This window comes from Plodia interpunctella, chromosome 6 (genome assembly GCF_027563975.2).
Source record: "Plodia interpunctella isolate USDA-ARS_2022_Savannah chromosome 6, ilPloInte3.2, whole genome shotgun sequence".
NCBI lineage: Eukaryota > Metazoa > Arthropoda > Insecta > Lepidoptera > Pyralidae > Plodia > Plodia interpunctella.
This window is the reverse complement of record NC_071299.1, coordinates 4,042,017-4,101,179: the sequence shown is the minus strand read 5'-3', so window position 1 is coordinate 4,101,179 and position 59,163 is coordinate 4,042,017. Positions and strand designations below refer to the sequence as shown.

General features: G+C 34.1%; 14 protein-coding genes across 15 annotated transcripts; 6 read left to right on the top strand and 8 right to left on the bottom strand.

Annotated features, from left to right (window-relative positions):
• Positions 1-5,329: 5,329 nt before the first annotated feature.
• LOC135309739 (cuticle protein 8-like) lies at positions 5,330-6,980 on the bottom strand. Its single transcript, XM_064436038.1, has 4 exons — positions 6,847-6,980; positions 6,496-6,753; positions 6,100-6,266; positions 5,330-5,650 (listed from the first exon to the last, which is right to left on the bottom strand). Exons 1-4 carry the CDS (start codon positions 6,856-6,858, stop codon positions 5,602-5,604), a joined length of 486 nt encoding a protein of 161 aa, XP_064292108.1. The 5' UTR covers positions 6,859-6,980; the 3' UTR covers positions 5,330-5,601.
• Positions 6,981-10,331: 3,351 nt separating this feature from the next.
• On the bottom strand, positions 10,332-14,855 carry LOC128670896 (uncharacterized). The gene is made up of 6 exons (XM_053746912.1): positions 14,815-14,855; positions 13,864-14,277; positions 13,324-13,593; positions 11,488-11,643; positions 11,085-11,251; positions 10,332-10,891 (listed from the first exon to the last, which is right to left on the bottom strand). The coding sequence occupies exons 1-6, from the start codon at positions 14,824-14,826 to the stop codon at positions 10,363-10,365; spliced, it is 1,548 nt and encodes a 515-aa protein (XP_053602887.1). The 5' UTR covers positions 14,827-14,855; the 3' UTR covers positions 10,332-10,362.
• Positions 14,856-16,729: 1,874 nt separating this feature from the next.
• On the bottom strand, positions 16,730-23,017 carry LOC128670895 (uncharacterized). The gene is made up of 8 exons (XM_053746911.1): positions 22,939-23,017; positions 22,576-22,854; positions 22,214-22,497; positions 19,518-19,839; positions 19,149-19,462; positions 17,578-17,662; positions 17,171-17,449; positions 16,730-17,091 (listed from the first exon to the last, which is right to left on the bottom strand). The coding sequence occupies exons 1-8, from the start codon at positions 22,948-22,950 to the stop codon at positions 16,810-16,812; spliced, it is 1,857 nt and encodes a 618-aa protein (XP_053602886.1). The 5' UTR covers positions 22,951-23,017; the 3' UTR covers positions 16,730-16,809.
• On the top strand, positions 18,919-19,880 carry LOC128670774 (cuticle protein 8-like). Its single transcript, XM_053746752.1, has 3 exons — positions 18,919-19,009; positions 19,100-19,432; positions 19,512-19,880. The coding sequence occupies exons 1-3, from the start codon at positions 18,998-19,000 to the stop codon at positions 19,794-19,796; spliced, it is 630 nt and encodes a 209-aa protein (XP_053602727.1). The 5' UTR covers positions 18,919-18,997; the 3' UTR covers positions 19,797-19,880.
• A 699-nt stretch (positions 23,018-23,716) lies between the features above and the next one.
• On the bottom strand, positions 23,717-26,625 carry LOC128670763 (uncharacterized). The gene is made up of 4 exons (XM_053746737.1): positions 26,381-26,625; positions 25,280-25,690; positions 24,311-24,462; positions 23,717-24,150 (listed from the first exon to the last, which is right to left on the bottom strand). Exons 1-4 carry the CDS (start codon positions 26,399-26,401, stop codon positions 23,811-23,813), a joined length of 924 nt encoding a protein of 307 aa, XP_053602712.1. The 5' UTR covers positions 26,402-26,625; the 3' UTR covers positions 23,717-23,810.
• Positions 26,626-31,787: 5,162 nt separating this feature from the next.
• LOC128670894 (cuticle protein 21-like) lies at positions 31,788-33,087 on the top strand. The gene is made up of 3 exons (XM_053746910.2): positions 31,788-31,819; positions 32,134-32,568; positions 32,790-33,087. Exons 1-3 carry the CDS (start codon positions 31,808-31,810, stop codon positions 33,018-33,020), a joined length of 678 nt encoding a protein of 225 aa, XP_053602885.1. The 5' UTR covers positions 31,788-31,807; the 3' UTR covers positions 33,021-33,087.
• A 1,158-nt stretch (positions 33,088-34,245) lies between these two features.
• On the bottom strand, positions 34,246-38,560 carry LOC128670892 (uncharacterized). The gene is made up of 6 exons (XM_053746909.1): positions 38,475-38,560; positions 37,896-38,198; positions 37,537-37,703; positions 36,972-37,023; positions 34,667-35,176; positions 34,246-34,482 (listed from the first exon to the last, which is right to left on the bottom strand). The coding sequence occupies exons 1-6, from the start codon at positions 38,484-38,486 to the stop codon at positions 34,246-34,248; spliced, it is 1,281 nt and encodes a 426-aa protein (XP_053602884.1). The 5' UTR covers positions 38,487-38,560.
• Positions 38,561-39,511: 951 nt separating this feature from the next.
• LOC128670778 (cuticle protein 8-like) lies at positions 39,512-40,911 on the top strand. The gene is made up of 4 exons (XM_053746756.1): positions 39,512-39,583; positions 39,972-40,277; positions 40,383-40,549; positions 40,802-40,911. Exons 1-4 carry the CDS (start codon positions 39,572-39,574, stop codon positions 40,857-40,859), a joined length of 543 nt encoding a protein of 180 aa, XP_053602731.1. The 5' UTR covers positions 39,512-39,571; the 3' UTR covers positions 40,860-40,911.
• Positions 40,912-42,774: 1,863 nt separating this feature from the next.
• LOC128670800 (cuticle protein 8-like) lies at positions 42,775-44,319 on the bottom strand. The gene is made up of 4 exons (XM_053746778.1): positions 44,268-44,319; positions 43,629-43,772; positions 43,046-43,212; positions 42,775-42,881 (listed from the first exon to the last, which is right to left on the bottom strand). Exons 1-4 carry the CDS (start codon positions 44,277-44,279, stop codon positions 42,827-42,829), a joined length of 378 nt encoding a protein of 125 aa, XP_053602753.1. The 5' UTR covers positions 44,280-44,319; the 3' UTR covers positions 42,775-42,826.
• Positions 44,320-45,076: 757 nt separating this feature from the next.
• Positions 45,077-46,420, top strand: LOC128670891 (cuticle protein 8-like). Its single transcript, XM_064436028.1, has 4 exons — positions 45,077-45,088; positions 45,335-45,472; positions 45,798-45,964; positions 46,345-46,420. Exons 1-4 carry the CDS (start codon positions 45,077-45,079, stop codon positions 46,397-46,399), a joined length of 372 nt encoding a protein of 123 aa, XP_064292098.1. The 3' UTR covers positions 46,400-46,420.
• Positions 46,421-47,876: 1,456 nt separating this feature from the next.
• LOC128670773 (histidine-rich glycoprotein-like) lies at positions 47,877-49,372 on the bottom strand. Its single transcript, XM_053746750.1, has 4 exons — positions 49,318-49,372; positions 48,574-48,981; positions 48,183-48,349; positions 47,877-48,010 (listed from the first exon to the last, which is right to left on the bottom strand). The coding sequence occupies exons 1-4, from the start codon at positions 49,327-49,329 to the stop codon at positions 47,950-47,952; spliced, it is 648 nt and encodes a 215-aa protein (XP_053602725.1). The 5' UTR covers positions 49,330-49,372; the 3' UTR covers positions 47,877-47,949.
• An 892-nt stretch (positions 49,373-50,264) lies between these two features.
• On the top strand, positions 50,265-51,364 carry LOC128670794 (cuticle protein 7-like). Of its 2 annotated transcripts, none has more exons than XM_053746770.1 (4): positions 50,265-50,321; positions 50,501-50,683; positions 50,831-50,997; positions 51,221-51,364. In XM_053746770.1, exons 1-4 carry the CDS (start codon positions 50,313-50,315, stop codon positions 51,288-51,290), a joined length of 429 nt encoding a protein of 142 aa, XP_053602745.1. In that variant the 5' UTR covers positions 50,265-50,312; the 3' UTR covers positions 51,291-51,364. The 2 variants fall into 2 exon arrangements, with proteins under 2 accessions (XP_053602745.1, XP_053602746.1); XM_053746771.1 differs by having other exon boundaries at positions 50,270-50,321; positions 50,510-50,683.
• A 1,755-nt stretch (positions 51,365-53,119) lies between these two features.
• Positions 53,120-54,518, bottom strand: LOC128670791 (cuticle protein 19-like). Its single transcript, XM_053746768.1, has 4 exons — positions 54,441-54,518; positions 54,006-54,215; positions 53,691-53,857; positions 53,120-53,280 (listed from the first exon to the last, which is right to left on the bottom strand). Exons 1-4 carry the CDS (start codon positions 54,450-54,452, stop codon positions 53,211-53,213), a joined length of 459 nt encoding a protein of 152 aa, XP_053602743.1. The 5' UTR covers positions 54,453-54,518; the 3' UTR covers positions 53,120-53,210.
• Positions 54,519-55,828: 1,310 nt separating this feature from the next.
• LOC128670786 (sex-determining region Y protein-like) lies at positions 55,829-57,235 on the top strand. The gene is made up of 4 exons (XM_053746764.1): positions 55,829-55,879; positions 56,183-56,428; positions 56,633-56,799; positions 57,071-57,235. Exons 1-4 carry the CDS (start codon positions 55,868-55,870, stop codon positions 57,138-57,140), a joined length of 495 nt encoding a protein of 164 aa, XP_053602739.1. The 5' UTR covers positions 55,829-55,867; the 3' UTR covers positions 57,141-57,235.
• Positions 57,236-59,163: the final 1,928 nt, after the last annotated feature.

Genomic DNA, 59,163 nt, shown 5'->3' with positions numbered 1-59,163 from the left:
GAAAATCTATTTAGTATGAAAAGCTATTTATTAATAAAAAAGAAAAGGATTTTTCTTCTAGAAATGTCTTCAATCATGACAATTAGGATTTCAATCTGTGGTTGAATTGTATTTTAATAGACATTTAACGCATAACTCATATCGATATTATTGTATATACGTAGGTATACACAATAATCTATATAAATATTTAAAAATCTAACTGAAATCCGTATTGTGAAAGGCCAATTCAGTATATAAGTATTCAATAAAATTATTAAATAAGAAGAGGGTGCAAGACTCTCACATGTATCTAGTGACCGCTTGACAGTGACCGCAACCGGTTCAACTAGTTAGTAGCATAAGAGAAAGATTAGACAAATATCCCGTTAGCAAATCGGATGTTAGTTCTATTATTATAATTTTAAGTTTTCATACTTAAGGCGTCATCTTGAAATACTATCATTTTTGAAGTCATAAATTTATCAGACTATGATAAAATAAAATAAACTAAATCTATTTATTTTCTATGATAAATACGGAAGAATAAGTATTGTAGTTTAAGATTGATAAATTAGAAATGATCGACCCTAGCATTCTGAGCACGCAATTGCTCATGCTCAACAATTATTGAGCCGAATCGAGGTGTTGATTATGAGTATCCAATTACAATATTTCATAGAAAAGTTAGGAATCGGGAGTATCTAGTGTAGACGGGTCTGCGCCGCGGTCGTCTGGCAAGAATGCGGGTTTAGGGTTATTCAGGATATATTTAAGTATTTATTTTTACTTAAAACCAAATTGAGATAGCAAGTCGAAGTAAGTACACTGTGGTAAATAATCTATTATCTATTGTCATACTCAGTTCGGAAACATTTTATTATCTCTCATCTACGCGTTTTTAGTTTTTTTTATTAACCTGATATTTATCAGCCTGAGACCGTCAAAACCCAAGTTCCGCTTTTCAACTTTTTTTTTTCAACTTCGCACGGATTCCACATAGCCACGTATATAATTGATTAAATTAATGAAACATTTCTACTTGTTAACCAATTAGACACGGACACGTCCTTTCGTTCTTCCTTTCAATATTAGTGAATAACCCCAAAGTAGTACTCTGGGTTACACCGACTGCTCCAGTAAACTCTTGCGCAACCGTCCGGTGGCACACCGAGGAAATCTGTTGTTTGCGCCTTAGGCGTTTTCATCACTCATTGCATACAATATATTCTTTGTAGTGTTATTAGGTGATGAAAAAATAAGCATACTAATTACAAGGTGAAATAGGTTTCCTTTTACATACGATATGTCTATATATATAAGTACATAAGTGAGTCCTATATGCATTATGTACTTTTTTACAAAATTTTCTATTATGCATATGTGTCTAAAAGTGTTTAAAATAATCTGAAAATATCAACTCACTTCAAAATTGAGTAGTTCTATTTCACTCGAAAGAATTTGACACCCGAAGATATATCCAAAATTAAATCTTAAAATTGTTCTAAAACATAAGTTTTAGAATAATTTTAAGTTTTAATTTTCGAATTTAAATTATAAATAAAAAAAAATAAATTACTTATATTCTCTGTTCTACCTTGAATATTTGTAAGTTGATAGTCTAAAGTGACAAACATCATAATCAATCAATGAAAAGAATTCAATTGTAATAAATGTTACAAATGAAAACCCTCCCAGTGTGACCACTAGTTTCAATTGGCAGCTGGTAACCACATAACTCTACATACACTGCGTCGTCGGCGCAAGCGCAAAGGCAAAAGCGCGTACTCGCTTTCTGCCAAGGTCGGCTTGCCCAATCCACATCCACCAATTATATCGAAACTCCAATGACATCCATTTTTATCCTTCTTCATTTTGGTAAGTGAAGTCGTAATTTTTCGATCGACTCGTCACGAAAAATGTATTAACTGGTATGATGTATATAAATATTGTTTTGCAATCACCAGCGTAAGAATTGGACCAGTTATTTTTACTACATGCATACTTTCTTCTTAGTATTGAACGATTTATGTTCTTTTTTGGAATTAAAAATAATTAATGGGATGTTCGTTTATTACGACAACTAATATGACTACTACTATTCAGCTGATACATTTTATAATTACTTCTTGCAGGAATCAAATCGAGTAAGACGATATTACGCAACTTTTCACGCAACTTTATATAGTCTACTTAAATTACCGTTTTAATTAAATTGGCAACATACTCGAAGACTTATCGATATAATACAGTTAATTGGTAATGTAATTAAGCTCTAAGAGTGCAACGACCTTGCGAGTCAGCATGACGGATTTGTATCAATAACTTATCGATATCAAAGTGTAGACGTGCGCCCGCGCATGCTGTCCGGTCACGCGACCGTTTTTATTCCGTTGCCAGTCATTTTACAATAGTGGGTTATATCAAGGCTATTCTGACGTATGTCTATTATTTTTTTCAACATGAATGTGGACTTAGTTTTGTTTGATTTTTGGTTATATTTTTAAGGTTTATTTTGCAAAATAATCATTTTGTTATGCCACCAACAATGAAATGTTTTATTTATTTGTTTACACATATTACTCGATAATATATGTAATATCGTCTGCCAATTTACACTTAGGACACTTGAAGAAGTATAGTAGAAAATAATGTTTGTTACCTATTTATGTTTGTTATTCTTTCACGCGTAATCTACTGGACTGATTGTTATAAAATTTGGTACACGGGTACTTTTTAATTCGACATTCTTACTTACTTTGGGGTTAGCTCGATCTGTGTGATTTGTCCTTATATATTTATTTATTTAATTAATAAAAGGAGGCATCAGAAGAACAGGTTAGGGACTTGTTTCTTTAAAATGTCAATAAAAATATAGATTGCAGTTAATCGAGTAATTTAAATGAGACATAAAATATGGAATTAAATTTAGCAAATGAATTGGCTTAAAATACGCACAACGGTTTACTCCAACTGTGCGTCATATATTTACATGGATAACATCATAATCATGATATAACAAGTATTTAACAGGCTGTAATCATACATGTCACACCATGCCAGTTAACAGACTGTGAAGCTCATAACTGTCAAATCATTTAATAATAACGGTCGTTCGTTACACTCACATCTGTTTGAAGTAGCGTGAAATCAATAAGCATAAACTGTTATGAAAGAAGTTTCCTTTGAAAATATTTTAGTAAAACCTTTGACATATTTTAACCCCAAATGACAAATGGAGAGTATTAATGTAAAATGTACTAATTCCATTCCATAAAATTGAAGTTTAGTTGGATAAATATAGGTATAACAAAAGCTAAACGAAAATAATTTAAATTGCGAACTATTGTTTCAAACACTGACTTATGATGGAATCACCTTTAACTATTTAAAGGTTCTATATGACTAGCGCATAAGGAATAACTATTAAATGTACTTAGTCACTTGCCTGCTTTGCCTACTTGCCTGCTTTAGCAGGCAAGTACTAATTCGTTCTCAATCTCCACTAACCAAATTAGTTAATAAACCTTTAGCAGTGACATGTCGCTGATGATGGATTGCTTATTTCATAAAATTAATTAGAAAGTTCATTCAGCTCATCATCCCACGATGCACCATCTGATAAAGTTCACTGATTATTATTTACGCAAAAGGTATTAATAAAACACGGTGGCGAAACCAACCGGTAAGTAATATATGGGATCTCCAAAGAAAGTCCTTGTGTCGCAACTTAATCATGTTAAATTGCGATATGTTAACAAACGCATCTTGAAAATTGTACTCTCGGCAAGCAAGACTGCTTGTGAGTAATGGGTTTAATTCGTTTTTATTTTTTTATTCCTTGTTTTCCAATAGTGTTAACTCAGTTATGACATAAAAATAGGTTTCTTACAACAAGTTAAATCCAAATATCAAATAACTTATTTTTGAAAATGTCAAAACATTTTTTAAGGAACTTTTTTGATTTCTCTATTTTAGGGTCACAGGCATTTTTTATCCTTTAATGAGAAATATTTATTAACATTTAATGTTTTAATGAAATGTAAATTACGTACCTAATTTACAAAATGTATCAATCAAAGTGACGATGTATACATAATATAGTAAATACGTTGTTATAATTGTACTACGATTAGCTTCTACGAAAAGCCTTGTAAAGTTAAGATTTTGAAAAAGGTTGTCGTATACATTACTTAATCCTCTTTTCATAACTGTATTAAAAAGGTGTACTTAAAGCCGAAGTTAAAAATGGGTTCAAACTACTAAGTGTAAAATCGTCGTGGGAAATATTCCAAGTCGGCCGAATCAGATATCATAGAAAATGGTCAAAACATTTTTGTGTTGTTATGTAATGTTGGCAGCATTCTGGATAATAAGGTACCAAATTGTCAAACAAATTCTGAAAATTACAAATTCTTTGTCAAAATCAATAAATTATTGTTTTATTTTAGAACTAATAGGAGAATACAAAATCAAACTTTTCGTAAAAATATTTTTTTAAACTAAATATTGCTTCATATATAATTTTGAGTGCCAAATATAAGCGTAAAATGAACTCAAATTAGCAATTAAGTGATCATTTAAAAAAGTGGGATACTTTTTTCTGACTTTTACTTTCTTTATACCAATAACACTATCATATTTATCACTAGTACTCTAGTTAAGTTTTATGGTATAGATGTAAATTGTACTATTAACTTCTGTTACGTCAATTGCGTGTAATAAGGTAAATTAAATTAATAATAATCTCACGAACATAATCGTAATTGATTAACAATATGAAATCAATATGACAAATAATGTTGGCCTGTTTAAAGTAGTATACAATATTCATGACGAATCGTTTTAAGTTTTTGTACGTTGAGAATTTTCTTATTACGTGGATCAGGAAGTTTTCTCTGTAATTTAATTTAACGACAACACTAGTGTTCAGCTTTTGAACGCCGTATTTTGTGATCAGGAACTGTTTGCTATGTAGGACCGTCGCAATATCGATGTGATCTCAATTGCTAAATGCTGGAATATTAAATACCTCTGGATTTCGCTACAGCGATAGCCGCTGGCTACGCATTACTTTCGCTCCTTATTTTGGACATGACGTTTGTGCAACTTGTGCCCATTGTCTTAGTCATCCTACACTTCCCACGGTTCAGTGGGCACTCAGTGCAATTAACACAAGTCAGGGCTAACACAATGCAATTTTTTGACTCTCTAATGGTATTTACTGCCTACTGCAAAACGCTCCAATTAATTGCGACACACATGAAGAAATACGTACTGTTTATATTACTTAAACGTAATTAGCATTGTAATCACTGGATCATGTTATTTCAAAATAAAACAATATATGTATTTACTCATGTAATATATTAATTTTTATTTACAATGTAATGCAACATGCATTATATTAACAATCATTCACATACTACAAAGACCACACCAAGGATAAGTCTAAGAAGATAGAAGAGGACCAAAAAATAATAGAAAATTAGAAGGGGAGGTATGATATAGTATTATAGAATCTACAAATATACAATATTCGAAATGAGATTGTCGACCTAAAGTCGATTACGTATAACTAATACCATAAGTCTAATATCACAGATTGGGTAAACGTGTCTCCTAATGATGATGGATGACTGGAGGAGTGTTGTGCACGATGGCGTTGAATCTGTGGCAAGAACACGTTTGTGTGAGTGTCAAAAAGTCATTTTACACATAAATATAATCCTGTAAGAGCGAGACAATCCAAGTCGTCTATTTTACAATTCACCACGGACTTATCTGATCGTGGAGATTTGTGAAGATTGTATTGTTGCTCAATATTCAAATTTATGGCCTTTTGTTTCACGTTACTTTGCGTCAGGGATTTTTCTACATAGTTTTATGGATCTACGTTGACATAATTAACTGGCAAATTAAAAATTAAACACAATTGAACAACATCTACGAAATAATTTCCTTATATATATTTTGACAATGTCGCGATTTTTAGAAAACCAAAAGTATGTTAGTAGATTTTCTTTCTAAATGATAAACATAGTAAAGTCGGGACCAGTTTCTTGTCATGTATTCAGACACTATAGAATGAACTGCTAGAACTGATAATGATCGCCTTACCCGTTATGGTGATCCGCGGTGTAGGTGACCTTGCGGAAGGAGCCATCAGGCTGCAGCAGGGAGTACTCTCCCTTCACCACATCGCCATCACGTTCTTCATGCTGGGACTTGTGGTCGCCGGTGTGCGGGTCCTCCACTGAGTAGGAGTAGCCGTATTTGGGATGAGCCTGGGAATCATAAATATATTTTAGTTGATTTACGATTTAAAATACAATTCTTTAGTTACCTTACATTAGAAAAGATCTGTTTAAGTTACGTATTGACATAGTTTGGAATAAAATGTATTGCTTCTGAAGCTGACGTTAAAATTATCCTCAATGTAATCTTGATTACCTTAAATCTTGTATTTAATATATCATAACAATGTTCTACAGCGATTATGTGACAATTTCTTACGTATTCATCTACATAATGATCCTCATGTGCTGGGGCGGCAATATGGGCCACGTGGATGGGCGCAGTCTGGAGCAGAGGAGCAGCATGAATGGGGGCAGCCTGAACTGGGGCGGCATGGCCCACAGGGCCTGCGTAGTGTACCGGTGCTTCGTGGTGAATGCTCTGGTCATGACGGTAGATGTTCTGGGAGGAGACGGCGGGAGCGTGGTGGATCAGACCAGCGTGGCAAGCAGCCACTACGGCGCAAACCAACAGGACCTAAAATAAAAATAATAAATATAGAATTTTGTCTCAAAGAATTCATAACTCGTATAACAAAATTGCCGTCATGTTTTGGATCGTACTGCTTACTTTGGAGAACATTTTGCTGTAGAGACAAATGCCTTGACGACTGGTATAGCTTTGATACTGCACTCTTTTTATATAACAAACAAAACATAAGCGGATCGTGGAGGGGATCTATTCCCGACGATATCCGATCGGATCACAGTAATTGCCGCGTTGCCAATCTGCTCACTTTATAGAGTGTCGCAAGATTCGATATGGCCACAATGTGTAGAGAAAATGGACATTAAGTGAGAGGATTGTTATATTTTTTGCAATTATTTAATCTAATCCTCTAGATGATTGACGTAATAATTATAAATAAAACAATTTATAAATTTGGTTTAGTTATCCAGACGTTTTGAATACAATTATAAAACCTTCACACGCCTCAACATCTTGTTGATACTTGCTTAACTTTTATTTGGGATATATTTGCTCAAAATCATTTAATTAAATGGTTTTCATGATTTATTTAAATGATTTATTATCTTATATTTTTATGTTTATAAATATTGAGTTATCGTTATAATTTATATGTTTTTCGGCTAATTTGTTTACTTCACTTTAGTATAAGATAGGATGCTCTCTTGAACTCGGTAAGTTCCTACACAGAGTATACGTTTGAATTTCAGCAGTAGACATTTTACATTGTTTTTTTGAAACATATCTTTTAAAAGATTTAAACTGTACAGCTACAATGTTTTCTGCATGGCGATTAAATTGTATAATGCGCTTCCAGTAGAGATAAGAGAGACACAAAAAATTATTAAATTCAAAAGAAAATTATTTGACTGGCTCTTAAATAAATGTTTTTATGAAATTAAGGAATTGTTCCAGAGTCATTTATAATTGAAATATTTACACGGGACTTTATGATTACTAAATAGTTGACCAAATATGTATAACATTTAAAAGTTTCAATATGTATAATGAAATGTAATTTTAATACTTGACATTCCTATGCCAACTGTGACAGAATATGTTGTACTTACTACTATTTATATTACTATATTCTTTGGAATAAATGATTTCTATTATATTCTATTATAAAAAAATTGTCGCTACCAGCCATCACACTGATTGAATGAATTATAAGATATCTTACATATTGATTCCATATGCTGTTACCTACATCAATGATATTGAAAAGAAGCGGCATTGACCCACTTGAGCAGCGGTATCACTTTGATGTTTTGGATTGTTATTTTAAATAATCTATAATCTACATAAATTGTTACAATTTCGTGGACTACATAAGAGCGATGGCGTCAGAGCAGTCGGTTATGAGAGCATTCGCGATTTATAGGCTATTGCCTACATTTATCTGCACAAGAAGGGCCTAGAAAGTGCTGTTCCTTGTCGCACTCCGGTTTCATTTTACCTAATAATTACATCTAGATATAGCTGGTTATTCAAATATCTGCACGCATAAGAATAGTTACATCATTGGGATAATATTTCTTTAGCATAAAGCTCACTCACTTTTATGATCTGGAAGGTATCATTCGTCTCTTTTATTTAACTGTAGATATAAAACGTTTACGTATTTTATTCAGATTCAAAGTGAATCCTTATATATTTTAAAAATAAGTCCATGTCACATCTGTGTGCCTGTATGAACGCGTAAAACTTAGAAAGTACCTTACTGGTTTTTTATAGAACTTACACCAATAGAGAGTGTGATTTGTGTTTGTTTTCTTCAGGCACATAAAGATATAAAGGTTAGCCATTCAATGTACAGTCGATTATATAATTCATGTGTTAACACGAACAACTATAAAATTGTACTTCTTTAGAGGTCTCAAACTACCGTATATAATTGAAATTGATCAATTAAATTCAGTGGCAGTGGTAGTCAAGGTCAGAAGTTTGCTTGTGTTCAATGATTTGGTACTAAGATTTTTTGCAAACTATGCATATAATGTTAAATTTCATGTATTGTCATCGTGACCTATTTCTAAACTCAACAACAAAAATTTCCTTTAAAAATTTCGTTTCAACAAAATTACAGTATCGTCAGTTTTTTTATAAACATTTTATTTTTGACACTTTCATTAGGGATATCTTGTTGCATTTGATGCGTGACATAAAAATCATGTCCGCGCAGGAAATCGTCAAGTACTTCTCTCGTTGGGACATGGCCAAAGCTAAAATTTCACGACCGTTTAATCTAATTAACCGCTAAGAAATCCCCACATCGGGAGCATCAGTGGAAAATCGGAAATTGGGAAGTTGGTAAAATTTAACTAGCAAGATTTTATCAATACATAACTAACATACTAGCAGGGCAAAATACACAATTGCATATAAAAAAGAAAATAATAATTCCATTACATGAGATTAAAAACATGACTGTTTTGACAGCTGTGTATAACATTATTACAGTTACTTATAATTGAAGCATGTCCTGTTATTCTAACACCTAGTTATGAGTAGGTAACATTAAGTACAATACTAATTGGTAAATTAATCAAAATATCTACCTATTACATAAGAATAGGTCCTTATTTGCGATAAGCACTTAATATATTAATCAAACCGAAATGACACTAGCGCAAAAATAATTTAAATAATTCGCATTGACTAAACGAGGTTTAGTCAGTGCGAATTATTTAGGTGAGAGGCGCGTATGTAGTTTTGTAAAAAAATGTAGCATGCAAAGAATTGTGGGACGTATTTAATGCAATGTCAACTTGCATAAACCTAATTAATTAGTCTCAAGTACTTGGCATTTCTGAAATACACACGTATTTTGTAAAACGTAATAATTATTATACATATACGTTAGTTAATAACATGGAATCAAACCAGGTATTTTATTTTTTCCATGGTGTTCTGAAAACAGCAACATTCGATTTGAGATAGAAAACGATCAGCAAAGAAAAAAGTGATCTGGAAGCATGAGGTGTAACAGGCACTGCAATAGATTGATGAATTATGTTTTTTTAGCATTTGCTCCTTGTTAAAATATGGACAATGATTAGCGTTTAGAATCCTGCATTTTGGGTATTTCTTCCAGCTTGTACTACTCTTAAGAAGTGTGAGGCATATAAATTTTTATCACTACATAACTAGTTTTATCATGTCAGTGTCAAACTCTATAGAAAACAACGGAGCACGATGGAGCTACAACGTACTGCATCGTCGCAACAGAGCACGACTGAGTAATGGGAATATGCTCTTACTCGTATGATCAAAAGTATAACAGTAATTTGATTTTTTGGCACGGAAATGGTTCAGTAGCGCCATCTGTGTGTCGTTATATATACTATACATATGTTTACTTTGGTAAGCACTCGCTTGTGAATGGCATCGTTAACTCGATCGATAACATTAGTCTTTTGTAAGGCTTTTTATGGAGTTTCATAGATGGTGTTGCTAAAAGGGGAAATGAAAATGAAAATATTATATAGTTTCATGTTTCAGTCAAACAGTATTTCATATAATCAACAGCTTACAGATTATTATTTTACAAACATAACAACTATAACAAATTAAACAAAGAAAAGCTATGTACAGAAATTTCTTGACTACATCAAATTAAAATCCTACGTAATAAATTCTGGATTGACGATAATATGAAGAAGCTCCTTCAGAATCTGTACTTGTTTGTTCAGAATTACTTTTGTCAGTTTCATTTGTTTCTGGTTTCTCACTGGCATTCTCAACGAGAGGCATCATGACCATGTCAGAATTTAACTTCGCATTATTTGGCATAACCATTGAGACTACATTAGGTATTATTTTTACAGGTGCAACTTCCACCGTCTCCACTTTTATAGGAGTAGGCGCGACTTGTTCAACTTTATTGGGAATTACTTTTGAAGATTCATCATTGTTTCCATCCTCAGATTTGGTAGTTTCTTCAGTATCTTTCTTAGGTTCTTGTACAGATTCCTTTACAGGTATAATTTGCTTTTCTTTTATTTCTTTCGATTCATAAAAATAATCCTTGCCAGGGAAGTAGTGATTGATCTTAACACCACGCCCAAACTCCCTAGTATGGTCGAAAACTGAGAAGGCGTTGTCTCCATGCTTATTATATAGCTTGCTAACGACTGCGTTAAACCTGTAATATCATACCATGTAATTATAACATAATATTGTCAAAGCAATTGTAGGAAAATTAAATAAACATTTTCATGTTTGTGAAATCATAACTAACACCGCATAGTTTTAGACGCTGTTGTTCGAGCTATTCCTTTATAAACAAATGCATGTTTTGAATAGTGTACTTGCGTATATTATTCATATTAACTCACCCATGGTGGTCGTCAGCGTCATACTGCACCTTCCTGAGTGAACCATCAGCTTCGACTAAACTGTATTCTCCTGTAACCCTGTCTCCATCTCTGTGCTCTCGATGGTGTTTGTGATCTCCTGTCTTCTTATCTGATACCGCATATTCAAATTCATATTTAGGGTAGGCCTGGAAATTAATGTAATATTTATTTTTTCGTTCATCATAAGAAACTTTTGATATTTAGAACCACTAAAAAGTCTTATGAAGAAAGGCAAATTGATTGAAATGCTAATATAATTTTTTGTCTTATACAGTTTTATAAAAGTGTCAAACACTCACATAAAGCGAACTAGGACTCCCAAATGAAACGTAAAAGAGTGGTAGATGAATAGACAGCTTAATAAGAAGTAAAGTTAACTTACATAAAAATCGTACGTATGCATATATTTGGAGCTAGGTGGATGATAGACCTTGATGTACTGCCAAGTTTTTGAGTTTTTGTGGCCTTCTTTAAAATTCTGACTTGGATCTATAAATACTGCTTGACTGACAACCACTGAACAAAATAACAAAATGATCTGTAATCAAATAGAAATAACGTTAGAAATATATACCAGACCCACAAATATGACTAAAATATATATTATGAATTACTTTTTGACTCATCTTAATGAACTTAATGTGAACCGTCGCCTACAGGAAGTACTAGCGAACTGTTAATAAATTGTTACAATAAAGACCATTTTATACTTTTCCAATTATGACTATTACATAAAAAATCGCAAAATTTCTAATATACAGTATATTGTTCAAGATACAAAGAAAGAAAATAGTGGACTAGCGCTAAACATATTTTTCTATTCTATAAAGTTCATTAGTAGTTTTTTGTACAGTGTGTAAATTTTATAATTTTGAAATTGAAATGATTAATTCATTTTAAGTTTTCATAAAATTATTATACAAATCCCCTCAATGCTTAATACTAATTCTAATACACGAGTCTTATCCATGTTAGTGTAACACAAGTCATTTATCGTATCATCGCCATCGATATCAAAAGAGGCAGTGAGTCCATTTTTCTACAAGCTCTGAAAAGGGGAGAATGGAAAAAATACATAAATATTAAGGGGCTAATAATTTTCATAGTTTATATTTTAATTGATTGACTTGTTATTTTGTCTTTTGCCGGATAAACAACCAATAACTTTGCCCAAATAAAAAAAAACAAATTTCATACGAATCGTAATGACGAATATGATAAAATATCTTTCTACTGCTACTAGTTTTTACCAGAATGAAAAGGATAATCTTTTCATTCTGGTGAAAACTACTCCTTGTTGAAATGTTATAATTTGAATATAATAAATTCTCATCTACGAACAAAAGCAAATTTCGGTGGCAGGTTTTTACTGGTAGGGAAAATATTACCGTTAAATTTCGTTATTATAGTTAAATTTCATAATTATCGTGAAAAGGGTTTCGTTTATTTTCTTCATTTTTCCAAAAGACAAGTTTTTGCTACACGTTTTTTTTTCTTGCATTTTCCCTTTTACCCCAATCTCCTCTTTAGTTGAAACCCTGTATCAATTTTTTATAGAGAGAGGATTGCGATTTGTTATCATTCCAACATCGCGATTCGACCGTCTCCGTGAATGCATTGTTCAATAGCTTCAAGAAATTGGTATTTACTAACGTAAAGATATCTGGATATCACAGATGGAATCAATTTATTTTAATACATTCTATAATACAAAATTTTATGAAAGTAATGTGTAAAATTAGGTCTGCCTCAAATCTTATCAGAACATGAACGTGATAATCAATTTTACACTTTCATGTCAAGTTTTAGAAATTATTATTGTCTTATTATGTTTATATATATAATATATTTCTTTTAAAATTGGTCCACTTACCTCACCTGTTCGTAATCTAGGCTGTAATATCATCTATGACACCACGAAGTCCAGATTCACTTACAAAATATGATAGATAAACACTACACTGAACTATCATGTTCCGAAGCTTAACGCAATCAACCGGCAATTCGTCCAGAAAAGTTTATTAAATTTTGAAGATTGACTACCTGACGTCAAATCTATTTGAGAATTTTGTTGTTCTGTGTGTGTAGGTAATAGTCATCAAATAAAACTATATATTAAATGAACTTATTCGTTATATTGCAATAAATAAATTAGTTGTCTTACAACAATATTAGTCAACAGGAGGCGCAAAACACGATGTATAGAAAGAAATTAATGTTTGTAGTATTGAAGGACAGGTTCCGATTTGACCAAGACCGGGGCAGCCTTGACCAGGACGGGGGCTGGGGTGGGGGCGGTATTGTGAACGATTGCGTTGAAGCCGCTGTGGTCGTCGGCGGAGTACTCCACGGTCCTGATGGAGCCGTCGGCCTCGTGGAACGAGTACGAGCCCTTCACCACGTCTCCGTCGCGCACCTCCTGCTGGGACTTGTTGTCGCCAGTGTGTCCGTCAGCTACGGAGTATGAATACTCGTACTTCGGATTAGACTGTAAAATGATTATAATTTTTATAAACATGTCAATAGTAAAAGTTGTATCAATTATTCAAATCAAAATTCAAAATATTTATTCAGAAACGTATACACATAGGCACGTTGCTCACGAGCGTTGTCATATTTCTACAAAATATTCAATATTATGTAATGGCGTGACCACTTCGAAATAAATGCCTATATGAATTTACATTTTCTCATAAAAGTAACATAACATTTAACGGAAAATTGTTTGTATTTCCGACTAAAAGCTAATTCGACTTACCACTATTTCTGGTTCGTGGGCAACAACTTTGGCGATGGGAGCGGAGTATTGGACAGGAGCGCTGTAGGACACTGGGGCACTGTGGTATACTGGAGCAGAGACTACCTTTTGAACGACTGGGGCTGTCACATATTTGGTAACAGGGGCCACCAGCTTCGTGATCTGAGGTTGTTGATAAACATGAGAAGATTCAACCGAGTATTTCACAGGGTTTGATTGGTAGTAAACAGGGGCTTGGTAGGATACTGGAGCCACTGATAGTTTAGCAACAGGGGCGGACACGTATTTAGTGGCGATTTGTTGGGGCTCGTCGTGGCGGATGATGCTTTGGGAGGACACCGCTTCGGAGTAGTGGACGGGCTCTGCCAAGAGACCAGCTTGGCTAACGGCGACCAGTGCGCATAGATATGTGATCTGGAATATAAGTTTCTTGTAAAGGATGGTTTTATGTACTATGTGCATGTGCAATTACATCCCAATCGTAACTATCCTAATTCTAATTTTATAAATGCAAGAGAGTAAGTTTATTTTTTTGTATGTTAGGTAACATACAAAAAAATAAACTTTTATAAAGTTAAGTAGATAAAGCATAATAACATTATGCTTTATCTACTTAACCAATCTTATAAAAAATGTTTCTTACATGTACTTTGGAGTACGGAGAATAATATGGAGTACATCATCCCGGAAAAATTACTCCAGTGCTCTCGGGGAAAAACCACGCGGGCGGAGCCGTAGGCTTTTGCCTACGGCTAGTATATTATAAAAGGAGAAAATTTTCATGAACAAAAATAACATTTGAAAGAAAATGGGAAAGCTGAGGCGTATTTAAAATTTTACTATTTATACTTCAAACAGAATCGGTACGCATTAAATATCTATGTTCCTTGCATGAATTTAACATGTACTTGAAGTACAAAAATAAAATGAATATTATTACACTTGACTTACTTTTGTGAACATTTCGGCTGTATATGTGTTGCCACCTGATCGTTAATGATATTCTGTAATAATTGCGATCCAGTTATATACTCACATATCAGAGCAAATAATTACATTGCACACGTAAGTAGTGGAAGCTGCCAAACGAGAGATAACCTTACCCTGGGTCAGGCATTCCTCTGATCGCACCCTTCACTTTGTTCCAAAAATTTTGCTACAGTTATAAAAAACCTTCATCATGTATTAAAAGTATTATTTAAGGCACTATGTATATGAACATAATATAGGCGCGAGCGCCACCATGACATGTTTATGAATTTACTTGTATTTCTTAATGAAAAAAGATAATCTTGACAATGTATGCCACACTTGATAAAGAAATTTATTAGAAAATATTACTATAGTTCCATTACACAATGAAGTCACAGTTGACTAAATCGAAAACCAGTGGTCATCAAAATCCGTTTAGTCAACTGTGAACCACATAGTATTATGGAAATCTATAATACTTTCTATATCCTTTTTTTTATCTAGTGTGGCACAAGCTGTTTATGTATTTTCAATATTTCGATAAGAAATAATAGAAATTGATAAATATGTATTGATAGTCATCATGGCTAATAACGCCTTAAGAGTAGCTGTAGCCTGCAAATAGTAATGAAAAGTAAGTTAAGCAAAGATTTTCATGTGTTTTGTCATGTGTGTCATAGAAACTTTCTTGGCAGCCCTTAGGGCTGATTTTTGATGAAAATGTAGTTAATGATTGACCTTGGCTTTTATGACTGACGCATTGACGATTGACAAACTATTTTTCATCTAATAAAGCCCTGATATCATACTTCTTCATTAATAATTTTGCAGTATCTAACTACAAAATCATGTAGTAGGCTGTAAATGCTGTAGTTAGCTGTCAACTGTCAAGTCTTTGTCCTAAGAAGCTGCATAAGTCATCTACGCGATTATGTATAGTCGATTCTAGGGCGTGAGCCACACACCGCATTATCTTTTATTAAGGCGGTGGAAGCAATGGGGAAAATGTTAATATGAGAGACAGAGAGCATTTTTCCGAACAAATACTTCGTGAATATTTGTTGTGTCGGTACAAAATGTGAGCCAATTCAAAATAGTGAATGTGAGCAAGTTCAAAAATGTTTATAAAATTTGAACTAATCAGTTAGTCAATGGGATTAGTTCATGATCGATATCGATTGAAAATGAGATCTCTCTCTCTCTCTCTCTCTCTCTTATCTGAGCATTTTACGGGATGCTATCTCGGCCGTTGAGTATCAGAGCCAAGGCTCCGCTTTACACATTTTCTTCTCCACTTCGCATGGTTGTCCTTTGTTGTCAGACTATCAGTCGAGACAAAATTTGACCATTTGAGATTTAAATCAGATGACTGTGACAGTTTTGTTATAGAGTTGTAGATGAGATCGTAGATCAATCAGCTAAAGATAAGCATCAAACTAGTTGGGGCGGTGACAGAGCTGTTCGTAATACAAAGTTTGATTTCAAAATCGTGATCCATTTGTATCTGTACCTTCTCATTAGTTTGATTAAAAGATAATGACACACTTTTAAAAATTGGTTTATTAACCCCCGATATTTGATCGAGTATTTAATCGGGAGTGTTCTTGGATTGGAAAATTTGTGTTTAGCGGTTTGGATACCGTCAGCTCTTTTCTAGCAGATTAGATTATGCCAGAAATTTCTGAGACATATATTTTGAATTTAGTTTTTGTTTGAAGATGTGTTAAAGAATGCATTGCATCGGTTAACTTTGACGTTAACTTTAATTTGTGTATATTAACACAAAGTTAACTATTTTATCTAATTGACGATAGCGCTCCGGTTGAACTGCACGTCAATGTCAACTAAGAGTTTCCTTATAATAATGAGGGAAATTACAATAAAATTACAAACATTAATTGAATTCGTATAATGGAATAAATTACTATTATTTATTTTATGTTTTAAGCAATTCTAAACTTTGGTGTTGTAGCTCTAGTGGTAGTATTGGAGGGCGGGCGCGGCGTAGGCAGCTTTGAGCAGCACGGGCGCGGCCTTGACGGCGACGGGCGCGGCGGTGGGCGCGGTGTTGTGCACCACCGCGTTGAAGCCGCTGTGGTCGTCGGCGGTGTACTCCACGGTCCTGATGGAGCCGTCGGCCTCGTGGAACGAGTACGAGCCCTTCACCACGTCTCCGTCGCGCACCTCCTGCTGGGACTTGTTGTCGCCAGTGTGTCCGTCAGCCACGGAGTAGTTGTACTCGTACTTGGGGTACGCCTGAAATAAACACGTTTACAATTTAGTTTGGCTATTCAAACACTTTCAGAGACTATTTAATTTAGTGAGACAAACTTACGACTTCCTCGGGTTGAGCCAAGATTTTGGCGACGGGAGCGGCGTGGTAGGCAACTGGGGCGGGAGCAGCGTGGTAGGTGACGGCGGCGGGTGCGGCATGGTAGGCGACTGGTGCAGGAGCGACATGGTAGACGGGCGCAGCAGCCACGAGTTTGGCAGGCTGCGGCTGGTCGTGGCGCACGATGCTCTGCGAGGAGACGGCGGCGGCGGAGGAGTAGTGCGCGGGCGCGGGCAGGAGGCCTGCCTGGGACACCGCCACCAGAGCGCACAGGGCTACCAACTGAAAACAAATATTTACTTTAATTGATGTCGTGTAATTAACTGCAACTGATATGCACTTTTTTATTACTAAGTCTTATATCAAAGCACTTCATTATTTCACAAATCATCACTGAATTTTTCACTTACCTTGGAGAACATTTTGATATTTTTTTTGAAATGATCAAACACTGAATGATATCTGTCTTGAGTAAGGACCAGGTTATATACTACACTGAAATTCTATCTATTCAATGAAGTTCAAACCGTAACAAAGTGGTGGAAGTTGTCAAACTGGCTTTGAATTAGGCGACCTTGCCCCTCGGTCGTCGATACTTTCGCTAATCGTCATCTGATCGATATAACAATATGCTGTTAGTGACAAAGATGAAAATAAAATAGCACAGCTAAACGTTCTTACAGCTTTAAAGTTTTCACAAAAGGGTTTCACACAACACTCCGGGTTCATTTTACTAACAATTATGAATGAAGGAGTTGTCTTAGTATCATATTTTTGTAAGCTAATTTCAAGATATGTTAATGTTAAGAAATTTGGCAAAAAATATTTAAATTTATATTATGTAAATTACAAAAAGAAGGTAAGTAGCTTCTTATACAATACTTTGGAAATACTTTACTTAAATATGGCTTTTGTAATTTTATGTACAATGAAATTATTTTAACCTGATTTAGTTTCACCAGTTCTACAGAGTTAAAAATTTCTACGACATCGTTGTATATGTAATGCCAATTGGCTCATAATGAGGTCTTTATTGTCAAACGTTGAATGTAACAAGACCTCCCTTTGTACAAAGCTTGTGAAATAAATGATTCTTTACCATTTAAAAAATTAAGAATATAAAAAAAATTAAAAGTTAAGGGAAACGATTTAAATATAAGGCCGAAAGAACAGACAAAGGGGAAAGGAAGAAAAATAAGGTCTGAGGTATTGAAATTCTATGAACATTGCTTGGGATTTTTTTGATAAGTTTTATGTTCAAAGTACAGATTTGGCACATTCTCTTGAATAAGCGTGATTAATATATAATATAATCGAAAATCCTCTCGAAGCTTAATCTAACTTAAGCTCAAGTATATTCTGTTCAATCTTTTCTTGTATTACGTGGAATTAAGATATATGCAGTAAATTTTGATAAGGCACTATTGGATAGCAATACATTTCTGAAAATGCCTGTAAAACTCATACAGAAATGTTGTTCTAATTCAGTCAATATCTTATTAGGGAGCCCTAATAATAACGGTTTTTTAATTGCTACTTTAAAAAATTACTGGTGTAATAAATAATATTTAAAGATCATTATTATATTATTAAAAAAAATATTTATTTTGTTCTTCTATTATATGTTGGGATAATGAAATGTTCTGTACGATACTGATGTATACATGACCTGAGGCAAGGTCGATCACCTTCTAAGCCTATTTATAACTGATCTGTTTCGATATGATCACGAATTAGTCAGCCCACATATTATTTGTCAGGCGTATAAATACTGACGAAAGTTTTGACAAATATCATTGTACGACTAGACGTGTCATTGAAACCACTAAAATGTTCTCTAAAGTAAGTGTGATAGCGAGTGTAAAGAGTGAATATGGAGAAGTGTCATATCTTCATTAAAACATTGTTTTAATGAAGTGCGTATTGTTTCAGTTGGTAGCCCTGTGTGCTCTGGTGGCGGCGTCCCAGGCAGGCCTCTTGCCCGCGCCCGCGCACTACTCCTCCGCCGCCGCCGTCTCCTCGCAGAGCATCGTGCGCCACGACCAGCCGCAGCCTGCCAAACTCGTGGCTGCCGCGCCCATCTACCACGCCGCGCCTGCCCCAGTCTCTTACAATGCCGCCCCCGCAGCCGTCACCTACCACGCTGCTCCCGCCCCAATCGCCTACCATGCCGCACCAGCCGCCGTCACCTACCACGCTGCTCCCGCCCCAGTAGCCTACCACGCCGCTCCCGTCGCCAAGATCTTGGCTCAACCCGAGGAAGTCGTAAGTTTGACATACCAAATTGAATAGTCTCTGAAAGTGTTTGAATAGCCTGACTAAGTTGTTAACGTGTTTATTTCAGGCGTACCCCAAGTACGAGTACAACTACTCCGTGGCTGACGGACACACTGGCGACAACAAGTCCCAGCAGGAGGTGCGCGACGGAGACGTGGTGAAGGGCTCGTACTCGTTCCACGAGGCCGACGGCTCCATCAGGACCGTGGAGTACACCGCCGACGACCACAGCGGCTTCAACGCGGTGGTGCACAACAGCGCGCCCACCGCCGCGCCCGTCGCCGTCAAGGCCGCGCCCGTGCTGCTCAAGGCTGCCTACGCCGCGCCCGCTCTCCAATACTACCACCACTAAATCTCTATCGATACACCCCACGTACTGATTAGATGATTGTTGACTGTTTGTTAATTTATTGCAATATACGAATAAGTATTAAAATGTATATTTTTAATTACCAACCTATTTTCTAAAATGAAAACATAATGTTCCTAGTAAAAAAGATATCCCTTCTACTAGGAACATTGTATTTAGATCTTTCAATGGAATATTGAACGGAACATGTATTATCCTACAATATTCCAAGTAAAAATTCATAGTTGGATCATCATATTTCCTATAGGATGCAGATTGTTCTTGTTTGCTTATAAGACTGTGGTATATATTTTTTTACTTTTCTATTATATGTCTGTCTTTCACTAATTCCAGATCTATAAAGAAGAAATGAAATGTTTCGTTTATACCACAGGTACCTATAAACCGGAGATAAATTCATGTACTACCTACATTCGCATTCACAATATAGTTAGTATTAGGATAGGATAGTGATAACTGGATCTGGCAAAAGGAGCAGAAAAGTGCTGGCTTATTGTGGTCAAGGATGATAGACATTCATATTATCCTGACAGGTGACTAGGGATGGGATGGACTAGGGATGCCAACGACTGTGCGAAGTGGACACGAAAATTTAGTAAAGCGGACCCTGGGTTTCGGCGCTCACTGGCTACAGAAGAAACCGGGAAAGCGATAAGATGAGAGAGAGAGAGATAATGTGTCGTTGGGTGCATCAGAATACTACTTCTGATGCTCCCAACGACACAGTTTTTATTTGCAGTATTTTTTCATTCTTTCGAGATCAGCTCCCAATATTTAGTCAAAAGCACATATTATATAAAAGTCTGTAAATACATATTAATAATACAATTATTCAAATACATCACGGAGTTCTTCAAAAAGAACGTGAGAAAATTTATTCAGGGCCGGCAAGAAGCGTGACACCTCTGTTGTTTGCAGGCGTCTATTGGCTGCGGTGACCACTGCCCATTAGGTGGTTAAACTATTGAGCAACCAAACAATAGTTCAATAGTTTAAAAACATTGCAACTATACAATATTTTTTAGACTTTTCTTCTTAATATATTTTTTTCATAGGTACCTATTTAATTTTTAGTTTGTAAAATTTTGCAAGTTTATTGAGCTATTTTTCCTTTAGTTTTATTTACAACTAGTATATGCCTGCGATCAACCCCTTTTGGATGGAATTTGTCCTGAATTCCTTTCTTAGTGGTCGTTTTTTAGTCACAGTTTACTTTTCTGCCAAATGTTTACTTTATTTCTTTATATACTAGTAGTATTCGCTTTTGTATTTAGGTATATAGCAAATAACACTAAAATATTAGATTGTACTGGTTTATGTAATATGGAAAGTTAAATAAAAATCATGTAGTATGGAAACAATATATGGATTGGGCCACCAAGGTGACGGATGAAAGGGGATTGCATGTTGCGGAGATGAGGATGCTTCGATGGATGTATGGAGTGACAAGGATGGATAAGATAAGGAACGAATATGTGAGGAAGTCTCAAGGTAGTACCAATCATAGAAAAATTGGAAAGTAATAGGCTTCTATAATAAGTAATAGGCTATAAAGAGGAAAATAATATTGTAAGAAAGGTTATGGATTTGAAATTGAATGGGCAAAGAAGTAGGGGCAGGCCGAAGAAGAGGTGGTTTGAGTGCGTTAGGCAGGATATGGCTAAAAAGGAAGTAACTGATCGGTTAACATCAGACAGGGAGAAGTGGAGGAGACTGACATGCTGTACCGTCCCCACATAAAGTGGGATAAGGGTAGGTTGATGATGATGGAAATAATAGATAAGTTATTCTGGCTTTGGCAACTATGTGACTTTTTAGCACAGATAAAAGAACATAATGTTCTTTAATGTTCAATATCACAGATAAAAGAACATAATGTTCTTTTATCTGTGATATTGAAATATTCTTATGTCTGTGCTTTTTAGGCCGTCATCATGAATGAGGTACAGAATATAACTAATTAATTTGTCTATGTCTTATAATTTAAAGAAAAACATTATAATTTAAATTAAAATGTATTGTACAATGAGATAACAGACAAGTGTTACCAAATGAGATAGAATATTTACATACAATTTCCCATCCCAAACCCGGATTTGTATGAACAAAGTGGCAGATTGGGCCCGGCACATGATGATATCAGTACAGGCTCTGTCTCGTTTCTCCTCATGTATTTTAAATTCGCACATATTTTTCTTACATGGGAGAAATGGAAGATGATATGATGGAATCTATAGCTTTATCTGTTTACGATATATTGATTATATTGAAAACTTCGGCAGGCATTTGTGTGTGTGTGTGTTATGAATGAAAATCATGTTTAATACTTATTCGTATATTGCAATAAATTAACAGTCAACAAGCATCTAATCAGTACATGGGGTGTATCGATAGAGATCTAGTGGTGGTAGTATTGGAGAGCGGGCGCGGCGTAGGCAGCCTTGAGCAGCACGGGCGCGGCCTTGACGGCGACGGGCGCGGCGGTGGGCGCGGTGTTGTGCACCACCGCGTTGAAGCCGCTGTGGTCGTCGGCGGTGTACTCCACGGTCCTGATGGAGCCGTCGGCCTCGTGGAACGAGTACGAGCCCTTCACCACGTCTCCGTCGCGCACCTCCTGCTGGGACTTGTTGTCGCCAGTGTGTCCGTCAGCCACGGAGTAGTTGTACTCGTACTTGGGGTACGCCTGAAATAAACACGTTTACAATTTAGTCTGGCTATTCAAACACTTTCAGACTCTGTTCAATTTGATGAGACAACTTACGACTTCCTCGGGTTGAGCCAAGATCTTGGCGACGGGAGCGGCGTGGTAGGCGACTGGGGCGGGAGCAGCGTGGTAGGTGACGGCGGCGGGTGCGGCATGGTAGGCGACTGGGGCAGGAGCAGCGTGGTAGATGGGCGCGGCAGCCACGAGTTTGGCGGGCTGCGGTTGGTCGTGGCGCACGATGCTCTGCGAGGAGACGGCGGCGGCGGAGGAGTAGTGCGCGGGCGCGGGCAGGAGGCCTGCCTGGGACACCGCCACCAGAGCGCACAGGGCTACTAACTGTGAGACAAATAGAAGAAAAATTAATAAGCACTGGCCTTTAAATCTTTAGTATGAAATATTAAATACATTTTCGAAACTCACTTTTGAGAACATTTTGATTATCTCTCTGTTGTGACTAAACAGTGAATGATGCTTGAACTCAGGTATGGCCGGGTTATATAGTGTGTCAACGTAGGCTTAGAGCAAGCATACTCATCGTCCTTGCCGTGGGTCGTGTTTTGACAAATCTAAACCCCATTCACTACGAGACAATTTTGTAATTGTACCCGTATGAATGACTTCAGCTAAATTTATTTAATGTTTATTATTATCATTTGTAATTTAGCATTTTAATTTTTTGTCATAAATGATTTAATTAATTAGTAGATGGTGTATACATTTTTACTTACATAATACTGCTCTCCGATGGAATGTAAAGTTGTGTATGTGTAATATTTTATACCAGTGATGCTCCTCTGCTTAGCGTCTTTGGTGATAATATCGGGATTCTAGATAGTCTACCTCGTCAAAGTGTCTTATTTTTAGTCATTCATTCATAACGAGTGTGTCATTGCTAACACTGTTAGATTTTTTAAATTCAAGTCTAGTAAGTTATATTTTTATTTAAATATTGTTTAATCATCACAATTTTTTTTTTCTGCTCACAGTTGAGCATCTATTCAGGTACGTAACTCTCCTCTGCCCTGGTCTGTGTATGACCTGCTACTTTCATTATATGGTCCGCCCATCTCATTGCAGTTCATCCGAGAATTTCTTTCACCTGTTCGCTATTTCGTCAGGACTTCAGTTTCAACAGTTTTAATTTAATCGTATTTTTATACAAAAATACAAAATGGACTGAAGTAAAATAAAACAAGTATTTGAAAAAATAATAATAATGAAACGTTTTATTCCTTAGTATACTTATAAATAATCTATTTACAATTTTATTTTAATGTCACCTAATATTAGCCCTAGTAGATACTCAATTTAGGTTTCGATATAACCATTGGTACGCCGCGACCGCGCCTGGTCTCAGAAAATGTTACGGATGGACTTTTGATGAATTGATGTGTATTCATTCCAACTTCGCTGGTGTCCAAGTAATTAATTAGATTAAACGTCGGTGCTCGAGGGCTGTACACCCTCGCTAAGTTCAACAACATAGTGTTCATTTTGGGATATCCCACCACCCTCTGTGACTCGATCTGCTTGGTCAGCTCGTGTATGTCCTGCATTGTTTGATGGTTGCGCAGTAATTGTTGATCTAGCATATTTTTCAGTGGTTCGGGATTGTACTTGTCTTCGCGGTCTCTGAAATATGATGAAAATGATAAATTAATATGTGACTAAATATTTGATAAGACATTGAAAATACAAACAGATATATAAGATTTAAATATTTTATTGTGTCGTATGTCACCCAGTCACCAACAATAAATTTAGCAAATATAAAGTTGTCAAGAATACTTACTGGTTAGTGATTAGTTTAAATATACGAGTGTATTCGTCCAAAGGTACACTCGTAGGTGGTACGGAGTTTTCATTCGATGCCTGTACGTGGTTTGCTAAATTTAATATATTTTCGGGTTTCTTGAATACGGAAAAGGCTCGATGATAATTCACCTGTAAATGAGAATTTAGAATTATTTATTGCCTTCAAAAACGTGAACGGATAGCGAAAATCGAATCGATTTTCATAAAAAATTGGTAATTTCCTGATTGATTTAGATAAATTTGCCGCAAATATACATATATATATATATATATATATATATATATATATATATATATATATATATATATATATATATATATATATATATATATATATATATATATATGGGGAACTTGATAAGCGGTGTTCTATATTATGAACAAATTTTTTATTTAAAATTTTAATCTGTTTGTCATACTAATGTTACGAAACTAATTGATGTAATATATGATGACTTATGTGACACTAATTGATGACTTATGTTATTCATGTGTTATTGATAGTCAGTTACATGATATTTATCATAAGCTAACAACATCTGCTGATGCCTGAAACGTAAACAGTTTTCGTGGTCTTCAGCAGAGTAAATAAACAATAATAAGAATGTTTAGCGTAAAAATCAGCTTTCTAAAGTAGGTTTACTAATTATTATAAAACAAAATTTTAGAATGTATTCCTTAAAACACAATTTTAAAATATTGAATGAAATATTATATTAAAAATATATTTTCATTACAATAAATAAGCACATTCGTTGATACTGTAGCTGATATATGTACATGTAGCATGATGCTCTAGTTAATGAAATTTTACATTTTATAAGCCATCACAATATACTAGAAGTAGTAGGGTTTACAGATTTTAAGTAGGTGTAAAAAATGCCAATAAAATGCTACGTACAATTCTATATTTTTTTGAACGTGCAATATGTTTTATTCTTCTCACCTTTTTCTCACTTTCATTTTCATGTATTGGTGCCTCAGTTGTTTCTTGGATGCTTCTGTATTCCACAGGTAGCCCTGGACTTCGGTTGACAGACTGTAATATTTCAATATTATGGCCTGGGACATATGGTAAAGCGTTGCGTGAATATGAAGCCAAGTTTGGTTCTAAAAATTTTCTTTTTACTTCAAAATTTTCATTAGAACTCATTTTAGGTAGAATATCCATCTCATTTCTAATGTGAATTTCAGGTGAGTACAGAGGTGCATACTGAACTGCTAAGTCGCTGTTTTTTTTCTGTAATCTACTCTCTGTTAGATCATGTTGTGTTGTATATTTGAAAAATGGAATATCTTGCCGGCTGAAACTCTGAGTTGCACTGCATAATATTGAGAGATACGATAGGGCCGAAATCTAAAATTTAAAATATACAAAAATCATTAATACAAAACATTTTAAGGAAAATGTATAAAGTACCTAAAGGTCTGATTAGAAGTTTTTTCTCTAGTTATATTTTTATAAATCAATATCAATCCAATCAATCAAAATATCAATCCATCCTTAAGGAAGGCCAGTGCCCCAGCGATGGGAACGTTTAAATGACTGTTGATGATTTAAAGAAGTTATATTGAACACGTAGTTAAAGTGGGTCATTATCATTCAAATTACAATTTTATTTAACTATTAACTATTTTTTGAATCTTTTGTATTATAATATTGAAATACTGAAAGTCTTTGATAAAGGTAAGATAAAAGTAATCAGAGTTTTTCATTGAATAAAAAGAAAATAACTAAAGGAGTAGTAATCCTTATTATCCTTTGTAATAAACTAGGCTTTAGTTTATTTTACTTAACTTCCGGTCACTCAATGAGACACAAAGGATGTTTTATTTTTATAGCGTCTGTGAATGTTAAGTGTTAATGGTACACTAAATAAAAGAATGACACGAGTTGTTTTTAAAAAAACTGTGCTATGTTTGAAATCCTAAGAGAAACAATAACAGTACTACATAAAATAACAAAAACTCTTGCAGCTGCAAAATTCAAGTTTGGCAATTAAATGAAATATTATCCCAATTTTTCTAAGTTTCACTACGAACTCACTTTAAATAGCGTCACTGCCATTTTCACTGCGTCCAACGCGGAAGTGTTTCACTAAATGCAAATTACACTTTTATATCAGGAAAGTAATCACCAGTTATATAATATTTTCTGATTACAGGCGTGTAAGAAACGAGATTTGCGCGTGAGTCCTTAACAAAGAACTTTTTCCCTTTTTTCTGTAGACGAGTGTGTCTATTGGGCATGCTTGAAGTCTAAGTGGCGACTGACAAATGGCAATGTGATTCTGAGATGTTTTCATTCGTAACGAATGATATCAGCAGAGGTTCCTTAGCTGTAGGTTGGCTATTGTTTAAAATCTTTTGTGGTGTTACGTCAGACTGAGCCATTATACCATCGAATTGTTTATAGAACTGCATACGCGCATGTTGGTGTGGGTGTACGGAAATAGGTACCTAGCTATTGTGACATACATATACATACGGTTAAAGTTGTTTATTGATTTGATTTTTATACTTTAACTATTTACGTAAACAATAATATAAACAAAATTCCTCCATAGCTGACTGACATACAGTGCACTGTTGAAACTACTAGGTGTGGCAATTCGAAATTTGGCATGTAAGTTTTTTTGAGAGTGTAGAAGAGAATCTGGAAATTACAACGGGAAAGAAAAAAAAACTGAAAAAGGAAATTTCGCCCGTAATAAAGTTCGTATAACACATGTAAAAACTTAAACTATGATGCAATTTTTATTATTTTCATAAACTGCAAATTGTAGCAAAATATATAATATGTATATGTAAAATACCTTCTCAGTCAAGAAGTTATTGTCAAAAATAAGGAAGAAATATGCCAAAAAGTATTCGTAAAAGTAGATGGAATTATATAATGAAATTGTTACGTCTAGCTCTACAAATATAAGAGGTATTCCGTTTAGCGCACCATTTTGCACCGATTCGAATTGCACTAATCGAAATCGTGAAGGTTCACGATTTCGATTAGTGCACCAATCAATATACTCCTGGTGCGATTCGTGGAATAAAATAAAAATGTATTACTCGAATACCACCTCAAACTAGCTAACTAATAATGATGGGGATCTGGTACCTATATCTAGATATAATCTACGTCTATGATTGGTCACCATATAAAGCCGCGGCTAGAATTAATCTCAAGAATTTCGGCCTGCGCCGAATTACTACTTTTCAGATTCGATGTAGACTTTTCGGCCAATAGAAATGTTATAATCTTCTAGTACTTATGTATAGTAATACCATGTGCCTCTAAATTAAAAATGTCATATATGTTGGAAGTTGTCATATATGTTAAACATTAGTTTGCACTACATTAACTGGTGCACTAAATCGAACCGTGATGGCACGATTCGGTGCGACTAAATATGGTGCGCTAAATGGAACACCTCATATCTACAGGCAATAGGAGTCCATAACAAAGGTTGTAATCGATGATATCAGAGAAATTATGATCTACTATTCTAACGACTGGGCTATTGTTGTGTAATACAATGATCGACCAGTTGATAATTCTCCTTTGAAGTCGTTTTGTGCGATAAAAGATAAATTAGTACAATGTTACAGAATAGTGTGTTTGGTCAGTATTTTACCTAAAATTTTGTGTATCTACGTTTGTTACGTTTCTAAATATTTTTAATTAATTGAATTAAATAAAGTTAAGTATAAACAAAAAATTAGATAGACATAACAATGTTGGGAACCGCTGTGCCGATAGGTAAAATAAAATAGAATATGTATGTACTTTGCATACACTACATCGCGGGTGTAACTACACTAATGAGTTTCTCAAGTTTTGTTTCGAATTTGGAACATCCTTTACTCCATATGGATCCTAATACATAAAGTAAGTTACCCTAAAATAAAAAAAATATTATATTCTATATGCGTATATATATATATATTTCTTTTTTAGTTATTATTATTCTCTTTAAGTTAGTTGCTTATCATTTTACCTATACACGATAGGTTGTATCGTACAGAAATTAATTATTTTAAAGTGCAGATTTCTGATGATGTTAAAATAGTATTGGAAGGGATCAAATTGATTGATCCATTGGGCGTAAAATTGCAAAATTTAAAAAGTAGAAATAAAAAATGTGACGGATAATATTGCTAATTCGTAGGCAGAAAAGCTTTCGACTGCCTAAAGGTTGTAATACTGACCCAGTTTTAAGGTCACGGACAACTGCATGAATAACTGAGCGGCGAACGTCAAAGCACATTACATGTCATGTGCTGCATATATGTTTTTATTATATTGTATTCATACGAAAGGCTTTAGATTGGTGCAAGAGATAAGAATCCATTTTTATGTGGATATGTTTTAAACATTTATAATTGGAAAGAAGTAAATACATATCGACAAAAATTAAGTATTGAATAGTTAGTCTCACATTACAAAAAGATTTTTAATATTAACTTTGATGTTTGTTTATTATATTACTAGAAATATTTTGAGGGTTTTTGGTTTTCTTGTCTGATCTTTTATTTTCTTTCATTTATCTTATAATCGCAATTACTTCGTATCTATGCTTAGGGTGTAGTAATTCGTTTCATTTATTGACTTGTTGTAATAGTTAATTTAACTTGTAATTTTTAAAAATAAGTATTGGATAAATGGTCTATACAACGATATTTCATTATAAATATAGAATACGACAATTGGCATTTACTAAATAAATATATTAACATCTATTTTTAATTGCTATAATCTCGACACTTGGCCCTGTGACACTTCCCCCGGGCGCACTCCTACGTGTGTCAACTACTTGTTTTACATAAAAAATGCGTTCAATTAATATACCTCTCATGCCTTTCGTAATAATAGATAGGTTTGTTTATTGTTCTTCGAAAAATGCAATTATTTTGACGACAATCCTACTAATATTATAAATGCGAAAGTTTGTGAGGATGTGTGTATGTATATATGTATGTTGTTACTCTTTCACGCAAAATCTACTGGACCGATTGTTATGAAATTTGGTAAACGGGTACATTAGGGTACATGTTATCCCGAAATTCGAGCGAAGGCCTGGGGCGTAGCTAGTCTTAAATAAGTAAGAAAAATGTATCCAAATTTTTAAATCGTCGAAATGACACTATACGATTCTCAAATAAATACTGACAGTTATTGCTTTAAATTACAGTTGCATCAAATCAGCCAGTTTCTCACAAAAAAATAAAAAAACAATTGAAAATAAATCTTTTTCTCTCAGTGCGGTAATCAATCTTGCACTTAAAAGGTGATACGTTCAATGTTACATGATTTTATTGTAACTGCAACTGGTTTAAAAGATCAGATGTTACCAAATTTTTGAATAATTATTCTCACTTGACTAATTCTGGGAATCATGAAAATTTTAATTTAAATAAATAAATAAAATCAAAAGAGCGTGTCCTTCTGTTGAATCCATATACACTCAATACGGCTCAATATGCGTTTGTAAAAGCTTGGAAATTGCAATGATTTGAGTAAAATTTGTAAGATTTCTATGAAATTAAATTCGATACATATATTCTACCCCGAAATAACGTAACTATTTATTCTGAAATTACTATGTGAATTGAGCTCCAGGTTCACTATTGTTATATTAAAATTCGAATAATGACAAAAGTTATTTAATTAGTATGCTTAATTAAGTACCTACTTACACTTACAAGTTTAAGCCCGAAATGTCACCAGTGTGTCCCCACGTGACACTGCAATGATATATTCACTCATAAATCTTATAAACTCGTTCTTTCTGTAGGGTTACTAAAAGGCATTCCTCATGAGCTCGTAAATAATGAAGTGTTCGCTTGCTTATTTTGTCGCCATATATCATGAAGGAGATTACAATTGAAAAATGAGGTACGATTTATTTGTCACTGAAATTTAATTCAGAGTACAATACCTACTTATATGGGAGAAATTTGTCCTGGAAAATTTATTTTGTTAGGATCGTCTTCGGAGAACACCGACTCGCAAAGAATACAGAGTGAACTTTTATTCAGATTTATAGGTTTCGTATTTACGACGGTGAAAACATGACTTTTGAATGACTAGTTTAGCATTTTTTATACTACTATTTTTTTATACACTCGAGTATAAAACACAATAAATTATACACCTGAACCTTCCTTAGGAATAACACTATTTATTGGTTAAACCTGCATCCAAAATCCGTGCAGTCGTTTTTGAGTTTATCACGAACAGATAGGCAGACGTAGCAGATGATGTCGTTTTATAATTTGTAAGGAAATTAAACTATAAATATATTTTTAAAATTAGTTCTTTTTTATGGTAGTTATAAAGCGTATTCTGAAATATTTTATAATTTATTTTTATAATTAATTTATAATTCATTTTTATCTTTTCGCAATAACATTGTAGTGTGGGGTATTCGGCTCTATTTATTAACCTTAACCTAAAGATGTGTTGTACGAGACGACTGCGGCAGACAAGTCTCGCCCGTCTCAAGATCATCTTCGTAATCATGAATGAATCATCTGTTATGTAACATCAAAGGTCAAAGACCGCAAGACGTTCGTCGTATAGTATTTGAGTAGTAAACATGTTTTGTGGTAAAATCGTAATTTACAAAGTAGCCTATGCTACTCCTGAAAGTTTCGTCTGTTTTTATGCCAAATTTCATCAAATCGGTCCAATAGTTTTTGAGTTTATTCGTTACAAACAGAAATAAAAATCTTTTCTCATTATAATCAGTATGAATATGGAAGTATAGATGTGAATGATCTAGACAAAACCTGACTAGATTTAGATTCACTTATGCAGGCATCAAATATAAACAAAGAAGCGGAAAATTAATGTAATTCGTAATTAATTTTTCGAACGTGCATAGTTATTATTTACGACGTTATCTGATATTTTGAGATTTTTCCTTAATTTCCGCAAATATTGTAGAAAAAGTAGTCTGTTCATTAGTTTGTGTGTAAAAAATTAACTTAACAATATTACTCTAATTGGAGTTGATTCGCGTAGCATCACCATGTCAATCTTTATAGCTCTTCTGGTAGACATACAATTGGCTAGGCATTTTATGATTGGCTTTTATCTTAATAAAAACCGTACTAATATAATACATGTGAAAGTTTGTATGTATTTATGTACTTATGTGTGTATGTATGTATGAAATTTGGTATTCGGAATTCGAGAATTTCGGGATAAAAGTACCCTTGTGTCTCTACACATAGAGTACTTTTTATTCCGAAATTCCCACGGGAGTGAAGCCCCCGGGGCTCGGTTAGTGTATAATAATTCAGTAATTAGGTACATTTACATATTGTGGAATTAGTATGAGTATGTGACAACTCATAGTCAGATCGATCATACCTCACCTTTGTGACCCGTTAACCTTGTCGAAAAAATAAGACTACTATATAAGCGGCCATTTCGACATACAGAGCATCAGTTGTAGTTCAACCATTCAACATGTTCTCTAAAGTAAGTTGATACGGTTTTAAACAAGTCACATGATAAATAAGTGACTTTTTATGTAAGAGGATATAGTCGACACTTAAACATTTTCCACTTGTTTTCCAAAACTTATTACTTACAGCAAAAAACTAAATCTTTTTGACAAATGCCTGCTCTGTACGTAGACATTATAATATAATATATATAGACAGTCATATTTAACTGCAGCTTTTAGTAACATTAGGGTTATGGAATAGAGAAATCCCCTTAAATTCAGATAAAAGATTCAAAACTGAGATACATAATAAAATGCTAATAGTTAGGTATATTTAAATTTCCAGATCGTTGTTCTGAGTGCCGTGCTCGCCGTCTCCTTGGCTGGAGTCGTGCCTGTAGCCTACTCCCCTGCTGCCGCCGTCTCTTCCCAGAGCATCGTCCGCCACGACCAGCCCGCCACTAAGTTGGTCGCTGCTGCCCCCTCTGTCTCCTACCACGCTCCCGCTGTCGCCCTCCACGCTGCCCCCGCCGTCGCTGTCCATGCCCCTGTCCACTACTCTGACGCCAACGCTGTCTCTTCCCAAAGCATTGTTCGTCACGACCAAACCAAGCTGGTTGCCCCAGTCGCCAAGCTTGCCGTGTCAGCCCCCGTTGCGTACACCTCCCACTATGAGCCTGCGCAGTACGCAGCCACCCCCGTCCATTACGCCGCCCCTGTTGCCAAGGTGATCGCCCCCGCCCCTAAAGTCCTTGTCGCCGCCCACCAAGAAGAGGAATATGTAAGTCAACATATTGTTTTTTTATCAACATAATGTTTTATGACCGTACCGATAAGTGGCTCTAAAAAAGGGATACTCAGCAGAGGGCAGAAAATCATAAGTTGAAGAGAAAAAACAAAGTAAATTGTGCTAGTAATTTTGAAGCAAACATGGTCATACGTGTAATATTAAACATGCTTGATATAACATTGTATTAAATAGTGTGTTCTCACTTATCCCAGGCTCACCCCAAATACGAGTTCTCCTACTCCGTGGCCGACGGACACTCCGGCGACAACAAGTCTCAGCACGAGGCTCGTGACGGCGACGCCGTACATGGCGAGTACAGTCTCCTGGAGGCCGATGGCTCCGTGCGCACCGTGCAGTACTCCGCTGATGACCACAGCGGCTTCAACGCCGTCGTCTCTCACTCCGCCCCTGCCCAGAAAGCCGTCCTCTTGGCTCACCATTAACTAGTCAATCGTTATAAATTTAGATAGTATATTATTTATTGAAAATATATAACGCAATCAAACAATATTTGTTTTTATTTTATTTTATTTATTACAAATAATTCGCCAATTCTTCAATCACACAACAGGTACAACTTACATGATATTTTAATATTATCAAAAGAATCGATATACATACTTCATTCAATATAATTGATCGATAAATTCATACAACATTGCACATGCAATGCAAACTACATATTTGCCCGTTTTACTTTCAATGTTTACCTATGTAAATTCTTTTTATCGCTGTGTTATAGTTTAAAATAGATTAAATCATTTGTGTTTTTGAAACTAATACTGGAAGTTTTTATATAATTTTTTTATTGTCCTCTCTTAATCCTCCCTCTGTGATTGTTATGTGATGGTATACATCACAATTACGTATTGAAGGGTGGAAATAAATTGATTGATTATGTATGGAATGAAATAAAATGCATCTAGTTGGTAGGAAATTATATACTATACTACATTAATATTGGGAAATTTTGTCTTAGTGCTCTTGAGGAAGATATTAGTAAATAGGTACAAGTCATAAATTCGCCGTGTGATTTTGTCAAATTATTGATTTGGTTAAATTCTATAAAAATATTAGTTTATAGAGTTCAAATTGATAGCCAACCTTTCAACCAGTAAATGATATATGAAGCTGATATCACTATTTCACTACATAGTATTTATAATATATAGTGAAATAGTGAAGTTTTCTTCTTTTAAACCATGCAATGTATTTAGATGCAATTTTCTCTATTATTTAGATAGTTTATTCCTGAAGACTTTTAGACTTCGTGCGAAGCCGGGCTGGGTTGCTAGTTACATATGGCAGACTTGCTTTCACTTCCCACTAGACACGGTAGGTAGTCTTGTCAGATGCTTTTAGGCGACTTGAATAAAATGTAACACTAGTGTTAGCAATTAACATACTCGAAAAGGAACAAACAAAGATCACTTTCTTTTTTCAATAAATAAAATAATTTAGTATTGAGCTACGACAACAGTGTCCATATCAGTAAGCAAAGTTGTCGTGAGACATGACGGCATTATAGGCACTTCTAGATAAACATCAAAGTACTATACAATGTGTATTGATTCAAGAGATCATGAGAAGGGAAAAAATATAAAGTTCGTTCATTGTAATCTAATTTAATTACCTATAACACTATTTAACATAATAATAATTAACTAGTTAATGATGAGCTAAGATAATTTGTTTCTCATGATGGACCGGGGAAGAGTGAGAGACGACGGCGTTGAAGCCGCTGTGGTCGTCAGCGGAGTACTGCACGGTGCGCACGGAGCCATCGGCCTCCAGGAGACTGTACTCGCCATGTACGACGTCACCGTCTCGGACCTCGTGCTGAGACTTGTTATCGCCGGTGTGAGGGTCAGCCACGGAGTAGGAGAACTCGTATTTTGGGTGGGTCTAGAATTGTAGAAAGCAAGTATATACATACATTTGACACATTTTTAAGGTGATCATCCATTAAAAGAGAAATAATAATGTCTGCAACATTTTGGATTTGATACATAATGCAATGTAATAAAAGATGATACATCGAAAATAAGAGAACTTCAATAAACCAATGTAATTATTTTAATTTACTTACGTATGCTTCCTCAAAATGATGTACTTGATGGTCAGACACCAAAACCTTGCGAGCGGGACTGATAAACTTAGTGACATGCTGAACTGGGACTGAGGAAACTACATTAGCAACAGCAGGGTAGTGAACTGGAGTGGACCCGATGATATTAGTGACGGGGTAGTGGACAGGAGATGCGAACTGAACTGGAGTAGAATAATGTACTGGAGTTGAGACCGAAATAGTGGAAGGTGATATCAGCTTAGTTGCGGGTGCAGCAATAAGTGTAGTTGGCTGGTTATGACGTATGATGCTCTGGGAAGAAACAGCTGCAGCTGAAGTATAAGGAATTTGAGTTGCGTGGAAGGATATTGCTGTAGGGGCAGCATGGTGGACAGGAGTGGCTGCTACGAGTTTGGGTGTAGGTGGTGCATGAATGACGCTGTGAGAGGAAATAGCATGGCCTTCGGTGTATGGAATTTCGGGAACAGCTTTAGCCATACATATGGCCAGAACGGCGCTTAGGGTTAGGATCTGAAAGAAAAAAATCACATCATAATTAAATTACAAATAATAATGTGCAGTGGGGGCATTACAATGGCAGATGATGATGAACAAATGTAACTCATTCCGGAACGATCGGTCCGCTTTTCCGATCAGTCTACATGTTCAAACGGTCTACTTTACCAGTTCGTGTAATTTTCCAAATGGTCTTCATATATATTTTACCACTGTTGATTTCTACGAATGTGATGGTTTAATTTTTTTAAAATATTTCTAGAACTACAAACTTAAATCTACTCCAAATATATCTATGTATTTTAAAACAATGAATAATTATATTATACTTACTTTGGATAACATATTGATGAAGACAATGAGGTGAACTGATGTATTGGCCACGTATGGGGAGCTTTTATAGCTCTTTTTTGGGTGAAACAAGGTCAATGAGTCAGTAAGTCATCATGGGCTAAAGTTCAGGATGTTATATGTCATCAAGGCGACTAACAATTGTTCCAACTTGCTCTGCTCTGAACTCGTTACCTGTTAATTCATTTCATTATTTGCAAAAATGTGGTTAGTGGTTACATTGGTTGTTTGTTATCAGTAGGTACTTATGTATAGTATAGTTCAAATATTACCCTAACCTAGGCATGCAAAATCAGTAAACTTGATCAAAATTTTAGGTATCACAATTAATTAAGTATTCATTCATTTATAATATCACTATTACAAAACTAAAAAAATGGTTAAGAAAAAATATTTACGACTGTGTTAAAAAAAATTAAAGCTACATTGAATTATTAATTGTTTACTGCTGCCAATGCAGATTTACAATATTGACTATTCACTAATATAGTGCAGTCAAATATGTCACAGGTATATATTTTTTTTTTTATTTAATCTAAGTTATTAAATTATTATTAGTACGAGTAGAACGTGCTTGGATAGGAACCGAAGCCCGGACCTACAGGATGGCGGATTCGTGTACATAGGTACTTTACCCCACGGAAATCACCAAAAGTTGTTATCAGTTGTATAATCTAATCTCGCTTGTTATTTTTCATAATAAATGGCATTAAATGGTCTTTTAGAATGATTTTATTCAATCCTGGGTGTCTACGCCAGTACACCACAACACTAGGCACGTCCCGCCCGCAAACCCTCGCGCAGCAGCCAATGGCTATCGAATTCGACTATTTAAATTTTATTCCTGCGCGCGCACTACAAATTTAGTTTTTTCTATTGTTTTTTCTTGTCTATCGATTTCTGTTTTTCAATATACCAATTTGTAAGAACAAAGGAAAATATAATTATCTAATTCTTAGCTCCAAGTATTTTATTTTAACTACCTATTAGTTCCTTAACTATTAACAAACTATACATAGTACCTACATATTACTACGAGACAGTTTATGAAACTTTGGATCCCAAATAATTTTAACATTACAAAATAATTCGATTCAGAGAAATCATTGGCCCCGACCCGTTGCGCAGTGACATTTAACCATGTTGTTTTAAAACAATTAATTTTGACAATATTTAAAGGGTCAGACTGTCAGGAATTTGTTTATTTTTTGTTCTACTTTTGAAGATATATCTACATAATTATGTTGCTTACCTATTATACTTATAAAAAGGTGTTATGAATAGAATATAATTTCTAAATAATATGTTAATATAATATACCTACTTTTACTTATGCTTGGTTGAATTAAAAACTCGCATATATTTTTAATTAAATTATATTTACTATCATACAAAACAAACGCTTACATAATTTACAAGAAAAACATCGTATAAATAGCTATCAGTCGCGGTTCTAATGATGATGTCCGTGCTGCTCGTGCTTGGTGGAATGTTGAACGTCAGCTTGGAATCTGAAAAAGAAAACAAAATATTATTTATAGTCATAACATATAAAGTTTTAAACGACTGGCCAAAAACAGTTGAGTTATTTTTTTATATTTATTATATCCAATCATAATTCCTAAATGCCAGATAAAGATGTGTATCTTGCACATTAATTTACATTACTCTGAGTGATATTAAGTATGTGACGTCATTATAAAATTATTGCAACCATAAATATTTCTTTTATCTGTGATTGTAACCATACATAAAAAGCCCTTATTAATTTTTTCTATGATTGTAATGAAAAAGTGACGGGTTGTAAAAGCTGATCACGAAAATATTTACAACTTGTATGAAAATCGTATTATCGATATTTGTATGATAAATCGTTAAATAAGTTTATTCAATATTTGCACAACTTATAAAATCAATAAAATTCATACAATAATAAATCATTAAACGTACTTTATACTTAAGTTCACTGTGAATTCAGCAGTTACATCGTGTCGACGTACTTCTATTAAACTAAAATCTCTCACCCAGTCTTCTTATCCGCGGAGTACTTGACAGTGCGGATGGAGCCGTCAGCCTCGTGCAGACTGTAGACGCCGTGCACGGAGTGGCCGTCTCGGGTCTCATGCTGTTGCTTCACGTCGTGAGTGTGAGGGTCGTGCACTTTGTATTCGAATTCGTATTTGGCTGGACCCTGAGGACGGAGAAAATATAGAAATAACAAAATCTGTATGCCAGTCAAGGTCGTGAGTCTGCCCATTTATCTAATAAAAAAGTGCCTTTAAAGGTCTAATTTCTGAGAAACTAAACTATATTAGTATATAATATCAAATGATAAAATCTACTCGTACATAATAAAAATCAGAAATAACTTTATGAAACTTACATGATCATCAAAGAAACCCTTAGGAGGGTGGGCGGGGATATCATGTCGCTCAATGTGCTGGGAAGAGATAGCGGGTTTGTGGTCATATTTATTCTCATTCTGCTCATATCCAGAACTCTGGGCCACGTAATGCGCTACTGGGACCACTTTTTTGGTGACTAAAGGGACTACTACTTTGATGGGGATGTGGTGTTCGTCTTCGTGGCTCTGTTTGTGTTCGGTGTGGTGGAGTACAATGCTCTGGGAGGAGTAGGCGTGCTCGGCTGCGTAGCTGATGCCCACGAGAGCAACAATAATGAGACCCTGAACGGAAAAGTTTTAATTATTTTTTGGTCCTGTCGTCATTATTTGAGCTATTTTAAAATTAAAATCTACTGGCCAAGCGAGAAAAAATATATTTGTTTTTCCAATTTCTATCAGTTTATTATTAGGATTCCTTTGGTAGTTTTTCGTGCACAAAAGTATCTCAATATTTATATCGAAAGAATGAAAACTATGTTCAAAAAATTTAATTTGAAGACCGTGATAATAATTTAAATTGAAAAGTAAAATATTTTTTCAAATTAAATTTATTCTTACTTTAAGAAACATTTTGGATGACGGTGCTCAATAAAGAATACCACACTAAACTGATACTGGGTTCAAATATTCACCTCATTATATATACACTGCTCAATACTCCGTTTAATCCAAAAACTGGGTCCATATGTGTGCAAGTGCCCCAGTTATGATTTCACCCCAAAATGCATTGAAGGTCGGCTACTTTCCTTTAGTGGTTTTGGTGACATGTCTGTAATGCAATTGTCTGTGTCAATATCATCTAATTAGCTTTAAGATTAATATACATTAAACCTGTTTTATGAACTAAGAACTGAGACCAGTTCAAACATTATGTCACTTTATTGTCAGGGAAAAGGAACATTGTTCTTTAAATTTATTAATGAAAGCAAAATGAGTACGTTTTATATGAAAATAAATAATTTACCTACTAAAATACCAATACCAAACTATTATGTTCGTGATAGTCGGGCTATTTCATATGCATCCAATGACATATCAGTATGAAAAAAGTATTAGAATTAGGAACAACTGCCACTAGCTATATACGTTGCTTTTCAATGCTGAGATTTTGTTAATCTTCTGAGACTCTTAAGCAAATGGACATCAGCATCTGTTACATGTTTAATAAAGTATATCAATATTTACATTTCCATGTTTATTATATTGAACACTCGTGTGTTATTTACTAACAAAATACTATTTAGATTATCTCATAATTCATAATATGTACAAATATTTTAATATTTACAACATATTTACAAAATATTTAAAGAATGAGAAAAATTTATGATTTTTTATTTCCTCTTTTTTATGTTATCGTTTGAGATTTTGCTTTTGAGTATGAAGTGATAACTAGGTTAGTGTGTGATTCAAACAAAGAAATATTACGTACGCAAAATATAGGAACATATTTTGTGATAATGCTTGATTTTAAACCTAGGAAAATTAAGAAAGTGATTGTCCTTCGCGTGAAGTTCAATAAGTCACTGTAGGTACTGGACAAGATTAAGTAAGCTGTATAAATTCGATTAACAGGACCACACATTTATCAGTAGTAACGGTCACTCAAAGCAGTCACAACTTCCAACTGAATTAGTATTTACCTCAAAAATAAAATGTTTTTCAAAGTAAGTCATAAAAATATAACATTTGCCCGCGTCTTTATAGATGTTACCCGGGGTTTCGCTCCCATGGGTATTTTGAGATAAAATATAGCCTATAGCAATCTTGGATAATGTACCTTTCTAATGGTGAAAGAATTTTTGAAATCGGTTCTGTAGTTTCGGAGATTATTCGCCTCAAACATACACACTTACAAAGGCTTATCTCTTTATAATAATAGTATAAATGTAATTTTCATCTTAATATAGGCATTTCTAAAAATGAATTTCCTGAAATTTATTTTGGATGAAAAGTTCGAAGCATTGATACCATAAAATAGCTATAATATAACTTGTAAGTTACATATTTTGGAAGTTAAAATAGTATTTTTATCTAAACATTTTTATTTCATAGGCTATACCATTCGTCGCTTTCATAGCGCTTTGTCACGCGGAGGATCACGCTTACTCCTCACAGAGTATAGTACTCCATCATGAACAGAAAGGCTATGATGCACCCGAAGAACACCAGGTCCCCGTTAAAGTAGTCGTTCCAGTCATCAAGAAAGTAGTTCCTGTAGCGAAATACGTAGTTGAAAGCTCTGGATATGAACAGAATGAAAAATATGAGCATTATGACCATAAACATGCCATCTCTTCCCAGCAAATTGAGCGTCATGACATACCTGCTCAACCTCCCAAAGGTTTCTTTGACGACCATGTAAGTTGCATAAGTTTTTCTACTTGCATTCAGGGTTTCTCTTGACAGATTATATAGGTATATGTAAATAGTTTGTCCAAATTTAATATTTTTAACTGTTTTCAGGGTCCAGCCAAATACGAATTCGAATATAAAGTGCACGACCCTCACACTCACGACGTGAAGCAGCAGCATGAGACCCGAGACGGTCACTCCGTGCACGGCGTCTACAGTCTGCACGAGGCTGACGGCTCCATCCGCACTGTCCACTACTCCGCTGATAAGAAAAATGGGTAAGATTTCTCGTTCTTAACCTTTGTGTTTACGTTGTTAATAAACAGGTTTATCACCTATGACAGCAAGCGTAGTGTTCCCTCTCATTATCTCAAAATATGTTGTTGCTTCAAGTTATTCATATTAAAAATAGAAATGACATTGTGCTAATTATCTATTCTGAATCATATGTAGATAATCTGACATAATCTGAAATTAATAAAGTGGTTTTTTACATAACTTTTTTGTTACAATTTTAGTTTTGTTTTCAGATTCCAAGCAGATGTGAAACATACCACCAAACATGAAGAATCTAAGCAACATAATTAATGACCTCATAGCATACGATGTATTATAATTTATTTATTGTTAATAAAATAACTTGAACAGTACATACAAATAAGCTTTTCATATTTCCGAAAATCCTGATGACAAAATACCTATATAATAAACTAACTGCGCCCGAGGCAAAGACCCTGTGGTAACTTATTAACTATTTTATTAATCAACAACAAATTCCATCGAAATTCATTCAATAACCTTTAATATTATATTTATAAATTAACAAATATCCACATATTATACAAATAGGTAATTTTCTGCTCTACGAATTTGCTTATATATTTTTTATACACTTTTTCTCGTAAAATTAAAATCACAACAATACCTATTTACGACGAAGTGCGAAGTGGAGACGAAAAACAGTAACAAAGTATGGCTCCGATGTTTAACGGCTGTGAAAGAAACCGAAAAAACGGTTAGATGAGCGAGATAACATCGAACTTGGTCATTTAAATAAGCAAAGGATATTAGGTACACTACTAATGAAGAAAAATAATTTTAGAAGATTAGATAATTGAAACATGCCTATTTAATTAAAATTTCATCATCGACAAGTTGCATCGTAGTTAAATAGTAATAAAGTTATAGTTTAATGAAAGTACACCGCAAGAAGGGTTGATATCAAATGAAATAGTATCTGGCTAGGCAAGGGCACATTAATAGACAAAATGTTTATTTACTAATACTGCATACATACAGGTTACAAATTTGACGCAAAATAACAAAGTTTTAAGTTAGAGGTAAGTTGAAAAAATATATACTTATAGAAGGATATTGGCTAGTTAGATTTAATAAGATTCATCATTTATTAATTAGTAAAAATTTTTTTGACAAAGTGTAACTCCGAAATACGACTTCATTTCGTTAAAAGTGTACTTTAGGAGTACTCCGACAGTACCTACTAGGATAATAAACACTACATGGTCCAACACTGGCCAACACATTAAACTCCGTTATATTTATCCTCCGTTATAAATATTCATTATTATTATTTTAAGAGTGTATTGCACCACTTAATTTTGACGTTACTTTACGTTTTGAGGTTACTTTATTTTGACGTTAAGCAAAAAACACGAAGTACGTCGTTTTGTCTAAACGTCAGCGGGCGAAAGTTAAAGTCAAAGTTGAATTTAGCAATTCACTCTAAAATCCTTTACTTTTTTATTTTTATTATTAGGACAAATCACACAGATTGAGCTAGCCCCAAAGTAAGTTTGAGACTTGTGTTATGGGATACATATATAGATAAACATCCAAGACCCGGATCAATCAGAAAAAGATCATTTTCCATCATGACCCGACCGGGGATCGAACCTTGATCGAACCAGGACCTCTCGGTTCAGTGGCAAGAACTTTACCACTGCGCCACCGAGGTGGTCAACGTCGTTTTACTTTTATCAAGCCCTAATTTTGTTTGAACTGTTCCGGTCTTATACCTATCTTATCCTTGTCTACTAGTGTGTCCTATATGGTGATGATATTTTTGATATCATTTCAATATTTTCAAAAGAGTGAGGCGTGTAGGCGAACCTATATTTTATAATAGATTTCAGCTTTAAGAAAAATCATCTAAATGGTTTATTTTGAAACTGTAATATATATACAAAGTTTGGGAGATCTGTGTAATTTAATGTAATGTAACTTTAATAGACTTGTGGTTTAAAATACTGAAGGCCAATTTAGCATTGATTAATTTTACAAACTCATTAGTCATCATTGTTGCGTTGATACAAATGTTCTTCCTATTTGGAACATTTTAATTTTTAGTTTAAAAATAATCTTTAATTTAATACTGATAACAAAATATAATCAAAAATAAAATTATAAAATGAATTAATATAAAATGGTAACTTTATTGACATAATAACAAAAACTTAGAACTAGTGACTACCGCAAGGTGAAATTAAAATGAGAATCGACGTATTGAAAAACAATATAATTATAAAGAGCCCAAATCAATTGTAATGTTTCTGTTCGTGCTTGGTGGTGTGTTTGACGTCAGCTTGGAATCTGAAATGATGATAAATAAATACATTATAAAAATTCCTTGTAATTGTTAAATGAAAGAGGATGCTGACTGTCTGATTGAGATACCCACGCAAAGATGATACCCATGCAAGAGATGCTACTGGAAATATATTGTATATTTATAACATTATGTATATAGATCTTACCCAGTTTTCTTGTCAGCGGAGTACTTGACAGTGCGGATGGAGCCGTCAGCCTCGTGCAGACTGTAGACGCCGTGCACGGAGTGGCCGTCTCGGGTCTCATGCTGCTGCTTCACGTCGTGAGTGTGAGGGTCGTGCACTTTGTATTCGAATTCGTATTTAGCATGACCCTGTTGACAGTGAGAAACTCAGATACGTCGTGATTCTAGACGCACATACTAGTTGATAAAAAAAATAGAATAGTGCTATTCTAAATAACCCACGGATGACTTAGGACACAGCCTTGGTCAGGCTAATAACGTCTGCCTGACGTCAACTCTCCATAGGTTAAAACCTTTGGAATTTCATGGTTTATTATTTACGTTGATCCTGGGCTTCAAGGCGTCACAGCCGTAAAAGACAAGAACACGCGACGATAAGTCAGAGAGTTTGTCGATAAACAATTTTTTGTTTGAGATACTTACATGGCTGGAATTAATGGATGCGAATCGGGATAAAGATAAACGGAGTTCGATTGAAGAGGCCTTTACCCACAGAGGGGTTCTAAGTTAAACTTTGAAATAATATTATTATTATAATTACTCACATGGCCATCGTTGAAACCCTTGGGAGGTTTAGCTGGGATGTCAAGACGCTCGATGTGCTGGGAGGAGATGGCTGGCTTGTGGTGCTCGAGTCCATGCTGAGCTAGGACTTGGCAGATCACCAGAGCAGCGACCATTGTTGTGACCTGATGAATTTGTGATGGATAAAAATAAAAATATTGCAACTATATGTATAGCATTATTACATGGTGTAAAAACGCTGGAGATGGAATCTACATTGATAGTTTTTCGAACAATGACAACATTTGATATTCTTTTTAACATTGTTATAGTCATCATTTGCACTCATTCAACTACAAGATGAATCGGTGGTGGTGATTAAGGTATTAAGGTACAAAGCTTGACTGATGACTGCACTGATGCCACATGAATTTGTTACCAATCTGGCTCATGTATAGTAGTTTTCATAGATCATTACATGCTGAAGGAAAACGTCGCAAGGACACCTTCACACTAGAGACAATTTGGTTTAATTGTATACTTTCCATTAGGTAGACGTAAAATGCATGTCAGAATCCTTTGGATAATATGAACAAAAATTAGACAACAGATACCTGATACCTATTAAAAACAACCAATTTCCATTTATTTAGTGCTAAATAAATTAAAATAACACTAACTTTGAAAGACATTTTGTAAGAATACTTTTTAACCAATGTATCTCAATTAAAGCAAATTGTTAAACTGATAATAATTCCAAATTGTCAGCTGATTTTATACAGTGAAGTATTGTGTTGTAAATTTGTTAAAAGCATACCAGCTGTTGATGTATTTTTATCCAAATTTTGGCATGTCAAAGGCTGATAACTTTCACGCCACATGAATTTTCATAGTCTGATTTAGTAATTGAAAGTGCACATATAGCGTCTATATGTATTGTATTGTGTAATTAGATTACCTGTTGATTTAACTTTTTTAAACACATCTCAGTTAGGAGTGGTAAATGAAAAATGGTGTAGGAAATTTTTTATCCTAACATTTTGATGAGCCCCTATGTCTATTTGTTTATTTAGTAGATATTTTATTCATATCTATACTTATATTATATAAAAGTCAAAGCGTGATTGCTTTTTCATCCTTTTTTCACACCAGAGCATTGGATTGAGGTGATTTTTGGTGTGGAGATTGTTGGAAAGAAACATATTCTACTTTTTGTTGGTGGAGTCGAGGGAAACTGCTAGTAATAAATAAATAGGCAAAAGTGAAACTCAAAAACAGCTTTGACGTTAAAATTCATTTCACTTTTACGGGAAAGTAAACGACCTTTACATGTTTAATAACAAATAAAAGTAATTCATGTATTTTACTCAATCCTGCAAGTTTATTGTTTAAGCAGTATAAATTCGCAAGAACACTTGGTCTTTATATCAGTTCATTATTGTTTAAGTTGTTTTTAATCTTGTTTATATTTTTCATATCTTTTAATAAAATGTCTTTCAAAGTAAGTAAATTATTAATTGAAATAAAAGCAACGTTTTTATAGTTAGTAAACAATAAGTTTTGAGTCTGGCTCTCAAATTTTTAAAATGCTAATCTATTTAATTTGTTTGCTACAAATAGTTTAATTATAGAATGGGAACGAAAGTTTTCTTCAGCTGTATTCATGAAAAGAGTATATCGCTTTCTTAAAAAGTCGGTAACGGATTTTAAAATTATTACAACATAAGGACTATCTATATTTTTGCAGGTCATCATATTGGCAGCTGTTCTTGTGGTTTGTGAAGTGTATGCCCAACAAGACTATCACAAATCTGCGGTTTCCTCACAACATATTGAGCGTCACGACATTCCTGCAAAACCGCCCAAGGGTTTTAACGAAGGTCATGTAAGTATTTCCTCCTAATCTATTTTTTCCCATATCGTGTTGTAATAATACTTGTAAAAGGGTAGATTCACATCCAACCATTAATTATATATCTTTAAAGTTACTTACATATTGCTTTATCACAATGAGATTGGATAACATAAGTTACAAGACCGGCTACTAACCGGCCATTTTGAAAATCTCTAATACGAACCTGCAGCATTGGCTTTCATATGGCTGTAATGTTGACGATAGAATTTTTTTAATATTGAATCTCACAGGGCAATTTTTATTTTATGAAAAGTAACATTTATACGTTTATCATCTAACATTTTGCATCTTCCAGGGCCACGCCAAGTACGAGTTCTCTTACGAGGTTCACGACCCTCACACTCACGACGTGAAGCAGCAGCATGAGACCCGAGACGGCCACTCCGTGCACGGCGTCTACAGTCTGCACGAGGCTGACGGCTCCATCCGCACTGTCCACTACTCCGCGGATAAGAAAACTGGGTGAGCATATGATACTCTTATTTATTGTGTAGATTGACTGGTGCCAGACTTGTGTGGTTGCAGGCGAAATCGTCTAAACGTATCTCACATGATTTTTACGAGTCTTATATACACTCGTATACACTGGGGCTGTGCCAGGGGTCAGCGTAAAAATAAAACTTTAAATTTTTGAGTTTCGGCTATGATTTTATTCTAGGGCAGAACCACATGCCACTATTTCATAGGAAATACAAGTCAAATCACAAATGCATACGGCAAGTCAAGAGGTCCTTCACGATTTAAATCATATTAGTTTCAGAATTGAACTATGTGAATGTATTAATAATTTCGCATGTTGCGTTACTTGAGTGTAACTTTTTTATTTTATGTTTTATTTTCAGATTCCAAGCTAATGTGAAACATACTACCAAACATATTGAAGAACACAAGCACTAACATTGAAAATTGCTGAACGTTATGTAGGACCATGTGATATTTTTGTCATAGATTTAGAACTAAGGAAAATAAACTATAAACAATAATTTTCTGTGTACTCTTTGCAAGTTATTTGAAAAATTAGGCTTATGCCACTTTAACTCCAAGCCAAGATTTGTTCTTATAACAAGTTGCCAATTTTGTTAATGACTATTTTGTACTTTAATGAATATTATTTAAAAAAATAGCTGCACAAGCCATACGAGTGAGCTACAAACCTGAAACGTTAGCAGTAACCAAATTAGGTCAGAACACATCATCATCATTACTTATTTATTATAAATCCTTACATATTAGAAAACAGTCCTCTGCCGCATCAAAAACTACTGCACGGATTTTCATGAGATTTTCGTCAAAAGACAGTGAAATTCCTGAAGAAAGTATTTTAATAAATTATTAAGAACTATGTATGAACATAAATACGAAGAATAAATAAAAAACCATATATTCATTATCGACTTTGTAACATAATTAATTCAATAATCACAAATTAAGCACATAATAGCTATAGCTTTAAAATATTTGTATTTTGGAAGTTTCGTGGGTTTTATACTGAAATCTTAAATTTTGCTTTTGAATAATCAAATTTATTTGGCAAAATTATACTATTTTCTTTCCTCAAATTCGAAAACTGGTGTTTGATATGGTTCAAAGTCATAAATTACAACTCGGATGTAGTCTAAATACCTCGTATGGGAATGTATTCCTTTCGAACCACTATTTTTACACGTGTTTAACTAAAAAGTTAACTTAACATACTATTTAGTTATTAAACAAAGCAGTTTAGATTCATATAATGAATTTTCTATCTCCTTCTTAATACTAACTATATGTAGACTCCATACTGTTATGTGTCATTTAACTATATGTAGAGGTATTTATGCTAATTTTCAAGAAGATAGTTGAAAAGATAGCGACAATGAAAAAAACTAAATATAATAATAACAACACAATTTTTGGGCTGTTATGGAAAAGGTAGCCAAATGTGTTTTTCCACCTGCTTTTCACATGTTCTGGTGGAGTCACCAGTACCCCCCAGGTAGTGTATGTTGCCCCCTACCCCGTGGCAGATATATACAAGATAGGCTACCAAGGAGCATTGATGTGACCTTCTTCATTTGTGATGATATCGAAGCGTTCACTTTATAACATTTGTAGAAAGTAGGATTAAGGAATAAAAATTTATCAGTGATGTAAGTATGAATATTATCATTAGGTAGTATAAAACAAAGTCGTTTCCGTGCTGTCTGCGTGTATGCTTAGAATTTTAAAACTACGTAAAGGATTATAATACAGGTTTTTTTAAACATATAGTAACTATTCAAGATGAAGGTTTATGTGCTGGCTTTTCACGGGTGCAATGTTACATATACATAATATTGTCGGGTAACTAGTTAGTGAAGAATAGAATATGAAAATTTAAATCAATACATTTATTATTTACTTTGTAACATGATAGAATAAATAATTATACATAAAGTCCAGGTTTTAAATATAACAAGATCAGTCGATCAGTGGTGTTGCCTGTGCTCTTCAACATGCTTTGTGGTGTGCTTGACGTCGGCTTCAAATCTAGAAGAAAAAGTAAAAATTAAGAATACTTATAACAAGTTGGGTAATTTTACCAAATCAATTTTTTTAAAAATTACCGAATTAATCTTGTAAAATTATTCACACATTATAATTTAGTAACGTTAAATGTAAACGTAGCTAATTTTCATATAAAAAGAATTAGATTTCTCACCCAGTCTTCTTATCCGCGGAGTACTTGACAGTGCGGATGGAGCCGTCAGCCTCGTGCAGACTGTAGACGCCGTGCACGGAGTGACCGTCTCGGGTCTCATGCTGCTGCTTCACGTCGTGAGTGTGAGGGTCGTGCACCTTGTATGAGAACTCGTACTTAGCGTGGCCCTGGAAGATGTAAAATATTATTACATATGTTACTTTCATAGAAAATAAACTCTTAAAATGGTTCATCGAATGTTGACCATAATTTAAAATTTCAAAAAAAGAAATTTCTTCTAAATCAGGTCAGAATACAACGAGATTCTGTGATGCTCATTAATAATTTAAAGGTTAAAGGTAGTCTTCCGTAACTAATTTTCTACTTTTATAGTAAAATTTATATCACTTGCATGGTGGTCATTGAAGCCTTTCGGTGGGTGAGCGGGGATGTCATGACGCTCGATGTGCTGAGAGGAAATGGCAGGTTTGTGTGGCTCATCTTTATGTTGGATTTGTTTGTTCTCATTTTTGTGGTTAGTTCTTTCTTCGTGTTTATGTTTCTCTTCATGTTTCACTTCATGCTTGACTTCGTGTTTATGTTCATGTTTGACAACATGTTTGTGTATTTGAGGTTCGTATTTTTGCTCATTGTATTCGTGTTTGGGCTCTTCTTTGTACTCTTCGACTCTGTGATGTTCAGGCTCGTGTTTTTTTTCTTTGTGCTCATGGTGTACTACGATGCTCTGGGAGGAGTACGCGTGATGATGATCAGCTGGCGCGGATTGACAGATGCCTATGAAGGCGATGATTGCAACAACCTGTTGAAAAGTTATTAAGTTAAACAAGTACTTTTGTTAGTTTATAATATCGTGTCAGTCACAATATATGATTCGTGTTTGAAAGCGAAACATGATTTTCTTTTTTTTAAATTGACTTTTTTAAGTTGTTTATTACTTACATGAATTTATTATTGTTAAAAATTATAAATTAAAACTAAAATAATAAATATTAAATGAATTTAAATAAAAAATTTACACTAAATCGCCGTCGTTGTGCGGGAAAGTTAATTGACTTTTAGACTAAATTATATTTTATTGTATTTTAGGTAAATCATTAGACATTTACTTGAAATCAATAAATGTAATCCGACTTACTTTGATGAACATTTTGTTGACTGGTGATTTCCTGGATTGACTGTGGTCAACTGATATCAGGACAAATTTGTCATACTTATTTATAGTAATTTATTCGTGTAATAAATCTTGTTATATTCGTTTACTCAATGACTTTTATCCAAATTTAACCCTCGAAGGTTGAAAGTACTTACCTAGACTTTCCCTTTCACTTTAAATACTTTCATTGTATAATTTTTAGATAGTAAGTAAAATGATACTGCTGTGATACATTTTAGAGGAGTATTATATTACAAATCGTAAAGTGTTGCCTAAATATTAATAAAGCAATAAATCGGACACATTTTTCAAAAATATTTTTCTCTCTTTAGACCTAAATGAAATTTCTAACCCGGATTATATTCGAATAAATGGAAAAATGATAGAGGAAAATTATAATAAATGTGATATTAAATATATATATCGAAAAATTCCATGCAATTTTCATAACATTAATGTCTTAGCTACGAGCTAAGTTTCCTTCCAAACGCACCCGAAAGGAAACTAGTCTGCGCGCTACAAAAATAGTTATTGGATATGAGTGTAGGTCTGTATAGTTATTGGATATGAGTGTAGGTCTGTATAGTTATTGGATATGAGTGTAGGTCTACTTTTAACGAAATTATTTTTTTTATGATTTTAACACTGACCTGTGGTAATTCTACAAAATAACGTTGATTGTTGATTATTGGTATACTTAAAAATATTTACTTTTTCTGTATTAAAAAAATAATAGGGACTATGAAAATAATATAAATATTGAAATTGTACATAGTCAATCATTCATAACAAGAGTGAAGGGCAACATTTGTTCATTGATTCAAACTAAAAACGAGTTTTATTTCTTATCAAGTTCAATGCTTGCATAAACCCAATGTAAAGATAAGTATAAAAGATTTTTGTGAGCCTAAAATGTATCATAAAACTGCTACTACTCGTTCGTTGAAAAGTCCAATTGAATAATTTAGTCATTTAAAATGTACCAGGTTAGTTTAATTAAAATAAAATATCTACTTACATACGAAAAAATTTTTGGAAAGTAACTTAGATCTTTATATAAAATCATTGGAAACCTATCTTGGGTGCACTTATATAACTAATTATTGTCATTGAAATTGTGCCTTGAAATTTCAACGGTTTTTAGTAACTAGTAATGTATTTTCAGTATTTTCAGCTCGTATGTCTAGTTGCCGTGATCGCGGTTGCCATCGCTCAGTCGCACTATGAGCAAGGACACGCGTATTCCTCACAGAGCGTGGTGCTGCATCAGAGTCACGGCTCCCAAAACGCGCCCGCGCATCTTAACGCACCCAAACACCAGGAACACCATGACGAGGTTGAGTATTATGTAAGTAGCAGAAAATTCTTAAGAAAGTGATGGTGTTTGTTAATGTCTATAGAAGTATAATTGAAAAAGTATATGGGATAATTTAAATGATTTAAATAAATAAATTAGTTTAGGAAAAAAACAAATAAAAAATATTTATATACTTAGGCCATACCCAAGTACACGTACGAGTACAAAGTGGAGGACCCGCACACGCACGACAGCAAGTACCAGCGCGAGACCCGCGACCACGACGTCGTCAAAGGCGAGTACAGTCTGCACCAGCCCGACGGCAGGATCAGGATCGTCAAATACACCGCCGACAAAAAGAATGGGTAAGACCACTTCAGGTTTTAAAAAAATAACCTATTTATTTGTAATTCTATCAAATCCTCTTTTGAAGACAGTGTCGAGTATTTATTAGTTACAGGATCTATCAGAATTCTCTTAGGCTTAAAGAACTTTTTCGGACTTAGATGTTCCCCAGACATAAACGATACAATTTCACCTAGTTAATGTATTTCTTCGTTCTATTTTACATATTTCTATACTTTTTAGATTCAACGCTGAAGTGAAATACGAAGGCCATGCCCAACACATCGTGCCCGAGCTCCACCAATATCACTAATCTAATTCCAATCTAGTCTCTTGTTTTATCATTATTTTTTTTGTTATGTGATTAAGTAAAACGTTGTACCTCAATATTTATTTTTTATTTCCCATTTACTTCCCAAATAATTCGCCGAAAAATTAACATGAGTTATAGAATTATTATTAGCTAAATAATTAACAAAATCCAGCTCTGTGTTATATATACATCATCCATCTCGCTCGTAGAAATATTCTTTAGTTGTAGCAGCAAGACAAAATATACCGTGTACCTAAAATCGAAATCCGTTTTGTTGATTTCAGTGAAAATAAAACATTTTATCCATAAATGCCATCAACATAGATCTTAATGATAAATACAAAACTGCAGAGGCAGTATTTACTGATTAATCTGTTTGATGTGATTTAGTTTTTATGATAGTTGTATTTTTTAGTAGTGGGGAAACATCGTGGGGAAACATCTGTAAATTAATGGAAATCCATGAGCACATATACAGAGCAAGGTAGATACACGTATTAATAAGTGCGATGCAAAGATATTGAAGGTGGAATATATTAAATATAACTTAGGAGGTTTATTAAAGAATTGTTATAAAAAATAAAATAATAAGAATCATTTTTTGAATATTCTCCAACCTATTTTTATGTTTACGGAATAGTTTACAAATAAGGAAGTACATAAATCTGACGATTACAACAACAATTTTTCTAGGAGTTTTTCTATTAAGTACATCAAACAATATTTATATGTTGGAGGTAGTTTATGGGGGTATACTTGGGCTCCTCTGCTATTATACAAATTGATTTGTATGAGCCAAACATCCCAATTATGGCAGCTTCGAAATTTCCGAAATTTCATGTAATTAGAGCTGAAACAATGAGATATTTTATCTCATTTAGAGGTTCTTTAGGTTCTTTATTCAAGTCTGAAGTCCATATAGACGAAGTTTAGGCAAAAGCTAGTTTTATTAAAACGTAAATAGTAGTAGTAATAAGGTTTTCAAAAAACGACATTTTTAACACAAACTTTTATTTTTGTCAAAGAGATTATAATGCAATGCGTGACAAAAAATCACGTCAGTGCAGTAAACTGAGAAGTTCCCACGTCTGAGGCCATTCCTGATCGCACCATATGGTCATGCTTATTATAATAATGCATTGAAATCCAAACTAAGCATGTGTACTTACATATTTAATTTCAGCTCAATTGGATGAAGAGATTTCGGAGAGATCGACACAGCGACATAGCGACAAAAATACATGTAACATTCCAAGTTAAATAGGAGCTAGTAAAATAACATGAATTTCTGTCCGTTTGTCCGAAATTTTCCGACCGTTGTATAATTTCTTATAGTTCCGGTGCAGCTGCTTGCGTATGTATGCAATCATATTAATGGCCATTGTAAATTGCATCACAATTACCTGCTACGTTAAATAATAGATTTAATGCCGTCTCTGTGGACTCGTTTAGTGAATGAAAACAATGATGATTGAATCTACAAGGTATATGGCAAGCTGTTGTAAAATAAACATAATTAAGGTTTTAAAAAGCATTATTTTCCAGAGATAGATTTATCACACTGTCTCTCGCTGCAGTAGCTGTTCTGTTAGTGTAATTCGATTCCTTATATTACTATAAAAGATGACATAGCTGTATAACATATTTATGGAATCGATATGGATGATTAAATAATATGTTGTTTGACCTACTATGTCATTAGCCTATTGTATAAGTAAACACTCGTTAATATTAACCATTTTTATCATAGATATTTAGATTTTCCGTTCGTATAGAAATAAATTTCTTTTGAAACTGTTCAAATAAAGGAGTGCAATAAAAAAGAGATATATTATTTTGAAATGTGTTAATTTATTTCTATCTATCATATTTAACAGAGTAACAGTCCTATAATTTGAAATCCTAGGTGTGTATCACAGTTTAAAGATGGTGTTGATGTTCAGGCACTATATGTTGAGCGTGGCCTTCGTATTTCACTTCAGCATTGAACCTGGAATAGAAAATAAACATCGATTTATTAAACAATTACATGGTATAAAACTAAATCGCTACCTGTTGTCTACGCTACGTATATATCATGCATATTGCACCCGTGCGAAACTGCTAGTAAAGTATAAAAAACGATATCAGACAAAAAATAAAGAATTATCAGATACGTTTATTAACTAGTAGATTTGATTTTTTTTTCAGTAAGTATATCAGTTGATTATTAGTTAATATTTGTAAGTATCTTTATTTGATGTTTGTTGAAAAGATTTTCTTCATCATTGTGCTATTGCGAAGTATAAATATGGGACTGATTACATTTACGACTATTAAGTTTGCGACTGGTCTATGTCGTTGTAGGATGACGCTATGGATAGGCCAGTCACATCGGCAAAAAGTCATCAAAAAAAGTACCCATTCTTTTTATCAGCGGTGTAGTGAACAATCCTGATTCTGCCATCAGGCTGGTGCAGGCTGTACACTCCCTTGACGACGTCGTGGTCGCGGGTCTCGTGCTGGAACTTGCTGTCGTGCGTGTGAGGGTCCTCCACTTTGTACTCGTATGCGTATTTGGGGATGGCCTATAAAAATACCAATTATTGTTCAGAAAAGTCGAATTTACATAATGTGAAATAGGATAATAATTGTGACCAGAGCATCATGCATTAGTTCCTGAAGACTTCACAGAATTGTGAGAAATTACTAATGAATATGACATAGAAATCTTACATAGTAGTCGACATGGTGGTCCTCCTGATGCTGCTGCGCAGGCTGGTGCAACAGCACTAATTGCTGGTGTTCGTCAGCGGGCTCGTGGTGCGCCTGCGCGTGACTCTGGTGCAGCACGATGCTCTGCGACGAGTACGCGTGGCCGTGCGAGTCCTGCTCGTGTTGTGGCCGAGCTGATGCCACGGCGACGATTGCGGCCAGGGAAAGTACCTGCGATTAAAAAAAGGAATAGTGAATATTCTATGTTTCTTTTGTTCATGTTATAGATTACAAATGGTCGTTATATAATAAAAAGTTATATGTCATTGGTGAGAACATTTTTAAGAACTATATGACATGCTTGAAACTAAACTGAGCTTCACTGAACTAAAATCGTATTTAATAATTTAATACCAGTTACAAGTATATCTTTAGGTTAAATAATAACGTAGGTACCTTGAAATACATGATATTGATTTTACAAAAATCTCTTTTGACGGTTAAACCGCTACTGATAATTGAACAAAATTTTAATATGCTTTTATAACACAAGAGCAAATAAAGGTAAAAGTTTTCGCAAGTATCATTTTAACCAGTTGTTGCATTTGAGACGCAAAATTTGTGAAATCCTTGAATGAATGCATGGTAGCAGCACCTTTCTCTATATGAAAATAATTGTAATGAGAACAAAAAGAGAAGGTGTTATTTGTAACCAATACGGTGGTCCAACACTTAACACGATTACAAAATAGACAGGCTGCATGTAACAAATGTACATAGCGACAAATTTTATTAATTACCTCTGAGACAGTTGTCCAATTGTCTGTATGACAATTTGACAACTGTCTCAATTAACAACTAATTCTAGAAAACTGACTGATTTATAAGCTGTTTGAAACCGATGTAGAAAATCTCCACGCATAATGTAACGTCGTATGCGATTTAATCTTAATTTATTAACTTAACTATAGTTCCTAAAATATTCGTTTAATATTATTCGATTGTACGAGTAAAGGAATGGTAATAGAATAAACAAAAAATATTGATCAACAATATTAGGACTCGAATCATTTAATTTGTGTATTTTTTTCTGATTTAACACAAAAGTATACGCACGTTCCATTGAACGTAAAGCTAAGTTCATTAACTTAGCCAAGTATCTAAGAAAAGAACAATTATACTTATCTATACTTAATATATAATACAGTTTATCTATTTTGTTTGCAATTTGCAGTTTATTGTTTCAAATACTGTACTTCGATAAATATTTGATTTCCTAGTAAAACTAGCAAGTAATTTTTTTAGGTGAACTAGATAAGTTGTTTGCTTTATTTTAAGAATGTTAAAAGATCTTATAAATAAATAAATTTCAGGACTGATTACTGATCTTGGCACCCATCACATTTCAATACTTTTGTTGGTACCGACAATCACACTGACGATCTTAAATTTATTTAACTTGGCTATGACTTTTCACATTAAAATGTATGTTTTTGTTGGGTTTAAACAAAAGTTTAACTTATATTAGATAAAGTTAAACTTTTGTTTTGAATTCTAAATTATTACGAAAAATGTTGAAATGACAATTCATTATTTAGAAAAGTCAATCAAGTTTACACAATATCGAAGATTTTTGTTCAGTGCTAAGTATACAAGACAAGGCTTTGGAGAAAGGTAATTTCGCCAAAAATAAAACTTGTCAAGGTCACATTCACGCACTTGTCCTACGTACGCAACGACCGGTTTCAAACCTGTGTTTACATTATTACGTAAAACTGTATCGATCGTATATCTTTTTTACTACATATAAAAAGACATGTCTCTTTGCAGCTTATTATTCTTAGTTCAGTATTCAAACAATCAACGTTACAACCAACGGAAAAATGTGTTCCAAGGTACTTAAAATTTATATTCAATGTTAAATTCACTAATATTAGTTTGAAAAATATAAAGATTTTAACATTTCATTTCATAGCATTACACCTTATTAATAGTATTTGACTAATCGAAGGAATTCCTATATAAACTTCTTTGGACGACTATATTTGAACGTTTGTTCCACTTGTTCCAAGATTAATCGGTCAGTTGCAGTTATCATAAATCGTTCTACAAAATACAGGCTGGTAGCAAAACTGAGAAATGTACTATAAGCATTAATTGTAAATTTCTTTCCACTGATTGAACATCTTAATTTTCAGATCATCGTAATTGCCTGTACCCTTGCCGTGGTATCAGCTCGGCCACAACATGAGCATGACTCGCATGGTCACGCGTACTCCTCACAGAGCATCGTACTGCACCAGAGTCATCCTCAAGAGCTGCGTGAGCCCGCTCACCAAGAACAACAACAACTTGTATACTTACACCAGCCTGTCCACAGCGTCCATGCGCCGCAACAACAAGAACAGCAATATCATCAGGAGGACCACCATGTTGACTACTATGTAAGATTTTATAACAATTAATGTTTTTCTGATGAAGCCAAAAATGATATATAAAGACACTCTCAAATGTAAGATTTTTCTCGGTTTCTTCTTTAGTTTTTAAGCGTCGGAGCTCAGGCTATGCTTTCCTATTTTTTATTTTAGGCGGCAGATATGAGCCCTTGCAGTTGATAATCTTACTATAATATATTTTGTTATTTTCAGGCCATCCCCAAGTACACATATGAGTACAAAGTGGAGGACCCTCACACGCACGACAGCAAGTACCAGCGCGAGACCCGCGACCACGACGTCGTCAAGGGCGAGTACAGTCTGCACCAGCCCGACGGCAGGATCAGGATCGTCAAATACACCGCCGACAAAAAGAATGGGTAAAAGGCTAAGATTTTTTAGAAACAGTTTTGATTTTATATTGATTATCTGGTCAGATTTGCAATGCTGTTCCATCATGTCATGATCACCAAACAAACAAATGGGAAAGTATTTGTTATGATGTTAGTTTTGAAAAATATGTGGCAGATTAAATATATATAGTATGAATGAAAAAAACCTGGAATGGAATTAAATAACCTAGCTCAAAGAAGGAACTAGGAACTTATAAACTAAGTGTGAGTCTATACTGATTTTGACATTTGTTCACAGTTTCCAAGCTGAAGTCAAATACGAGGGTCACGCTCAGCACATCGTTCCTGAACAACATGGCCACCATTGATCTGTCAATACTCCAACCTCTGTGATATCTACCATAAGCTGTTATGTGATTGTTGATTTGTTGTACATATAAAAATAAAATGTAGTACTGTTTAATTTCAGTCCTCTTATTCCAATATTTTTGAGTTATTTGAGATAGATTCTTTTCCTGTCACTCTGTATGAGATTTTACAAACATTCTAAGAAAATATTCTTTATTAAATTTCATTTTGCTTATGTTTTATCAGGATTTGGTAAAAAACTTTAATAAGTCATCAAAATTATTTCTTATCACATTTGAAGACTTATAAAATAGTCAAAAGTCTAGGAAATCTAATGTGTATCTAATTTGTATTACCTTCGTTTACAACGGATAAGTTTATAAAACACAAATTTCAGTTTGTAGGTTGAAAGATGTTTTAAACTCTCATTTTCTTGAATAATTTACACTTTTTGTCCATATAAATTCCACGTGATTTTTATCATTTGTTTCATCAACTATAGTGGAGGTTTCCTCACTCTAATAATACAACTATAGTTCTCCACCAGAAAGTTGTTTCCCAGGATCAATTTAAAGGTTACCTCAACTTGCCAGTTTATGAAACTTCATAAACTTCGAAAAGATGGGCAAAAATTAACTAGATTGAGAATTAAGATTTTCCATTATATTTTATAATTTTCGTATAAGATTACAGATTACATAAAAGAATATTGGAAAAAAAAACAATCATCTGACTACATTAGTCGAGATAAATTTTTCAAATATTACTATGTACTTACTTTTCATAAGCGATCCAGATTAGTTTGGTGTTTCCATGTTTTTTCGCTTGTTGGGTAGACGAATCACGGGTTAGGAGATTCGGAGATCTAACAGGTTCCGGGGAAGTAGAATCCCTTAATCGTCATTTAAAATTTGAAATGGTCCCTTTACTGTACTAGTATTTTGATCTCATATTTTGATGATCGTTGACGAGATAATCATCCAATAGTTTTAAGAACTTCGTTATATTGTCCCGTTATTCCTCCTTCGTCACTAAAACATCAAACTTTTGATTACCAACTACCACTACAAAGAATAGCCGATCATTTAACCATAAAAGCTCTTTCCAAGGCAAAAACCAAGAACTAAAGGCACGTTTCACTGTGCCATACAACAAAATATGAGATACTTAGTCCTTATCGCCATCTCAAGATTTTGAGATGAGATTTTGGATGTCATTTGTAATTTATTTATTCGTTTCCGTTTGTTATTTTGTGTGTGTTAAGGAAAATATCGTGAAGATAATGAATGAAATGCAAGATGAAAGAACTACTGTGTTTAATGGAGAAGGTGAATAGCAAAATAATTCCAATAACATTGCTTCGAAAATAAGAATAAAATGTATTTATGTAGTCAATACAAGTGTGAAGTATATGATTTCTTAGATGTTTATGATGAGAAGAAATAAATTGAACAGAACAAAGCGAACAACAATGACTTCCTTTCGGCTTACAACCCAAATAAGAAGATAAGAAACAAGACTTTGATTACAATTTAGTTTTTTATTAATAACTAGCTGATGCCCGCGACTTCGTTCGCGTGGACGAATAATTTTTGGTAAGGAGTCCAAAATTATTAGAGAAATACAAAGCGTAAAGATACACCTATACAGAAAATGTTCATCAGACTTAAAAAACTATATATAAACTATAGGAGTTTATAAACTCCTATAGTTTATATAGTTGAACCATTATGACTCTTCTTCAGGTGTTCTAAGATCTTAAGAACACCGATCATGATTTTACCCAGCGGTGGGAAAAAGAAGACTGTCGATGAAAATAACTTATTTTGCAATACATTTTGTTAAGATTACGTTTATTCTTATTAAGTAATTGATGTAGAATTCTAATTACATATGGTTTTATATATCTACCATTCACCCTGTTTGAAATAGTCGTCAATGTTTTGGTAATAACGAATTTAATAAGAAAGTAGAGTCCTAAGTTTTGATGATCCTTAGATATGGTATGATTGCGGCAAATGTATCCAGCACAGTATCAACATT

Excerpts from the sequence above, each read along its gene's own strand:
- LOC128670800 (XM_053746778.1), bottom strand. Across the intron at positions 43,213-43,628 it reads AGGGTTTCAACGATGGCCAT|GGTCATGCTAAATACGAATT; the intron begins GTGAGTAATTAT and ends CACTGTCAACAG. Across the intron at positions 42,882-43,045 it reads TCCGCTGACAAGAAAACTGG|ATTCCAAGCTGACGTCAAAC; the intron begins GTAAGATCTATA and ends TCATCATTTCAG.
- LOC128670786 (XM_053746764.1), top strand. Across the intron at positions 56,429-56,632 it reads ACCACCATGTTGACTACTAT|GCCATCCCCAAGTACACATA; the intron begins GTAAGATTTTAT and ends TGTTATTTTCAG. Across the intron at positions 56,800-57,070 it reads ACCGCCGACAAAAAGAATGG|TTTCCAAGCTGAAGTCAAAT; the intron begins GTAAAAGGCTAA and ends ATTTGTTCACAG.
- LOC128670774 (XM_053746752.1), top strand. Across the intron at positions 19,433-19,511 it reads TGGCTCAACCCGAGGAAGTC|GCGTACCCCAAGTACGAGTA; the intron begins GTAAGTTTGACA and ends TGTTTATTTCAG.
- LOC128670791 (XM_053746768.1), bottom strand. Across the intron at positions 53,858-54,005 it reads ACCACCATGTCGACTACTAT|GCCATCCCCAAATACGCATA; the intron begins GTAAGATTTCTA and ends GTATTTTTATAG. Across the intron at positions 53,281-53,690 it reads ACCGCTGATAAAAAGAATGG|GTTCAATGCTGAAGTGAAAT; the intron begins GTACTTTTTTTG and ends TTTCTATTCCAG.
- LOC128670894 (XM_053746910.2), top strand. Across the intron at positions 32,569-32,789 it reads CCCACCAAGAAGAGGAATAT|GCTCACCCCAAATACGAGTT; the intron begins GTAAGTCAACAT and ends CACTTATCCCAG.
- LOC128670794 (XM_053746770.1), top strand. Across the intron at positions 50,684-50,830 it reads ATGACGAGGTTGAGTATTAT|GCCATACCCAAGTACACGTA; the intron begins GTAAGTAGCAGA and ends TTATATACTTAG. Across the intron at positions 50,998-51,220 it reads ACCGCCGACAAAAAGAATGG|ATTCAACGCTGAAGTGAAAT; the intron begins GTAAGACCACTT and ends TATACTTTTTAG.
- LOC128670891 (XM_064436028.1), top strand. Across the intron at positions 45,473-45,797 it reads AGGGTTTTAACGAAGGTCAT|GGCCACGCCAAGTACGAGTT; the intron begins GTAAGTATTTCC and ends TGCATCTTCCAG. Across the intron at positions 45,965-46,344 it reads TCCGCGGATAAGAAAACTGG|ATTCCAAGCTAATGTGAAAC; the intron begins GTGAGCATATGA and ends TTTTATTTTCAG.
- LOC128670895 (XM_053746911.1), bottom strand. Across the intron at positions 22,498-22,575 it reads TGGCTCAACCCGAGGAAGTC|GCGTACCCCAAGTACGAGTA; the intron begins GTAAGTTGTCTC and ends TGTTTATTTCAG. Across the intron at positions 17,450-17,577 it reads ATATCAAAATGTTCTCCAAG|TTGGTAGCCCTGTGCGCTCT; the intron begins GTAAGTGAAAAA and ends ATTTGTTTTCAG.
- LOC128670892 (XM_053746909.1), bottom strand. Across the intron at positions 37,024-37,536 it reads TCCGCGGATAAGAAGACTGG|ATTCCAAGCTGACGTTCAAC; the intron begins GTGAGAGATTTT and ends TTTCTTTTTCAG. Across the intron at positions 35,177-36,971 it reads ACGAGCAGCACGGACATCAT|ATCCTAACCCTAAGCGCCGT; the intron begins CATTAGAACCGC and ends TTTTTCTTTCAG.
- LOC128670763 (XM_053746737.1), bottom strand. The coding sequence starts at position 26,401 with ATGGCAGTGACGCTATTTAAA. Across the intron at positions 25,691-26,380 it reads TGGCAGTGACGCTATTTAAA|ATTTCGGCCCTATCGTATCT; the intron begins GTGAGTTCGTAG and ends TTTAAATTTTAG. Across the intron at positions 24,151-24,310 it reads TTTAAACTAATCACTAACCA|AGACCGCGAAGACAAGTACA; the intron begins GTAAGTATTCTT and ends ATCATATTTCAG.
- LOC128670778 (XM_053746756.1), top strand. Across the intron at positions 40,278-40,382 it reads AAGGTTTCTTTGACGACCAT|GGTCCAGCCAAATACGAATT; the intron begins GTAAGTTGCATA and ends AACTGTTTTCAG. Across the intron at positions 40,550-40,801 it reads TCCGCTGATAAGAAAAATGG|ATTCCAAGCAGATGTGAAAC; the intron begins GTAAGATTTCTC and ends TTTTGTTTTCAG.
- LOC135309739 (XM_064436038.1), bottom strand. Across the intron at positions 6,267-6,495 it reads ATCATTATGTAGATGAATAC|GCTCATCCCAAATACGGCTA; the intron begins GTAAGAAATTGT and ends TATGATTCCCAG. Across the intron at positions 5,651-6,099 it reads ACCGCGGATCACCATAACGG|ATTCAACGCCATCGTGCACA; the intron begins GTAAGGCGATCA and ends TTCTTGCCACAG.
- LOC128670773 (XM_053746750.1), bottom strand. Across the intron at positions 48,350-48,573 it reads AAGGCTTCAATGACCACCAT|GGCCACGCTAAGTACGAGTT; the intron begins GCAAGTGATATA and ends TACATCTTCCAG. Across the intron at positions 48,011-48,182 it reads TCCGCGGATAAGAAGACTGG|ATTTGAAGCCGACGTCAAGC; the intron begins GTGAGAAATCTA and ends TTTTTCTTCTAG.
- LOC128670896 (XM_053746912.1), bottom strand. Across the intron at positions 11,252-11,487 it reads TGCATACGTACGATTTTTAT|GCCTACCCTAAATATGAATT; the intron begins GTAAGTTAACTT and ends ATTAATTTCCAG. Across the intron at positions 10,892-11,084 it reads GACGCTGACGACCACCATGG|GTTTAACGCAGTCGTTAGCA; the intron begins GTGAGTTAATAT and ends ATGATATTACAG.